Source organism: Tupaia chinensis, unplaced genomic scaffold, assembly GCF_000334495.1.
Source record: "Tupaia chinensis unplaced genomic scaffold, TupChi_1.0 Scaffold000251_1, whole genome shotgun sequence".
NCBI classification, from domain to species: domain Eukaryota; kingdom Metazoa; phylum Chordata; class Mammalia; order Scandentia; family Tupaiidae; genus Tupaia; species Tupaia belangeri.
The window spans coordinates 6656736-6728824 of record NW_006159731.1 but is presented as its reverse complement, the minus strand read 5'-3'; the positions used below and the strand labels follow the sequence as shown (position 1 = coordinate 6728824).

Here is a 72089-nt window from a genome sequence, read left to right as displayed (position 1 = left end):
CCAATAGAACTTTGACTGGCACTGTTCTTAGTTTCTTCTCCTTCCCTGTCCTGCATCTGTGGGTTCCTTACCACCTTTTCCTGGGAGCTTGTACGTGAATCATCTTCACAAAGTCTATCTCTGGGAACACAACCTAACACAAAATAACTGAAGCAGGGGACCAGCAGTTAGTGTAATGGCTATGTCACTGGACTCCCACATAGTCAACTGCAGTTCAAATCCTGGACCCGGTGGCTTAAACTCACGCCAGGTACATGTGCGTGCCTGCCCAAAATCCCGAGAGGAGAATGGAGAAGGGATTGCGGCGTGGCCATCCCCCCGGGGGGTGGATTTCTCACTTTCTGTCTCTCTGTCTTTCTCTGTCTTTCTAGCGAGCACACACGCCCTTGAGTGAAAAACCCTCAGAAAATAAAAATTAAAAAATTAAAAAATAACTGAAACAGCAGAGTGAACTAGTGTCAGTTTACTGAAAACACTGCCATTGTCTTTCAAGGAACCAGGCCATGGATATGGTAGCAATTTAACCCCTGGAATAAACAAACAAAAAAATTAACAGAACAATAATGGAAGATGGGCAGCATAATGTAATGTCATTGGTTGAAGATGATGAATATGTAATATCCTTGATTTGATTATCTCACACTGCTTGTATGAAAAACCATATTGTACTCCACAAAGATGTACAATAATTAAATGTAAATAAAAAATTGTAAAATAATTCTGAAAGTTCTGAGAAGTCATAGATTTAGTAAGAGTTTTTAAATGTGCTTTTCCAAAAAAGATTGTCATGTCAAACATAAAAGGAGTAAAAAAAAATCAATATTATGTGATTCATCCTTTCATAACAGTACTAGCTTCCGTTTATTAAATTCTTACCTAAGATTGTCATTATTCTAGCATTTTTAAATAGTGTGTGCCATTTAGTCCTCACAATCCTATGATGGAGGTATTTTCTTTATTTTTCACTTGAATAGATTGGAGCTCCGAGATTATACAGCTTAGCAAATAACTGACCCAGGATTGAAACTCACGTGTAATCAGACACTAAAGTTATCTTTCTACTTCTCCTGTATCGCTCTTCTGTAAGAGCAGCCTGCAATAGAGTGGATGTCTATGTTCATTGATTTATTATGATTCTCCTCTGGCCTTAATAGAAAATGACAAGGTAAATTTATCCATTGACTTTTATCAAAGAATGTACTTTTTGCAAATACAAACCATATTATTCCAATTACTTCAAAGGATTAAAAGAAGTTTTCTTAAATCTTGTATTTTAAGAACCCCAGGACATTTCTGTTTCTGGTTATGTGTTGGTGACACCCATTAAGAAAGTCATCAATGACTTGCTTGAGCAGCTAGTGCAGAAAAGACAGCAATAAGCCATTATGCAAGCGCTGAGTCTAGACAGGGCTATTATGTTCAATACCCTATGGTTCACATATAACTACTTAGATTGTTTAGATAATAACCTTGACCAACAATTTTTCTGTGGTGGTCATTTCTGGCTTCTGAAGGCTGACCAACTTATTAGATTCCTATTACTGCATGCTATCGAGGCACACTCAGTTGTAATGTTGTGTCTTTTATCTGTAACAACTGTGAGGGAAATCAAGAATGTCCACACGAGAGTGGCACAAGAAGCTGGAGCCATTTTGCTCTTTGTGGTCAGACACAACATATAATTCATATCAATCTTTGACACTGAAAGCAGTATAACTCAAGTGGATGGCATTGTATGTCTGGCCTTACAAAATAAAAATACCATCTTCACAGGCTGCAAGCTCTTCCTTTAACCCATGGAAGCAAATGCCTTTCATCCATCGAATAGTTCTACACCTGATGTAGTACCTTGAGTATTTTCTGTGTGTTTTACTTTACACATTGTTCGGATGCTGAGATTTCTAAAATGAATGTTAATGAAGTTGAGGAAGGAATAATTTGTTGAAGACAGAGAAGCTGAATGATATGTCTGTAGATTACTTTGAGAGCACTGGACGTGATCCAGTTCCAGCTGTTTCTGTAGACATGGAAAGTAACTGAAAGCCATTATGGGCAAACTGTGTTCTCTAAATAGACATTCAGGACTAACCCCTAGTATCTGTGAATGTGACCTTATCTGGAAACAGTGTCATTGCAGATGATCAAGTTAAGGACATTAAGGTAGGTCCTGCTTGAATATGGCCATACTTTTTAAACAAAGGAGAACCTGAGAAACAGAGACAGTCATGAATGTAGGGAGAAAGCCATGTGAGGATAAAGGCAGGGAGAGGTGTCTAGGAATGCCAAAGATTGCCAGAAAATTTGGCAGAAGCTAGGAGAGAGATTTCAAAGGTCTCAGCAGAACCAATCCTGTGGTCACCTGGATCACAGACTTCTAGCTTCTAAAAACTGTGAGACAATACATTTTTGTCATTTAAACCACCCAGTTTTTGTTACTTTTTGATGACTGCTTTAGGAAACTAATAGAGACATAAAAAATAAAATTTTTTCCAGTTCCTGTATATTAAGTAGGATTATGTCTGTTGCAGGTTGCATAGATTCAGGACCAGCAGATGGTATAATGGTTAGATCACTGGACTTCCATTTAGTTGACCGCAGTTCAAGTCCCTGACCTGGTGGTTTAAAACTCATGCATGCATGTGTGTGTGCATGTCCAGAATTCTGAGAGGAGAGTGGAGAGGAATTGTAGCATGGCCATCATCCCTGGGGCTTATTTCTCAGTTTCTGTCTTTCTATCTCTCCAGTGAGTGCACGCACCCTATAGCAAAAATCTCTCAACAACTGCAACAAAAAAAACAAGTTGCATAAATTCAAGAACATTGACTCTAAAGGACCCAAATTAACACTCAAGGCTGTTTTCTTTTGTTTTGGGAGATGTTTCATGGTAACTGGTAAAATGGCCACCAGCAGCTCCCTGCTAACATTCTGTCTTCTCAGAAATACCAACTTCCCCACTCCCTTTGTTTCGATCAAAGTTCTAAGACCATGTTTCACTCATTGTTGTGTGTGGATTAGAGGAAGAGTAATTCAACATTCTACATCCAGAAGGAAAATCAACATTGCCTAAACCATATAGAACTGAGGAAGGGTAAAAGAAGTTCCCAGGACAAAAATCAGTGTTACTTCCAGAATAAGAGGAAATTGGGAATGGGTAGGAAAAAGCAAAATAGAACAGTTATTCATTATAATATAACTCAGCACTCTACTGATTTTCTTTAATATGAAGCAGTTTGACATTCACTTCTATTAAGAAGATTATGTCTCTGAGTTCATATTTATTAATTATGTTAATTTCCATTTCCTCTATCACTGTTTATATTATTTCACTCCTGAATTCTCCTGATTAGTATTGCTGTTACTGTCTCTTCTCCATAGTAGGTCATTCAGGGTAAATTTTATCAAATAATCCTTGCCCACCTACACAAAAAGCCTGAAATTCCCATTATTACTATTTAATAAGTCTTTAGCCTAGTCTTTAAGTCCTACTATATTTCCAAGCCAAGATACTATTTCAACTTTATTTTCTAAAAACAGGTACAAATCATCCACAGTCTAGTGAAATTGATGTCTTCACAGTTCATTACTTATACTGTGAAAATCCTTCACTTTCTGGTTGTATTCTTATCATTTTCCCTGTTAAAAAAAAATCCCCTATTCTCTTTTCTTTTTCAGGCCTTATTCTTACTTATTAGAAAAGAACAATCCATTTGTATCCACCTTATGAGATAAGTGAGCCATCATTATGTTGATGTCATAGAAGTGAAATTAGATTGGGATAGGTTAAATATGGTTTCCCTAAAATTCCCTTAAACAGCAAATGTTTAAGGTAAGATAATCAAAAGACATAGACTTAGTACAAATCCAATCTTCTAAATTCAAGCTCTTATCATCAGTTACTTACTCATTATTTTTAAAATGTATTGAGTGCTTAATATAAAAGATACAAAGATGAAGCTAAATGCGCTGCCCTCAAAAACTTCAAGCTGTTTTAAAAGTAAGAAATATCTAAGTTAATACCATAAATCTGACTCCAATGTACCATCCAGTTTCTCTGACATAAATAGCCTTTATTAATTGCAGTATAAATGAGAGAATTTATAAGGTGGTTTTAGGTATTTGGTCTTTCTGTATAACAGGATCTTGAATGCATATTCACATTTTATTGAGTGATCCTAAAACTAGTGGTGGGAGCAGAAGATTTGGGCAATCCCCAGACCTGGACTTAAGAGATCTAATTTCTAGTACTGGAATGCGATTCACTTGATCCATAGTGTGGGATGGATGGTTCTATGAAAACTGTAATCTGATGAATGAATTTTTAAATATATTTCATTCAAAACTTTCTAGCACTTATACTAGAGTCTTTAGCATATATACATATAGAGAGAGAAAGTACCTGTACTTTCAGCCAAAATTTTCTGCCCTTTTAGGAACGCAGCTATACCTTGACCGTCTGAAAGAGCAATTACTGTTCTTGTACAAGTATGGGGTAGGGATCAGGAAGTGCTTAATATCTGTCATAGTTTCCATCTGCATGCTGTGGTCCAAACACATAGCTCAATAGAAGAGAAAGCGTTCAAAAGTACCTTAGATTTAAAGAATGCTTCATATACCTAAATTCAATTCTTTTCTTGGCCCATGGTACATTTTTCAGTCAGTTTGATATATAGACTTCATCTCCAAGGCACTGAAAAAAATCAGTAGCTGAATGTCCAAATAACAGTTAAAATACTGCAGTTTTGTTGCTGACAATAAAGCCAGTGTTCCCAATGAACTATGTCTCATTCTCCACAAGGGAAGGAACTGAAAAGTACATAAACTTTTATAAAAATTGTCTATTTATTAACTAGAGGGAGAAGATACTGTACCACTTTGGCACACATCATCCTCTTCTATCGGTAAAAATTACCTGAAGTTTATATGTAGAGTTTGTAAGCTCAGGCTGACAAAGCTGTAAGAAGAGATGAGAGAGTCCGAGCAATTGAGACCAAGAGACTATCAACTCATCAAATGTTCATCTTCTTATCAACTTTGCATTATTTCTACCCTTGTTATTATTCTTTCAAGGTGGTCACTGAATTCTTACCAAACTCACTAAACTCATCTTAGGACCTCTGTCTTACTTGATTCACTAAGCCCCTAAGAAAATTCACAAATGTAACAAAATTGTTTTAAATCATGTGTATGTGATTTTGCTTGCAGATGTGGTGATCGAATTGCCATTATGTGTGTGTCTGGTTTTATGTGGGCCTCTCTTCTTTCCTTTAGCTTGTCTTCTTGAAAACATTTTATGTCTTAGACCATATTTGTATTGCTAACAGATATACCTGAACCTGAGTGATTTTATGAACAAACTAGAGGTTTATTTATAAAACTCCTAATTTCAGTGGCTGAAAAGTCCAAAGGCCTCAATCTACAGCATGGCCTACAGAAGCACAAAGGTGTGTTTCTGTAGCAACCAGTTCTCATGAGAAAGGACTAACTGTTCTCCTAAGTGCTAAAACTCACTGGGTCTCTAAGACATCATTCTCTTATTCATGAGTGTTGCCTTCATGGTGTGATCATTATGAAACAATCACCACCCACAAGGCCTCACCACCTCTCAATATCAAATTCCAAAATATGAAACTTTGGAGGACAAACTATGATCCAAACCACAACAAAATATTAATTTTAAAATTCTTCTTGAATTTTACATTTTTATTTTGTGCTTTTCACTATTTTTATGGAAAAAGAATTTATGAGGAAGAAAAACTAGCCTCATCTAAATGCATTAAGATTGAGCAAGTCATCTTTCTGCTAATGGATACACCACAATCAACAGAAATGTTACATGGAATTAATGTTTTCATTCTTTACATTTATAAAAAGATTCAAGAAAACTGCTTCTTCTGCTATCAATTTTAAGTTGCAAACAAGCAGATTACAAACCGTGAGGAGACCATTACTGTCTGGGAGAATTCATGTTTCTCGTGTCAGGGTGAAATAAGAACTACATCCTGAGCTTTCTTGGAATGAAGCCACTTATCTTTCCCAGGGGTCTGGTGGGGTTTACTGAGCTTTTTCACTGGCAGGAGTCAAGTGTTGTTTATGGGACAATGCCAAGACGCCATGGGGTAGAGGAACTCATTTGGCTGGCAGGCCTGTCTGGCTCTCTCCTTGGTGCTAGCTGCTTCCAAGGAATTGGCTCTACGGGTTTTGTTTTAGCAAGCCACGCTGGAAAGGGGTTACCCTGCAAAGTCCTTGATGGATTAACATCCCCAAATGAGTTTCTGGCTTTGTTACCTCAAACTGATCCACCTCTCAATGGACCTTTTCTAACTGACCGCAGCGTTACAACACCTAAAGTCATTTTTCTCTTGACATTTAGCAGGTTTGGTATGGCTTTGGAATTCAGGCTGTGGTTTGGTTTCCACTCAGTTTGTAAGCCATTTTAAAGCAGGCATGGCACATTTCCTTATACCTACAGCACCCACGATGTAGTTAAATAACTGCAAATTGTTGTTTGATGATGATAGTATTTCCCTGTCTTCTTCCCAGGCAAAGGCACATGGAGTTTTAAAATCATAAGATTAGATAGCCAGATAGTTCTTAATATCACAGATTTAGGTGTGTGGCTCACAGTGGGCAAGTATATTATTTTTACTTCTCCCTTCCTTTTTCAGTAAGTACACAAAGCTTTCCACTGTTCTTCCTCCCTTGCTCCCTTTTTCCTCTCTTTCTCACACACACAGAAATATAAGCAGCCCAACTTCTCTCTCACACATTCTTTCTCTTTCATCTGCTCAGACATATGGTCCATTCTCCCACAACCTACGAAAGAAGCATTCAAAGAAATAGCTATTAAGAAGCTCAAGATAGCAGGAGCAGAGCACTGTAACAAGGGTAGAGCTCTACTGAGCACAGCCACTCAGGCCACTGAGCAGGCCACATTTTCATCGACCTTCATGATTTAATCTGACTTCCTCTGATTGGTGTTTATAAATAGGACAGAGAACTGAAAAACTGTTGGCCAGTCATTTCATATACTTGAAAATAAATCATGAGAGGAACTTTGTGGCTACTCCTACAGAATGTTTTTTCTCCTTATTTTCTTATTCCAGTTGATTGGGTCAGTCTTTGAAAGCCCTGGGTGCTTCATCTCTTCTGTTTCAGTTTACAGCTGATAACTAAGTTCTCAGCAGATAAATACATAAAAACAGATGGAAACTGGGACCATCAGGTGACATGGTGGTTAAAGCCCTGTACTCCCACATGACCAGTCACAGTTCAAGTCTCAGACTTGGTGGCTTGAAAATCACACTGGGGGGTGGGGACCAGCAGTTAGTGTAATGGCTATGTCACTGGACTCCCACGTAGTCGAGCGCGGCTCGCTTCTCAGACCCAGTGACTTAAAAACTCACGCCGGGCATGTGTGCATGTGTGCCCAAGATCCCGAGAGGAGAAGGGATTGTGGCATGGCCATCCCCCAGGGGGTGATTTCTCACTTTCTGTCTTCTGTCTCTGTCTGTCTGTCTGGTGAGTGCACACCCCCTATAGCGAATACCTCTCCAAAAAAAAAAAAAATCACACTGGGGCGGGGGTGGGGGGAAAAGGTGTCATAGTGATTAAGAGCACTGGACTCCCACATGGCTGACCGCAGTTCAAGTCCCAAATTTAGCAGCTTGTCTTTTTATTTTTCCTCTCTCTCTCTCTCTCTCTCTCTCTCTTTCTCTCTCTCTCTCTCTCTCTGCCCTTCTCTGGTCAAACTAAAATAAATAAAATTAAATAAATGAATTATTTAAAAAAAACAAAGAAGAAAAGAAAATCACACTGGCTGTGTGTGTATGGGTGTCCAAAATCCCAAGAGGATAAGGGATTGTGGCACGATTGTGGCATGACTGCGGTGTGATTTTTCACTCTCTCTCTCTATATATATCTCTCTCCAGCAAGAGCACACGCTCTATCAGAAAAACCTAAAAAGAAAAATAAAAATTAGGTGGAAACAGACCAAGGGTCTTTTATAATTAGTCTGTGAATCTAAGCTGCCAGAATACCTCTTTTTTTCAGTTAATAAACTATTTTTTAGAGTGGTTTTATGTTTATCACAAAATTAAGTGAAAATTACAGAGGATTTCCATACACCCCTTGCTTAAATAAACACAACCTCATCTATTATCTCCATCCTGCATCAGAAGGGTACATTTGTCATCATTGATGAGCCTAGGCTGACACATCATTATCACTCAAAGACAATAGTTTACACTAATGTTCACTCTTTGTGTTATAGATTCTAAGAATTTTGATAAAATTATAATGAGATGTATCCACCCTTGTAAGATGATACAAACTAGTTCCACTGCCCTGAAAACACTGTACGTTCTGCCTATTTCCTTCTTCCCACTGAATGCTTCATGACCACTGGTCTTTTTACTGCCTATAGTTTTACATTTTCTACTTATCACATAATTAGAATTTCGCTGTATGTAGGTTTTTCTTTTTGTTGTTGTTGTTGTTCACTTAGTAATAGGCATTTTAGTGTCCTACATTTCTTTCAAGCTTGTAATCCATGAGATAAAAAGCTTAAAAGAGTAATGCTGAGTAATGCTCCATTGTCCTGATATACCAATATTTATTGATTTACTTACCTACAGAAGAACAACTTGGTGGTTTCCAAGTTTGGGCAATTATGAATAAACCTACACTGTAGATTTTTGTAAAAACATAGACAATGGTGTAATGCTCCAATGTCCGGATATACCAATGTTTATTCATCTACTTACCTACAGAAGAACAACTTGGTGGTTTACAAGTTTGGGCAATTATAAAAAATCTACACTGTAGATTTTTGTAAAAACTTGGTTTTCAACTCATTGGGTAAATACCAAAGAGCATTACTGACAAATTGGTTAGTTTCATGCAAAGCTACCAAAATGGCTATATCATTTTGTATTCCTTCCAATAATAAATGAGTGCTTCACTTGCTCTACATTTTGGCAGCACTTGGTGTTGTCAGTGTTTTGAATTTTAGTCATTCTAATATGTGTGCAGTGGTATCTCATTGTCATGTGAATATGCAGTTCTCTAATGACAGCATGACAGCGTTGAACATCTTTTGAAGTGCTTATTAACCATCTTATATCTCCCTTAGAGAGAGGACTATTAAGGGCTTTGACACAGTTTTAAATCACGTTGTTCATTTTCTTATTGCCAAAGTTTAAAAATGTTTTTTACGTTTTGGATAACAGTCCTTTACCTCTGTTAAGTATAATATATTAGCTGTAGGTTTTTGTAAATGTCCTTTATCAAGTTGAAGTCGTTAGTACTGTTTTTTGTCAAATGTTTGTTTTGCCTCTATTGATGTGATCATGTGATTTTTCTTCTTTAGTCTGATGATGCGATAGATTACATTAATTGATTTTCCAATGTTGAACTAGCCTTGCATATCTGAAATAACTGTCACTTGGTTATGGCATATAATTCTTTTTCTACATTGTTGGATTCAATTTGCTAGTATTTTGCAGAGATTTTTAAATCTATGTTCATGAAAGATATTGGTCTATCATGTTCTTTTCTTATAATGTCTTTCTCTGGTTTTGTTATAAGGTAGGGTTGACCCCACAGAATGAGTTAGGAAGTATTTCTTTGTTTCTCCAGGGAAAAAAAATGTAGAGAATTGATATAATGTCATCCTCAAATGTTTGACAGAGTTCACTAGTGAATCTCTCTGGACCTGGCACTTTCTGTTTGGAAGGTAATTAATTATTATTCAATTTCATTGATAGTTATGGGACTTTTCAGATGTCTATTCCATCTATATGAGAGTATATTTTGGTAAATTCTATCTTTTAAAGAATTGGTCCATTTCATTCATCTTATCAAATTTATGGGCACAGACTTGTTCATGAGATTCCTTTACTCTCCTCTTGATAGTCATAAGATCTATATTGATGTCCCATTTTTCATTTCATATTAGCAACTTGTGTCTTCTCTTTTTCTTTCTTAGCCTGGCTAGAGGCTTATTAGTTTTAAAGATCCTTTTAAAGAACCAGATTTTGGTCTTGTTAATTTTCTCTGTTGATTTTCTGTTTACCATTGTGTTGATTTCTCCTCTAATTTTTAAAAAATTTCTTCTGCCTTTTGAGTTAATTTACTTACTTTTTTTCTACTTAAGGTAGAAGCTCTGATTTAGATCTGCTTTTCTAATATGAGCAATCAATGCTATAATTATGGTCTGTGTTTTGGTGTCTGACATTAATTTATGGAAATCCTCAGTTCTCCAAATAGTGTATTTATTTCTTTCTTTTTGTTCTGGTATTCTCATTTCACATCGGTTACATCTTTTATAGTTGTCTCACAGGTCCTGAACATTCTGTTCTTTCGAGTTTGTGTTTTTCACTTTTCTTTTCAGTTTTGCAAGTTTTACTGTTCTATTCTCTGGCACAGAGATTTCTTCTTCAGCCATGAGCATTATACTAATAAGCCCATCGAAAGCATTCTTTGTTATTGCTACATCTTTTGTTTAAATATCTAGCACTGCTTTTTTTTTTCTTAGAATAGTCATGTGTTCTTGCACGTTGTCTACTTTGTTGATTTAAATAAACTCTCAGCACATTAATTAGAGCTTAAAAAATTTCTGGTCTGAAATTCCATCATTTCTGTCATGTCTGACTCTGTTCTGTTGGTTATTTCATTTGGCCAAACTCTTTTTGCCTTTTCGTTTGCCTTACAATTTTTGGATGAAGGTAGACATGAAGTACCTGTTAAAAAGAAACTGTATTTCCCTTTCTAAAGTGGACTTGAGAAATTTAGTAGTAAGGCATGTGTCAGTGGTCAGGGGCATTCTACAGTCCTATGATTAGGTCCTAGTCTTTTGGCAATCGTGTGCCTCTGGTCTGTGAACTTCTCCAGTGCTTCTCAGTTTTTATCTCTCCATAGGAACAGAGGGGTCTGAAGGTAATTCCTTACATATCCTGCTCTGATAAATCCTCAGTAGGCTAGAATTTGTTGAATTAATTTCACCTGAGGACAGGTCTTGTTGAGAGAAACAATGTGCTCTAATTTCTTTTAGAGAGAGATTTTTGCTATAGGGTGCATGTGCTCACTGGAGAGACAGAGAGGGACAGAAAGACAGAAAGTAAAAAATCATCCCCCTCCGGGGGGATGGCCATGCCACAATTCCTTCTCCCCCATTCTCCTCTCAAGATCTTAGGCACCCACATACACATACCGGGTACGAGTTTCAAGTCACCGGGTCTGGGACTCAAACCACAGTTGACTACATGGAAGTCCAGCAGTGTAACCATTACATCATCTGCTGGTCCCCTCAGATGAATTTTTAAATCATTTCTTTTCTTCTCTCCTTGCCAGAATCATGAGAATTTTTCTCTGGTATTTAAAATGAGGACAAGGTAGAGATCCTGGGGATAAACTCACAAACATGTGACTCCCCCACCCCGTGACTGAGCTTTTATTTCTCCATCTTGTCTGCACCGAAACTCCTGTGTGATTCATCAATACTGTTCAGGTTTTCTTCCCCCAGCATTGGTTCCTATGGAGGGGTCTACTCGTGGGTTTGTGCTCTGGTAACTTGTGATTCTTTTATCCAACTTTCTTTATCTCCTCTTTTGGGGGTAATAGTTTATCCTGTGTCCTTATTTCTCTGACAGATCTAAGAAGAGTGGCTGATTTCTGTTTGCCCAGCATTGTTTGTAACCGTTGTTAAAGGTGACTTCTAAGCTCCTTGCATCCCAGACTACAGACCAGAAGTTCTGATCATTACATCTTCAATGGCAAATACCTGAATTCCAACAAAAGAATTAGACACCGAGATACTTCAACAGCAGTAGCTATTGAAATAGAAATTTTAAGTAAATTCTGATTTTTATAACATTTGTTTAATAAATGTTGCAGAAACATATTGAGAAGAATTTGGGAAATACTTTACCCAGTGTGAATATATGAATACATCATAAGGTAGACATTCAAGTAAGAGAAAAAAAAGAAAAGAAAGGAAATTATGACTTCCATACTGACTAATGCTGGCAGTCATTTCTGGGTTTTTTTGAAGGTGTTGTTTGAGTTGTTTCCTGTAAATTTCATCCATATTAAAAAAAAAAAAAGAAAGAAAGAAATATGGATGCTTCTACTTCTAAGTACTGGGCAAGGAATGCTAGATATCTTTAAGGCCAAAGCTGTCTTATTGTGGGAGTCATTGTAACTGGTATTGAATCCTTGGGAGCAGGCAGCATGTGGCACAGCTTGGCCTTTCAGATCAGGCAGATTAAGAACATTACATTTTCCACCCAGTCAATGCAGGGCCCATGGTTAATGATTACTTAGAGCCTAAATCCCACAGCTGATTTTCTGTCATTTGGAAATGATCAGAGCCTATGTCCAGCAAAATCTGGCGTTGACATTTTTGGCAAGCTCTTTCAATGGCAGATGCTTTCTGAAGAGAAAGAAAGCAAGTTGGGTGAGAAGCAGAATCATCCTATATTTCAGGTAGAATTTATTTTGTTTGTAATTCGATCATGAACCCTCATTCCTTCCAAGTGATGTGTTGATATTGGCAACTTTTAACATGGTAATACATTACATGTCACTATTAGGATAAAATAGTATTGCCTGCTTGCTTATCCTAGTCGTGCAATTGTGAATTCAGTTTCCATAACATTGTCACAAGGGCACTGAAATAACTTCTACCACTTCATTCTTTTTCTTTAACAGTCACCAGGACAAGTTTTTTGGGTGACTAAAAGGGAATTGAGAATGCCTAACTTTATTAAAACAGAGCAGAGGAGACAGAAGTAGAACCCCAGATGAGGAATTGTAGAGGTAAGAGAATACGAGTTTTCCTCCAGTAGCAGGTGTCTGGTGAATAGTTCTTCCTTCTGTTCATTGTTTTTCTTTGTTATTGCTTCTGTTTTATTTCTCTCTCCTTATCTTTCTTTGCATTCAAACTGTAAACTCTAGCATAGAGTAGACAGCACCAAATGCCTCCGAAACAATGTGCCTGAACTCAGCTAGGGTGGACTAAGTTTACCAGCCTGCACGATTTTCTTCAAGGGCCCAGCATAGGTAGCATAGTCCATATGTACTGGAGCGCAGTGCTGGAAGCCAGGTAGCCAGTCATGGATTTATTTCTCTGGGTTAGCCTGAAAACACAACAAGCACTTACATAGGAACCCAAAATCCTGAAAAATTGGAAGGCTGGGAAAAGGGATCATGGCATGAGGAAGCTCTGTTGAGGGTTCTCTCTCTCTTCCTCGCTCTCATATGTGCATGCTTTCATCATAAAGATTTCTTTTTTCCTTATGGATTTTATCAAGCACTAGTTCATGTACCACAGAAGGTAAAAATAAGTCCTGGTGACCTCTGTCTCTTTGCATGTGAGATGTGTTCCAAAATACAGTGCTTACAAGTAGATCTCTGTTCAAAATTGCAAGTGAACCAAACTTAGCTTTTGATCCTGCTTATTTTTCTCTTTCTGAACTCTTGTTTTTCTACATTTCAGACACAAATGACCCTGATGGTAACCTATGTACAGCTGTCCAAATCTACTAACTCCACCTAAGACCATTCTTAGCCAAGTTCTCTATACTCCAGACCTGAATCTCTGGGGCTTACCCAACTCAGCTACAATCTAAATTCCTATTATTCTCTGAATTCTGCTATTGTCAGCATTGTATATATTGAGAGCTGTGATTCAATTCACAGAAATTAAGTTATGAATGACTGATAGGCAACACTTTCTGAAGTAGCCAGAAGTAAAAGGAATACTTATTAGCATATGTTATTATTTTTCCCCCAGAAGATATGTGCTTGTGTACAGGAGTGAGAGTGGACAGAGAGAGAGTGAAAGCACCATCTATAGGGCCTGGTCACAGCACCATCATTTTCCCTCCAGTTTTCCATTCCATTAGGATCCTGGCAATATGCACATGTGCCTGGGCATTTTTCAAGTCACTGGAGCCAAAATTTGTACACTGGTTGGCTATATGGAATCTAACTTCCTCTGTGGGTTCTGGCTTCCTCTGTATAGCACTTAACCACTGCAGTATAGGGCCTGCCCCCAGCATAAATTATTCTTGAATAATAAGATTACTTTTGAAAGATAAAAAAATAGTACATCTATATGGCACTTGGTATTCTTCTCCCTTTCTTACTATCTGTATTAATTAAGAAACTACATTTAAATGATGTAAAAAAATAAGGACCAGCCAGTGGCATAATGGTTAAGTAGCTGGATCCCACATGGCTGACTGCGTGGTTCATGTCCTAGACACTGTGGCTTCAGAAATACTCTAGATGCATGTGTATGTGTGCCCAAAATCTCAAGAGAAAAATGGTGGAGAAAGGATTGATGGGTGGCCATCCCCCTCAGGGTGAGTTCTCTCTCCTCTCTTTTTTTCTCTCTGACAAGTGCACATGCTCTATAACAAATTTTTTTTAATTAATAAATGATGTAAAAATTAAAGATCATACAGGACAGGCATAGAAACATTGCCACTATTGACATGGGCTTCCATCAGGCCCAAGCCAAATGCTCCTTTTGTTTTCCTGTCTTAGTATATGGGGGAAAAGATCATTTTTACTCCTATTCCATTGACCAGAACACAGTCACATGGCCACATGAATTGCAAAATAGGCTGAGAAATACATGTTCCATAGCTCATACATTCTAAATACTAATTATATTCTTGGACAAGATTGTTATACTTTAAAGAATATGGCCATTTCATTATCCAAGAATATGAAAGTGGTTAATGTTAGCCAAAAGAGGTACTAACACACTCTTTTTGTAAAAGAGATGAGGAAATAGATCCACAACACTGTGTCATTATGTGAATTTTATGTTGTTTGAACAATATTAAGCAAAAAAATTGATTTATATATTGATTCCAACCTTATGCAGTTGTTTCTTGAGGATGACATAAACATGAAAGTGGAAGCTGATTCATGAAATGAGATAAATTACTTTCCTTATAATCTGGGTAGACTGAAATAGTGAGCTCATATTAAAAATATGGGAATTAATAAATACTAAGTGGAAAATGACTTTAACCTCAAAACAACTCTACAGGTATAGAAATGACTTAGCAGTTCACATATTGAGCATATAAGGATTCTCTTAAAAATAGACCCAATAGGGACAAGCAGATGGCATAGTGGTTACAGCACTGGACTCCCACATGGCTGACTGTAGTTCAAGTCCCAGAATCAGCAGCATGAAAATCATACTAGGTGCATGTGCATACGTGCCCAAGATCCTGAGAGGATGAGAAGAGATTAGGGCATCGACATCCACGCAGAAGGTGATTTCTCACTTTCTCTCTTTCTTGTTGTATCCCTCCAGTGAGCACACACACCCTGTAGCAAAAATCTCACGAAACAAAAAAAGAAAAGAAAAAAGATCCAATGAGCCTTACTACTGAGACATTGCTGCTCCAAGAGCTAAATCTATTTTAACAAGGCAAATCATCACACTGCTGAATTCACCACATCAGCATAGACACATCTGTATAACTGTCATTGAGATAACAGCCACATTGGAAGTGTGCTGATTTCACCATTGGGTTACAGTGATGTAATTATGTCCTTGAAATCAGATGATTTGAGTTTGAGTCATTGTCCTTGGATGTTTTAAGTCCAGTGAATTTTGTAAATCACTTAGTCTTCTTATCTTTGGTTTCTTCATTTTAAAATAAGAATAATGACTGTTTTACAGTATTATCTTAAACGTCCAATGAGATCATCATGTAAAGCATTTTGTAAATTCTGTATTAATAAGAGATTATTAATATTTTTCCTGGAAATGTTTTCAATGACAGAATTCTCTCTTATTCTGAAATTTCTTATTTATCCCTATGGATTATCTGTATCCTCTTTTCAATTTCAGTCTGGCTTTGCCTGCCACCTGTCATACATCTGGGCCAGTTTTTCCATTCCTATGATGTTTCTGTATCCACTTTTATCGATTACTAATTCTCAAATTAAAACTCATTTTTTAACATTAGCTTAAAAGGGGAAAAAAGGGTAAAGAGAACAATAGCTATAAAATATCATATAAGCTCAAATACACATATAACTGTTCTTTAAATTAATTAAAACATTGGACACTCGAATAGCAGAAAGTAGCCGGAGCTCAAACATTCAGAAGGGTTGATAAGATTCAGAAGATTATGATGTGCTTCATATCTAGAAGAGCCTGCAACCCACCAGCAGGAAAGAAATCAGTCTTTGCAATGCCCCACACATCCTCACATGCTGTCATTTCTTCATCTGCCTTGGCTTTGGTAGTTTTAATGCCAGACCTCAATTAATCACCCTCACTTTCTGGGTGTATGTCTGTCATGTATATCTTCTCCCAGAGAGAGAAACAGAAATGTGAAACTCTGAAGTGAAAAGAATTCAGTATTTACTGCTGTTGCACATGGCAGGAGTAACCACTGTAGGGACAAGGAAACCTATACCGAGAAGCAGTAAGAGTCCACCATGCAGAAGTACATAAAGGACTAGGTTTTACCTTAATAGAGGACCAGCCAGTGATACAGTGGTTTGGGCAGTTGGATTCCACACAGCCCCCTGCACAGTTTGAGTCACAGACCTGGCAGCTTGAAAAAGAAACAGACCAAGCACGTGTGTGTGCATGCCTAAAATTCAAGAGGAGAACGGAGGAGAAGGGATTGTGGCATGGCCATCTCCCCTGGAGTGTGATTTCTCACTTTCTCTTGGATGAGTGCACACACTCTATAGCAAAACTTAAAATAAAAAATATAAAAAGTTTTACCTCAGTAAAAAGTGGAAATTAGTCTTGGCAGACAAAGAAGAAAAACCAAGAAGAAAGATGTTTACTCCGTCCTCCTTGGTTTCTTGCTGGGAAATAAAATGACCTAGGCATGTCACAATGAAGTAGTGAGCATTCTAGGCACCTTCTCTTTAAAATGAGCACTGAGATGAGTAAAGTTTTTAATTTAAATTGTTGGTCCAGCAGAACAACTATTTTAAGAGTTTCTCTTTCCATATACTTGTGAGTCATTCGTATGTCTTCTCAGAAAATGCCTACCAAGTTCTTTGCTCATTTTTTTGATCAGGTTATTCTATTGAGTTGTATAAATTTCTTACATATTTTGGATAATATATAATGGTTGTCAATTATATCTCAATAAAACTGTGAAAATAGAATAAAGTAAAAATTAAAACAAAGCCTATTCTTCTGTAAGCAAACTAAAGAAATAGTCCATGATTCAGAAAGAAAAAAATATTTAAGCTGTCAATAGTTGCTTACATAAAAGTACTTTCTTGGGGCTGACAGGTGGCATGAGAGTTAAGGGTGCCGAACTCCTACATGGCCAACTGGGGTTCAAGTCTGAGACCTGGTGACTTGCTTTCTCACTTTCTCTCTCTCTCTCTCACTCTCTGTCTGTCTTTCTCTCTCTCTCCCTCTGTAGTCAAATTTAAAATAAACAAATAAAGTTAAATAAAATAATTCTTTTTTTATAAAGTACTTTCTCATTATTCTTAAGGTCAGATAAAGTCTTGGTGCTCAGTATTTATTGCAAATGCAAATTGTGCAGAAAAGTGAACAACCCTAAAAGTCAGCATATTCTTCATCTAGGGTGCAGCTTGGGTCATAGTCTTTTAAGTGCAAATGAAAATTTTCAAAACATGAATGAATAAATTGAGATTGCCAACGAAGGGTGACATCTGAAGTACTATTTAAGTTGCAGGTTTTTGTTATTAACCTCAAAAGTCATGGAACATTAACCGAAGTTACTGCTATTAGACCAGAAAGAACATTCTCATATGTTACAGAGGTATTACACATCTTACTTGTAGGGCAGCATTTTACAATGCTTCTTGGAACAGAACTTCAGAAACATCTTAAGCCTCCTCCCTTGACCCCTCTAGTCAAAGTTAATTATTTATACCTCTATGTTCCTAAGGTATCTTGTACATTTGTCAATTATAGCACTTTCCACACTGAATTATAATCATATAAAGTGTAAGCATGTAGTTTATCCAGGTACTGTTTCATATTGACTATAAGGGAATCCTATTTCATTGAATTTGACCCACATTTAAAGTTTTCTTTTTATCATTCATTCATTCCTCAACAAATTGTACAAAACACTGTTCTGGGTCAGGACAAGGTATGTATGACTCATAGGAGGTATTTGAGAGATAAACATAAAAATACATCTCTACAATTCTAAGGGGCACATATTATTTTCAGTTTAAAAAGAAAATTTGAATCAAAAATTTGAATCGAAAATTTGAATCAAAAATTTGACTGAAAGGATGTGCACACACAGGAAAAAGAGAAACACCCTCCACAGGGTCTTGTTACATCACAATCCCCTTTTCCCAGTCAGCTGGGCATCTAACCTTCAGTCTGTCATGTGGTTTCCAACACCACAGCTCAGTTTGCTACTGACTGTGCCACCAGGCTGAATCAGATATACTATTTTATTTTTATTTATTTAGGTTTTTGCCATTGGGCACATGCTCTTGCCAAAGAGAGAGAAAGAGTGAGAAACCATCCCCCACGGAGGATGACCACGTTGCAGTCCCTTCTCCATTTTTCTCTCAGGATTTTGGGCATGCATGCACACATACCCGACATGATTTTCAAGCCATTGAGTCTGGGACTCAAACCGCAGAGTCAGCCATATGGGAATCCATTGCCTTAACCACCACACCACCTGCTGGCCCTAATATATGCCATTTTAATAAAGCAATTTAAAAATTATGTCAGAATCAAAAAGACCGGAGAAAATGTGGTATCTGAGGTGAGTGTGGAGGAAAAATAAGATTTTGTATATAGAAGGAGGGGTTTGAGGAGACCGAAAAGCATTACAGGCACATCAAATGGCAATTACACCATTTCAGATTTGCCCTCAAGGCTTTGATTTCTAGTTTCTAAAAGATGGTATCTTAGTCATTGTGCTAATTTGCTAGGGTTACTGTAGTAAGTGCTGCACACTGAGTGGCTTAAAACAGCATCGCTGTCTCACAATTCTAAAAACAAGGAGTCCAAACTAAAGACTTTAGCCAGGCCATGGTTTCTGTGATGCCTCTAGAAGAAAATCCTGCCTTATGTCTTCCAGCTTCTGGTAACCAAGGCCAGCTGCACTACAAATCCAATCTCTGCCTCCATCTTTACATGGCCGTCCTCTTGCTGTGGACTATGTAATGTCTCTACATTGTCTTCTGTGTGTGTGTGTGTGTGTGGGTTCATGAGTGTGTCTCTGTGTCTTCAATTTTGGGCATGCATGCACACATACCTGACATGATTTTCAAGCCATTGAGTCTGGGACTCAAACCGCAGAGTCAGCCATATGGGAATCCATTGCCTTAACCACCACACCACCTGCTGGCCCTAATATATGCCATTTTAATAAAGCAATTTAAAAATTATGTCAGAATCAAAAAGACCAGAGAAAATGTGGTATCTGAGGTGAGTGTGGAGGAAAAATAAGATTTTGTATATAGAAGGAGGGGTTTGAGGAGACCGAAAAGCATTATAGGCACATCAAATGGCAATTACACCATTTCAGATTTGCCCTCAAGGCTTTGATTTCTAGTTTCTAAAAGATGGTATCTTAGTCATTGTGCTAATTTGCTAGGGTTACTGTAGTAAGTGCTGCACACTGAGTGGCTTAAAACAGCATTGCTGTCTCACAAGTCTAAAAACAAGGAGTCCAAACTAAAGACTTTAGCCAGGCCATGGTTTCTGTGATGCCTCTAGAAGAAAATCCTGCCTTATGTCTTCCAGCTTCTGGTAACCAAGGCCAGCTGCACTACAAATCCAATCTCTGCCTCCATCTTTACATGGCCGTCCTCTTGCTGTGGACTATGTAATGTCTCTACATTGTCTTCTGTGTGTGTGTGTGTGTGTGTGTGTGTGTGTTCATGAGTGTGTCTCTGTGTCTTCACATGGTGTTCCCCTCTGTGTGTGTGTGTATCTAGAGTCCCTAGTCTTCTAAAAGAAAACAACCATATTTGGTTAGGGCTCACCGTAATGACCTCATTTTCACTAGATTACATCTGCAAATTCCTTATTTTCAAACCATGTCACATGCATAGATACCCACGGTTAAGATTTCAACGTCTACTTTTGGGGAAATGATTTGATCTATAAGATTCATATTTATAACATCGATATCTATCAGAGAAGATGGAAAATTCTAAGTACTTGATACATCTTAAACAAAGAAAATTTCTACATTCTACTATAATTATACTGTCATTTAAAATTATATAACGGATTCTTAATTCAGAAAAACTGAGAAATAAATGATCACTATCATCTGACAAATATTCAACTAATTTGAAAATTGTTATTACCCTTACCTTGTCTTTTTCCAATTAAATTATGCCAGTATTTTAATCTTCCATGTGGATTCTATTTTCTAGCTCTTCAACTGTTTGCCACCCTCTGTATCCTAAAATTAAACTTGCAAATGTATGCTTTTGGAAATATATTTTGGATTTCTTCAGACTCCAGAAGATTTACGTATACAACATCATTTTCCTAAACTGTTTCCCTGGTAGCCTCTATTCTTTTTGTATTTCTCATGGAGACACTGAATGCTTTATAATAACTTTGGATTTGAATTCAAAATTCTAAGTGGAGTAATAAAAATATTGCCAGAAAGTTCTTCTATAAAGTTGGTAACATTTTTTCTTTTTAAACTTTCAAATGAGAAAAAGTCACATTGAAAACTACAGAAGTTAAACTAGCATGTTTCACCTAGCCCCCCAAGGTATCTTTCAGTTGTGTTCTAGTAAAGGCTGTGAGCCACAGTGCTCTCTCTTGGTTCAGGCCTCTTTGGTTCCTGTGGGTCTTATAGTACATCAGAAGCAGCTGGATTTCACACCTACGTTTGTCACCCTTGGATCTTTCCTTCTGAATTTATTAACACCCTCCAGCAGCTACCTTGAAGATATGCCACCAGGAAAAAGAAATGTTTTCTACAAGGAGCAAAAAGGTTTTCTATTCCCATATGTCAGCACTTCAGTTCAGGCCCATTGCCAATAACTAATAGCATTTAAACAATAGTTCATTCAGGTGAAAGTTATGAAAATCTCCTTCTAAGATGATTCATCAGATATTATTATTTAAAAGTGAGAAGAAAATTGCTTGATTTTTCATCTAAAAACTACTAACGCACATTGAAAATGAAGCTAGAGATCTGAGTCCAAGCTTCATCCTTAACATGCAACTTCACAATGAATTTTCATATGACCTTTTGACACCTTCCTTTTCTTCTATGTAAATTAAAGAGAATACCATCTTTGAGAATATCTACTCATTGTAAGTAGGTGAAAGGATGGTCTTTTATATGGCATCTACAATCATTCTAAAATTGTAAGGTACTAAGCATATTTCAGATAATAGTCCAAAATAGATGTCTGAAACTAATTAAAGCCTATTAATCAAGAAAGGTGACAAAAGAGAATCATTGATAATTAATGATTATTCACCTGATTTATCATCCTGTGTTTGTATTTTGGGAAACTTGCTACTTATGTTTTATTTATATGTTGACTTTCAGTCCAGAATATAATATAAAACTTTTTTGTTTGCACCTCAGTTTTTTCAGATATATTTCAGAGTATTTGGAAGAAACAACCATTTACAAGTAAAAGGAGGTCAAGATCACTGAAGTTCTTGGGCTAAGGGATTCATGAACTCGGTCTTGGTTTTGAATCATTTCTCTTGCTATTTAGAAACAAAAAACATAACTTGGGTATAGAATCCAAACACATATGAATCATAGAAAAGAAAAGAAGAGCAGGGACCAGCAGTTAGCATAATGGCTATGTCGCTGGACTTTCATGTAGTTGACTGCGGTTTGAGTCCCGGTGGCTTAAACTCACGCCAGGCACGTGTGCATGCATGCCCAGGATCCCGAAAGGAGAATGGAGGAGAAGGGATTGCGGTGTGGCCATCCCCCCCAGGAGGTGATTTCTCGCTTTCTGTCTCTCTGTTTCTCTCTGTCTTTCTGGCAAGTGCACGTGCCCTATAGCAAACACCTCTCCAAAAAAAAAAAAAAAAAGAAAAAGAAAAAGAAAAGAAAAGTAGAGCTATGATCATAAAGAGTTATTATCATAATAAGGAAAAGGAGAGGTAGCTATAACTGAATCCTTACCTAGTACCAAACCTCCAACAAAGATGATGATGGCCACCATATTTGAGTAAAAGTTTTGACAGTTTTGATAGATACACAGAGTTCAATGAAAAGATTCAATAAAGTATGACTAGTGTGAGATAGTGCATAATTTTTTATTTTATCATTATTTTGGCTTCTTTGTATTTTCAGTTTATGTTACTACCATCATTTACCTGTGATTTTTTAAAAAAGAGTTTTGCTACAGGGTGTATACGTTTACTGGAGAGAAACAAAAAGAGACAGAAAGAGATAAGTGAGAAATCACCCTTCAGGAGGGATGGCCATGCCACAATCCCTTTTCCTCCATTCTCCTCTCGGGATTCTAGACAAACATGCACACGTGCCCAGCCTGATTTTCAAGCCATGGATTTGGAATTCAAACTGCAGTCAGCCTTGTGAGAGTCCAGCACCTCAGCCTCTACACCATATGCTGGCCCTCCCTATGAAATTAACTACATACACACATACATACATAAACCACTGCTCAGTCTTTAAAGCCAAGCAGTAAGGCTGTTGTCAACCTAAGTCCTTTATCAATCCCTCAGTTAACAGGAATGGCATTTGCCTTTGAATTACAGATGTTTCATACATCTCTATCTGTTTTTACAAATTCAAAATTACTTCCATAAATTGATTTCACCAATATCCTGGGTCTGTATTATTTATATTGCATACTGCAATATACCCAGCACAGTACCTCATAATAAATTTGAATTTGTTGCACTGAGCTCATAATGACAAGACATGGTAAGTCACTGGCACCAACTGTAACTGCTCTTGTTTGAATGGCCCCAAAATTCATGTGTTGAGATTTAGTCGTGATGATATTAAGAGAGTGAAAACTTAATCCAACTCCACTGTTGAAAGGTAGTATAGTACCTTTGGGAAGAGATTAGAATTTAGGTCATTAGGGTGGGATTCTCATGATTGACTCCTGATAGGTTTAGAAGGAGAGGGGATGAGACTAGAACAGCACACGTGGACACAGGTACATGTGCTTCTGTCCTCTACCATATTGTAATGAAGCCAAAAGAGCCTCACCAGACATAGAACCTGAACCACAGTGAGCTGAATAAGCCTCTCTTTTTTTTTTTCCTTTTCCATGTGCTTCTGTCCTCTACCATATTGTAATGCAGCCAAAAGAGCCTCACCAGACGTAGCCCCTAAACCACAGACCGCCAAATAGTGAGCTGAATAAGCCTCTCTTTTTTTTTCCCCCTTTCTTATTTATTTATTTATTTATTTCAGTTTTTGCTATAAAGCACATGCACATGCCAGAGAAAGAAAGAGAGAGAAAGTAAGTGAGAAATCACCCTCTGAGAAGGATGGCCACGTCACAGTCCCTTCTATTCCATTCTCTAAAGATTCAGAGCATGTATGTATACTTGCCTGTCATGTTTTCCAAGCCGCCAGGTCTGGGGCTTGAACAGCAAAATCAGCCATGTGGGATCCAGCCATCTTAACCTCTACACCACCAGCTGGCTCTAATAAGCCTCTATTTTGTAAATCACCCAATTTCTGGTATTTGCAACAGAGAAGACTAAAAAATAAAAGCAACCATAAGGTATTATCTGATTACAGAAAGAGAAATATAATATATGAGATAGGAATTTTTTAAAGCATTTTAAAATACATTTTAAAAAAGGTTAAAATAGCAAAAAGCCAGTGGAGTTTTTGAGTAGAGGACTGATGTTCTCTATGTATGAATCCAGCATCAGATAAATACACTTAATTGTCTGATAGAAAATGTCATCATATGATATTAGAACTTGGAGAGAATACGGAGATTTAAACTATTGAGAAATCAATGTGATGAATACCCTTGAAAAGGTTAAGGCTCTCAAAAAGCTATTTGAAATTGTTATTAGTGATGGTATTCTAGAGGGAGAAATGTGATTGTGTGATATTTTGAGGTGATAAGTTGTCTTATCTGGGGTCTGTTAGGGCAAAGGCAGTGTTCTTAAGAAAAATGCACTTCTGATTTATGTCCCTAAACTTTATGAGAATGGTTTTGGCATTTAAATAGATATTAAAATACATGACTATGGACAGAAGGTCTTTATTATTCAGCGATAACCTTGCTGTTTCCTCCATCAGTCCATAAGATGTAAGAGGATCGTTTTCCTGAAATAAAATGTACTCTTCTTCATGCTTCATCACACAGATTGCTGACAGTGGGGCCCTCTGCTCTCTGGCATGGGACACTGACCCGTTTTTGACATTGGAAATCAGTTCTGGTTGGTAGAAGATAGAAAACATTTAGGTCCTGTTGTTTAGCTCAATTGGCTGGCTTTGCTTTATTTTGTGTGTGAAATATCCAAGACAATGCACTTCCCAGATATTCTTTGAATAAAGGACTTGTCCCAGCCACTGAGAATGCTGTGGGCAAGCAGCCTTTCCCTGTTTGTCAATTCAGTTGCAGAGAGTCACTTTGGTCAAGTTCATACCTTCGGAGAGTGGTCTATATTAACTGACAGATTGTAGCAAGATGATAAGGGCGAGGCCAGCTCAGCACAATTTAGAACAACTATATAGATCATTTTAGCTCCAGAGTTCCCTATAGGGTCAGCTGAATTATTGTTGGGCCCTCTTTGCATCTTGGCTTCTCCCTTGACTGACCCTACTGGGCATTCTTAATATGCATCCTGCACATTAAACTTCATGCTAAGGTTGGCTTTGCAGAACCCAGTCTGCAATAAAGTGGAACTGACAAACTCAGAAGGTGACTCTTTTTAAATTAACAGCACAAGAAAAGATAGAGAGAAAGCAATCCTGGAACGCTAGAGAAAATTCTAGGCACTGTGGCTAGTCTATGGGAATGACCTCTGCAGAAGATAAGAAAGGTAAGGCTTGCAAAGTTCACAAAATGAGGCTGGAGAAATAGATGACTTTGAAGTTACAGAAGTTACAGCATACCGTAGCTCATCGCTGGCAGCAGGAAGGTATGACTGTAGTGCTGAGAACGTTAAAAGACAGTAAACAAAAGGAGATTTTATTAGCGAATCAGGGAGAAGTTTAGAGAATTTTTAAAAACAGAAGATGAGAATTGTGTAGGAGAATACACTGAAGGGGTCAGCATGGAAGGTGGATCTGAGAGAGAAGAAAACAGAGAAGCAGAGGATGATATTAGGAAGCTCTTGCAGTAATTCTGTGATGATGAAAGCCAAAATCTAAAAGTTAAAAAATTGGGTGTGTGTGTGTAAAGAGAGAGCATCTTAGAGATCATTTGAAAAGAAAAATGGTGAGAAGAATTGTAAGAGCATGCTGGGCCAGCTGCCATTGCTTGCTGAGGCTGAATGTGGACTGCAGAGAAGCCTCTCTTCTCTCTCTCTCTCTCTCTCTCTCTCTCTCTCTCGGAGGAAAGAAATAAAATAAACTTTAAAAAAAAAATAGACTGCCAGGGCCAGCAGGTAGCATAGTCATTGAGGCCCCTGGACTCTTGCATGGCCTACTGCAGTTCAAGTCCCAACCCAGAGGCTTGAAACTCATACCCGGGTGTGTGTGCATGAGAGGAGAAAAAAATCTCGAGAGGAAAATGGAGGAGAAGGGATTGCAGTGTGGCCAACTACCCTGAAGGGTGATTTCTCTCTATCTCACTCTGTCTCTTCAGTGAAGCATATACACCTTACAGCAAAAAATCTCTTAAAAAAAAAAAAGAGTTTATTAAAGGAACCCATTCACAAACTTAAAAATTGACTATCTTTTATGTATTCCATGTACTTCATTATTGCAGAAGAGGTTAGTGACAAACCTAGAAACTCTTCCTCACATTTATAAAGAGACACCATTGAAACCTTGGAGAATTCCCTAAAGTCCAACATGGATTCATAACAAGTCTTCTTGGTTACCTCCTATAGAAATGCAGCTGCCTTGACAGGTAGTGTATGTTGTAGAACATTCACCTTGTGCCAGCTTGTAGCCCGGTAGTTAAGGAATCCCACACGGCTGAATGTGTGGTTTGAGTACTAAACTCTACAGCTGAAAAACACTACAGGCCCATATGTGTGTTTGTCTAAAATCCCAAAAAGAAAAATCTCCTATTGGGGGCAGAGGGTGGGGTGGGATGGTGCTTTCTACTTTATCTTCTCTCTCTCCTTCTGTCTCTGGCGAGCGAGCATGCATGCTCTTTAGCAAATTTAAAAAATTAAATAAAGTAAAGTTCCACCTTCTTTTTAATCTCTCTACCCCTAAAATCAACTTGAGGCCTTGGACAGAACTATTTCAAGACAAAAATCTCATACAAATAGTTTATCAATGTGCTGCAGGAAAGCACAGCTAGTGAAAGTAGAGGCTAGTGGAACTAGAAGGTTATAGAATTATGTTCCCTCTTGTGAGCATGGCCAAGACATCTTTTTTTTCTTTTAAGAATTATTTTATTGGGACCAGCAGTTAGTGTAATGACTATGTCACTAAACTCCCATGTAGTTGGCCGTGGTTCGAGTCCTAGATCTGGTGGTTTAAACTCACACCAGGCTCATGTTCATGCGTGCCCAAGATCCTGAGAGGAGAATGGAGGAGAAAGGATTGCAGTGTGGCCATCCCCCCTTGGGGGGGGTGACTTCTCACTTTCTGTTTATCTCTCTGTCTTTCTGGAGAGCGCACGCATCTTATAGCAAAAACCTCTCCAAAAAGAAAAAAAAAAGAATTATTTTATTTAACTTTATTTATTTAGTTACTTATTTATTTTAATTTGATGAGAGAAGGATAGAGAGAGAGAGATGGAGTGAAAGAGAAGGTGAGAAAGCAAGCCACCAGGTCTGGGACTCAAACTGCAGTCAGCCATGGGGGAGTCCATCACACTTAACCGCCTACCACCTGCCAACTCCTGGTCAAGACATCTTCAGACAGCACTTTATAAATTGGAGAGAATAAAAATCCCATGTTAGGCAATAGAAGTTAACATCCTGAAAAGTGTCATCTTGATATCTTGATGACATGTCAATTGCATGGATAATCGATCACTTCTAGTAGAAAATCAAACAGGTTAGCAAAAAAATGCATTTTATAAAACACATACAGAGTGTATTCTTATATACCCAAGAAAAATGAGATTCCCCAAGGAAGCATTAGGTTTGTGTATGAGTTTCTTGAGATTATGGGCTAGATATATATTGTTCAAGGAGTCAATATCAGTGAGTGGTGTTGAAGTAGCATTTGGATAATTGATATATGTTCATTAGGGACTTCTGGAGATCCCTAAATTCATATTCATGATCACGGGTAACTGGTTTTGTTTGTGTGTGTGTATGTGTGTGTGTGTGTTTTAGTATTTTTAAGAATTATTTTATTATTTATTTTAATTTGACCAGAGTGTGTGTGTGTGAGAGAGAGAGAGAAAGTAAGTCACCAGGTCTGGGACTCAAACCGCAGTCGGCCATGTGGGAGTCCAGCACTCTCAATCACCATGCCACCTACCAGCCCCTGCTTAATTTTTATCACTCTACTTTCAGCTTTTTTTGAGGGGGAGGGGGGGAGAGGTTTTTGCTATAGGGCGTGTGCGCTCGCCAGACAGACAGAGAGAGACAGAGAGACAGAAAACAGGAAATCACCCCCCAGGGGGGAATGGCCATGTCACAATCCCTTCTCCTCCATTCTCCTCTCGGGATCTTGGGTACACACGTACACGTGCCCAGCGTGAGTTTAAGCCACCGGGTCCGGGACTCGAACTGCGGTCGACTCTGTGGGAGTTCAGCAATATAGCCATTATGCTAACTGCTGGTCCCTACTTTCAGCTTTAATATCACTCCAGGAGGCCGTCTGTGACCACATAACCTAAAATAATGCCTCACCTCTTGCTAATACATTACTCTATTTCTTATTGTTCATTAACATAATAATACCTTGATTTTTTTTTTGTTCATTTACGTAATTATTTTTTCTCTTTCTCAACTAGAATTTATGCCCTATGAAAGAGGAACTCTCTTTTGTTCACCACGGTATCATCAATACTTCGGTTTTTATGTAATGAGGGATCTCTATATATATGCATAGAAAAATATCTTAAATTATACCAAACCTGAATGATACATTTCAAGTAACATTTACAAAAGACAGGTCATGTTCCTGACTTTTAATGAGAATAAATCATTATACCATTTACTCTTTACAACAATTCTGTAAGCATTAATAGCTACCGTCTATAGACGAAAAACCTTAGGCTCAGTGTCCCACATGGAATAGTTCTATTCAGTTTATCATATGATTACACACCCTTATTTTGGTTTCTTTTTGTTTGCTACGTATAGGAGCTACTTACCCAGCTACAACCTAAGCTCCTTTTCAAATGGTAGGGATCGTATCATCTACTGGTTTTATCTTCACAGTAGTATTCATCACAGTGGTGGACATACAGATGTCAACAACTAAAATAGTTGAAGGGATGATATAGGAAGATGGAGCGAATTGTGATCCTGTGTGCAGAGCATGGAATCTCCCTTCACACAGTCCAGGTACTCCAGACTAGGAACTCAGAGTCAATTAATATATCTGGTATAACTTAAAGCTAATAAGGGGCATAATGAGATTCTCTATTGTTTTTAGATTCCATGAGGAGAGAGCAGGTACAGTTGTCCCTCTGTTTATCTAGATACTTCACTTCTTGTTCACATTTCACATCCCTCCTCACTCCTACTCCTGCTCATGGAAAAACCTTAGGGAAAGCAACAGACAGCTTCTCTCCTCAAAAAGATCGCTTACTGCTGGTGCAGAGTATCTCCAGTATCAAGGTTTTGCTTATGTACTTAGGCTTTTAAATAAGGCCTACAAATAATACAGAATCCTGGTCTTTTTTAGGTAATATGAAAAAGTCTTACTAATTTTAAGCCTATATTAGTGATTCTAGCTTCTATCCAGAAAATAAGAAAGTAGAAGGAAAACTTCAGTCCCTTTTAAATCTAAGAGAGTGAGGAGCACAAGGCACTGGACTCTGATGTTAATAAAAAGAGTTACCCTTTATTCAGTGCTGAGTATGTGCCAACTGAGTTACAGGCATTGATTTTTTTTTTTAAAGGGAGAGATCTTTGCTACAGAGAGTGTGCACTCACTGGAGAGACAGAGAGACAGAAAAGAGAAATCACCCCTTTGGGAGGATAGCCATGTCACAATCCCTTCTCCTCCATTCTCCTCTTAGGATCTTGGGAACACATGCACGTGTGCCCGGCATGAGTTTAAATCACTGGGTCCAGGACTCGAACTTCGGTTGACGATGTAGAAGACCAGTGACATAAGCATTACAACCATCTGCTGGTCTCTAGACATTGACCTTTTAATTCTCTCAAGTATTTGTATCTTTATGTTTATAGACTAGGAAACTGAGGTCCAGAGAGGCTGAGTAACTTGTCCATTGTCATATAATCACTTAGTGGCTGATCCAGAATTTTAGCAAAGAATTCTAATTAAAATAGTAATTGCCTAAAAACCAAGATCTGAACCAGTTTTCCTGAATGTATTTTCCACCTCCAAAATAAATTCAGACTATATAGGTCCTATAAATTCAATAGATTTCTTCCTATTAGAAATTTGGTTTACCTCTATTTACTTAGATTATGTGGTTTAAAGTGTTTTAAAATTGTAGCATTTTGAACCATTTTAAATATTAAAAAACGAAGAATAAAGATTACATGCATATTAAAATATTATAGTATATTTGTCACATTTAAGAATTTTTCTTTTTTTTTTTTTTGGAGAGATTTTCGCTATAGGGTGCGTGCGCTCGCCAGACAGACAGAGAGAGACATAGAGACAGAAAGCGAGAAATCACCCCCCAGGGGGGACGGTCACGCCGCAATCCCTTCTCCTCCATTCTCCTCTCGGGATCTTGGGCACGCACGCACACGCGCCCGGCATGAGTTTTAAGCCACCGGGTCCGGGACACGAACCGCGGTCGACTACGTGGGAGTCCAGCGACATAGCCATTACGCTAACTGCTGGTTCCCAACATTTAAGCATTTTTCAACAGGACTGAATTTTCTTCTAAATGAATTTTAAATTAATACAATAGTTCAAATCAAATCATTTACTATCTACTCATACTTCTGTTATAAAGCACTATGTAGTTCTTGTTTATGACATTTCCATTTATTAATTAATCAGCAAAACATAATGAATTAAACATGATATTGCATACCCTTCTGGCAACCTTCAACAGTGAGGTAATTGGATATAGTTGGTATTTCCAGCTATATGATTCTAGCACATAGTGACATTTAAATAAGGCTAGAGATAAATAACATAGGTGTTAAGTTTGAATAGTACTGGCTTTTTAAGATTCCTAACTCGTTAATATAGGCTTATTATTTTAGGTGATTTCTACTGTCCTATCAGCTGTGACATACACCATTTATACTGCATCTGGTATAAGATACATAATAACTATGAAAATATAGGTTATCTCCATGAAGTAGTTATAAATTAAAGCATTTCTGCTAAATTTGAATTCCTACCCAGGAGAAATTTCCCTCTTTCTTGCCTGCCCAAAATCTTGAGATGGCCAAAAGAACTAAACTAAAGGAAACAAGGTTATTAAATGATCTAGTTTCGTAAAGATGCTTACGTCAATAGCGTTTTTAATAGGTCATTTCATCCTTACTCATTATTATTTATGTGTAGAACATCCAGTTTAGGTTTTTATTTTTTCCTCTTTAATAGGAGAGTTTTGTTAATTCCAGAGCTGTGTATTAAAAGATTTCATTGTACTTTTTTTTTCCAAAAGAGTTTTGCATCTATTACAGAAAATGTGAACGACTTGATTTGGAGTGAAATGTATTCTCTTGGCACTAAAATCTGATACGTGTATACAAATTGTTCATTTGAATCACAAAACCCATAAATACAGGCTGGGTAACATATTTGCACACCAACCAAAATATAACCTAAAACTATATTATCATGCTTTAATTTACTCAGAATTCAATTCTTTAAATTAGCTACAAAATATCACATTTAAAATTTTTGTATGTAATCAAATGTATGTATTTGTAATCCTGAGACCATAGTAAATAGATGTCCTACTTGGAAAAGCAAATTATGTAAAAATCCATTATTTATTTTTATGTTGAAAGAATAGGAAAATCTGGCAAGGAAGTAAGCTGTCAAGTATGTAACTCCTTGTAAATTACTACTGGGTTTCCCTTTGTTTACATGACAATGGTACACTCCCTCTCTACAGTAACACGGAATGGCTTTCTGTTTTCAGAATTCTTATTTGAGAGTTCACATAAGCTCTACAACTGTAGTACAGTGTATCCTGCTGCTCAACTAAATCTGCATCTTCTAGTTTACAAATAGACGGAATAAAGTGTGCTGGTCAAATCCATCCTTTCAGAGCCGGTTGCCTTAGAATAATTTTCTGGTGTATGTCCACAAGTGTTCAGCATGTGCTCAGTATTTATATTTTAGGAGTTGATGATTTCATTTACACATTACGAATAGCACTTGCACTGAGCTAGCAATGAATGCCGTGTGGTAGACGTGTTCGTCATCAATTGGATCTGATGAATTATTAAATCTTACCAATTTATTCACTATTCTAGCTCTAGCAATCTAGGAACATAGAAGAGCCTGGTTTAAAAGACATCTTTTATTTTTTTTGAATTATTTCATTGGAAGCAATCTAGGAACATAGAAGAGCCTGGTTTAAGAGACATCTTTTATTTTTTTTAAATTATTTCTTTGGAAGGGGCCGGCAAGTGGCATGGTGGTTGAAGGTGCTGGACTCCCACATGGCCAATGACAGTTCAGGTCTTGGACCTGGTGGCTTGCTTTCTCACTTCCTTTTTCTCTCTCTCTCTGATCAAACTGGAAAATAATAATGATAATAATAATAAATAAAGTTAAAACAAAATAATTCTTTAAAAAATATTATTTCATTGGGACCAGCAGATGATGTAGCAGTTACATTGCTGGATTTCCACAGGGATGAATGTGGTTCCAGTTCCAGACCTGGTGGCTTCAAACTCATGCTGGGCATATGTGCTTGCATGCCCAAAATCCCCACCCCACTCCCCTAAGAGGCGGGGGTTGGAGGGAGTGATTTCTTGCTTTCTGTCTCTCTGTCTCTCTGGCAAGCATATGCACACTATAGCAAAAATCTCTCTAAAAAAAAGTCTATTTAATTTTCCCTCCTCTCCAACACATAAAAAATAATTTCTAGAAAGATGAAATCACACTTCTGGGCCACAGCCTGGGGGCTACTAGTGGAACTGAGGAGCCATTTTCCAGGTAGCTGGTGTCTGTGGTGTCTGCTGTCCCAGCAGCATCATGGGCAACTTTCCTGACATTGAGGTGGCTTGGGCCATGAGAGCAGTGCATGCTGAAGTCCATTACGAGCTGATTCCATCAGTTGACTCTCAGTTCCTGAAACTCACCAAAGTGCAGGACTAAATCTACTCTGAATTATAGGAAGTCTTTGAGAAATTCAGGATAAACGTATCGGACCCAGAAGAACTCAAGTCAGAATCAGCTAAAGAGAAGTGGACGGCATTTTGCGTGAAGTTGGATAGGACTGTAGAAGACTGCAACTGTGGTGCTTTATTACGACTAGATTGTTCTCAGGGTTACACAGAGGAAAATACCATTTTTGTCCTCAGGATTCAAGTTTTTGCCATTGAAATTGCTTGAAACCAGGAAGGCTATAACAAAGCAGTTTCTATCAGTGTTCAGGACAGGAGAGAAAGAAGCCTAAGAAAGAGGAGAGAAAGGAGCTGACAGTGGAGAAGAGAAAACCAAAAAAGGAGGAGAGAAAGAAGTCGATAGCAGATAAAAGAAGACTGACAAAGGAGGAGATAAAGAGAAAGGAGCCAACAAATAAATCAATAACAATGGTGGAACAGCTACATAAGCCAGACAAGAAACAGCACTCTAGAAGCTGTGACTCAAACATGGTGCTGCTTGCACGAACCCCTTTGGTTAGATGTATGTTCTTATCTAATTGAAGGGCACATAGACAGCTTTCTAGCCTAATAATCAGCTATCTAGTCATTACCATGTATAAACTAACTTAAAGACTTAGTAGGGTCTTAGTTGTTTTTTTGGTATATTGTTTCTTGGCTCTCACTATTGGTTAAGAATTTTTATAGATAAAACATTTTTTGGTTCTTAAAAAATTATTATTATTATTATTTAATTTTTATTTATCATTAACATTATTTTTGCTATAGGGCATGTGTGTTTACCAGAGAGACAGAGAGAGAATGAGAAAGTAAGCTGCTGGGTCCAGGACACCAACCACAGCTTGGCTATATGGGAGTCCAGGCTATTAACCACCACACCATCTGCTGGCCCCAGGAGACATCTTTTTACGTATTTATTTTCCATCCAGGAAATTATATCACTTGCTGCAAATGAAAAGAGGTTTTAGTTTTTTTTAAAAAAAAAAAACAACATCATTTCTAGCTTAGAAATTACCAGAGAAGGCTTTGCACAGTTTATGAAGGAATATTCAGAAGAATTAATTCTAGAAATAAATGAATAGGTCAATTGATTAATCTACTACTATTTGTGATATAAAGTGGATGATGTGAGACTAACTTAAAAGTATTTGGTGTCTGAGACCAGCAGTTAGTATATTGGCTATGTCGCTAGACTCCCATGTAGTCGACCATGGTTCAAGTCCTGGACCTGGTGGCTTCAACCCATATCAGGCACGTGTGAGTGCATGCCCAAGATCTCAAGAGGAGACTGGAGGAGAAGGGACTGTGGTGTGGCCATCCCCACTAGGGGGTGATTTCTCGCTTTCTGTCTCTGTCTCTCTCTGTCTTTCTGATGAGCACATGCACCCTATAGCAAAAAGAAAAAAACCTCCCAAAAAAAAAAAAAAAAAAGTATTTGGTTGGTGTCCTCTTAGAAAAATGTATGCACAGTTTTCAGTTAATACCACATTATTCTGTATATTCTAACATGTCATTTCCAGGAATTTAACATGGGCATGTTCTTCTTTCCATAAACCCCATGCCCTTAGAAACCAAGGAATTCATTTCTTCATTCTCAAGATATTTAATTCTGTTCCATAAAAATAGCAGTAAAAATATGTAAGAAAATTGTATTCAATGCTCAGAATGGAATTGAACTGTAAGGAGCTACAAATTCAGAACTACCAATTCCCTCTCCCCAGGACTTACTGAGAGCCATTTCACATGCCAGAGTCTTACAGTCCCACCACATCTCTCTGTCCCTTGTCTATGTAAGAGCAATATGCTACAAATCTGTATGAATAGGTCTCTCGTTCCTAAAGAACTCAAGTATTTTCAAGAAATGTTTTCATTCAATATGTTTGTCAAAATCTGACTTGGTTTTTTGGATTGATGCCTATGAACCTGAGAATTTGAACCTGATCTTCAAATAGAATTAAGAATGATAATAGTTGTTCAATGTCTTTTTTAAAAAAGTTGTAAATGATGCTAATTTAACAAAGATTGATGGAGTACACACTGCATGCCAGGCTCAACACTGGGATATGAAAGTAGCTTATAACAATGGGAATACAATTGCACATTCAAATTCCTTCATTATAATACAGTGATGTGGCCAGTTTCCTCCACAAATCACGGCCCCGGGTAAAGACCTAAAAATTAGCAGTTTGTATGGGACTATGATCCCAGGTAGCAGAAGTATGGGATAAGGGTAGTGAACATGCCAAAATCATCTGAGGAGTCTCCTAAAATGCATATAAGAACTTTGGGTCCCCTGAGTCAAAAATGAGAAGCATTTATCTCTAAGTTCCTATCATGCCTTGGTCAAGGTGACCTCACTGGCAGTAATGTTAGGGAAATTCAGGTTGCATGTGCACAAACGCTGGCGGGTTCCCGTACAAATCCCATGCTAAGGTAACAGAGAAGCCTGGGACAGTAGGTGGGAGGTAGGAAGCCTAGGCCTACAGCGAAGCCAGCCGACGATTGCGTGGTTATGTAGCCTACCAACCTCCTTCTTAGCCTACCAACTTTAAAATTCTTCTTCAAGGGGCCGACAGGTTGCACGGTGATAAAGGCACTGGACTACCACATGGGTGACTGCAGACTGAGCCTCTGACCCGGTGGCTTGCTTTCTCACTTTTTCTCTCTCTCTGGTCAAATTGAAAAATAATAATAATATTGAATTAAAGTAATTCTCCTTTTATTTAATTTTATTTATTCATTCATTTATTTTAATTTGACCAGAGTGAGAGAGAGAAGTGGCGAAAGCAAGCCACCAGGTCCAGAACAAGAACCATGGTCGGCCATGTGGGAGTGTCTAGCACCTTAACCATCACACCACCTGCTGGTTCCCAGATTAAAACAATTCTTTAAAAAAATTCCTTTTGGTAGGGCCAGGAGGTGGGATGTTGGTTAAGGTATGAACTCCTACAAGGCCGATTGTGGTTTGAGTCTTGTACCTGGCAACTTGCTGTCTCATCTTTCTCTTGCTCTCCCTGTCTCTCTCTGGTAAGCACACATGCTTTGTAGAAATTTAAAAATAATAATAATAATGATTCTCTCTGTCTCTCTCTGGTGAGTGCACATGCCTGCCCTGTAGCAAATTAATAATGATGATAATATTGATGGTAAATAAAATTTATTTTAAAATTCTTTTTGGTAACAGGAAAATTAAGCAAGAGACTATAGAAGGTGGCAGTTCATGATACAGCCACTACTAAATGAACAATTTAATGACATCTTAGTAGTCTAATGATTCTCTCTGTCTCTCTCTGGTGAGTGCACATGCCTGCCCTGTAGCAAATTAATAATGATGATAATATTGATGGTAAATAAAATTTATTTTAAAATTCTTTTTGGTAACAGGAAAATTAAGCAAGAGACTATAGAAGGTGGCAGTTCATGATACAGCCACTACTAAATGAACAATTTAATGACATCTTAGTAGTCTCCACATTCTGATACAGCCACTACTAAATGAACAATTTAATAACATAATAATAGTATCCACATTCATGAATGAAGAGCCAGAATACCATATTCTCAATCTGTAGTTCAAAACTTCAAAATTAATTTTTCTAGAATAATTTTTCACATAAGTATATGACTATCCAATAATTTTTAAAAATTATTTTCTTTAACTTTATTTATTTATTTACTTATTTTAATTTGACCAGAGAGGGATAGAGCAAGAGAGAGAAAGAGAGAGGGAAAGTGAGAAAGCAAGCTACCAGGTCCACGACTCAAACCGTGGTCGGTCATGTGGGAGTCCTGTACTCTTAACCACCATGCCACCTGCTGGTCCTTAAATATCCAATTCATAAAAGATCTTCATAACTGAAAGGCTTTGTAATTTGACTATGTCATTTTTCTTTTTTCAGAAATAGGTTGGTCATGAGCTAATTTTAATGTTTATGCCTGGAATTTGATGTAACGAATGTAAAAGTCCAACTTCTTCACTGTTACAAATATTGTCTATGGATCTTTTAACATTATAGAATGAAATATAATCTTATAAGACTCTACAATTTCTTTACCCTGGAGATTATATTTCCTAGTGTAAGATGTTTCACATCTTGAGAGTATGGAATTTCAAGCCTCATTCTTGGAAGAAAGTTAGCCAATATTGTGAAATTGATTATAGGGTTACTCAACATGAATAGCACGTAAACTCTTGTTGACTATCTTACAAGGCAAAAATTACTAAAATCTAGTCATTGGAAAAAAGCCAAAATGTAATTATCTCTGAACTTTAATCAGAAGCCTTATTATAAAGAAGACATGTTTATCAGCAAGAAATAAACTCAAAAAGAGACATATCTAATTATAAAAAATAAAATGGACATTCTTATACTTAGCACACATGTATATTTTAACACAATTTCTAAATTATGAAAATGTTATTCCATTTCTAGTGTTTTGCACTTAAAATCTAATAAAAAGAAAAAGCAGATTCAAACACATATAGAAAGGTGCTCACATCTGAATACACAGAAATCTTGGTAATTTTTTTAGGTAACATAAAATACATGGCATTCTGGCCAAAGCATTGAAATCAGAGTAATATCTTTTAGATGACTTGTTAAATTGAAGGTTTCCAGAGATTAAAGATTACATGGCATATCTGCTAAAAAGAAGGGGTTATAAATCTAGAATCCTGACAAATGTCTTCAATTTTCTTATCCTCTCCCAAAAAGAAAGGCCTGAATATAACATTAAATTGCAAAAATAGTTTCTGTTCAGAAAAGCTCCCAAGAGATTATTGGACATTTAGTGTTGTAATGCATGATAATTTCAAATTTAAGGAATGGTACATTCTCACGGTTATATTAAAACTCAATTTTGCTTCTTCTTGTGGCATACTGAACAGATTTGGGTTTATTTTACCCTAAAAATTTGGAATTTTGAAGTGTGATGGTAAAGTATCAAAGAATTAAAAGAACTAAGCAACCGTCTTGAAATTGCAGGGCTCTTGAAAATTTTCATATAAGAATAATTTTCTTCTTTTATTTTACAAAAAAGGTAGAAATCAAGGTAAATATACTTTGTGTTAAAGTAACCTAAAGGAGGGGCTGGCAGGTAGCATGGTGGTTAAGGCGCTGGAATCCCACATGGCTGACTGTGGTTTGAGTCCCAGACCTGGTGATTTGCTTTTTCCCTTTCCCTTTATCTCTCTGGTTAAATAAAAAGAATAACAATAATAATAAATAGAATTTTTAAAAAATTATTTAAAATTTTAAAAAGTAACCTAAAGGAGGATGCTTTAAACAACAAAACTTTTAGAATTCACAGTCAAGTTGCTTTTTTCTTACTTAGTACCACTGGTTTAGTTAAATTCACTTTAAGAAAGCTATAATAATAACTGTAGCCTAGAAAAATTAATTTCAGTATGTAAGGGAATCATTTCTATTTGTTTCTTTTTTATGATTTCTTATTTACAATCATCACACATCTCTATAGTGCACAATATGGTTTTTCAAAGTGTGTGTTTAGTATATGACAAATCAAGGATGTTACTATGTACATTATTTTCAGTGTAGAACTTCACACTCTTTTTAAAAAATAATTATTTTATTTTATTTATTCTTACTATTATTTTTAAATTTGTTATAGGGCACACACACTCAACTGAGAGAAACAGAAACAGAGAGAAGGGGAAAGTTAGAAAGCAAGCTGCCAGGTCTGGGGTTCGAACCATTGTCAACCATGTAGGAATTTAGCACCTTAACCACCACACTTTCTGCTGGCCTCAAACTTGACATTCTTGTATATGTTAAGTGTTCTTTCTTTGTAATGACTATTTATGCTAAAATATTTGCTTTTGAATTAGCGGAAGCAATCAAAATTTTTGCAAAATATTCATCTAAAATCTCATTTTTAGCAAATTGTACATTGGTACAATTCTATCATAAAACTGTGGATAAACGTTTTAAGTCTTTTGGAAAGCATTTCTGAGGTAGCAGAAAAATGAGTAATGTCCTATAAAATGAAAACACCCAAATTCAAAAATACAAGTCAATTTGGAGCCCAGGTCTCTTACAGCGATATGTGATAATCCTTAATGCCATTGTTAATAGTCACTGTAGTGTTCAGGGACCCATGAATAGGAATAGATAAAATCAGAGACTTCTTTAGAAAGAAAGCTTTTCTAAAAGGTAATAACTTCTGTGGGAAAACTAGCAAAGAAAACCTGCCTCACAGAGTTAACTGGAGGAGAAATCTTCATTCTTCTGATCTTCTAAGTAGAAGAAAAATAATGAAAATGTCTACCCAGAAAATTCCTACCAACAAGTTAGCCCTCATATGAACCTGGCATCGGAATTCTTACATCACATGGAGCCACAGGTGGTATGGTGGTTAAAGGAGCTGGACTCCCATATGGTTCACCAAGTTCAAGTCCTGGACCTCAAGGCTAGCTTTATGTGACTCTCTCTCTCTCTGTCTCTCTCTTGTCAAATTGGCAAATAATAATAAATAAAGTTAAATAAAATTATTCCTTTTTTTAAAAAAAGTAATTCTTACATTACAGAATCTGAAAACTTGATGAAAAAAATTGAGATGAATGTAGGTTTGTGTCAATAGTGCCTCCTAAGATCATGTAGGAAGCACATGCAAATTTTTTCCTACAGGGAAATAATATAACCATGGTCCAAAAGAATTCACACAGGTCAAGCCCCAAATAATATAAATTAATGAGAAAAATTGCAGAATATATGAGGAATAAAGGAGAGACAGTCAAAGAGATACAACAACTGCACAACTATTCCCATCAAAACTAAAGATACTGTAATGACCAGAAACATAACATGAAAGAAATGTTAAATATCTTTAAAGAAATCTAAAAAACAAGAGATTATTACAAAAAAAAAGTGTATTGAAAAAGAATTATCAAACAAGACTTCTAAAACATATAAGTTTAAAATAAAAGAGGTTACTACATAGACACAATTGAAGGCACAATTAGCGAAGTGAAGTGAAGGAAAGACATTAAGAAATAAATTTTTAAATAACCCAGCAGAATGTGGGGGTTAAGATACTGGATTCCACATGGCCAATTTCAAGTCCCAGTCCTGATGGCTTGAAAAACATTCAGGGCAGCATTTGTACACAGGTCCAAAATCTGGAGAAAAGAACAAAGGAGAAGGGATTGCTATGTAGCCATTCCTCCGAGGCGGAAATCCTCATTTTCCCCCTATCTCTCTCTCTCTATCTCCAGTGAGCACATACACCCTATGCCAAACACAATAAAAACAAAGAAAGAACTCAGAAATAGCACGAATTAAAGAAATATATTTTTTTCATTGAGACCATTTTGGAGATACAAGAAGATACTCTAATTTTTTTTTCAACTGTTTTATTTTTCTGATAAGAGAGAGAGATTTTAAGGAAGGAGAGAAAGAGAAGTGTATTATTATTATTATTATTTTGGAGAGGTTTTTGCTATAAGGCGCATGCACTCGCCAGAGAGAGACAGAGGGACAGAAAGCGAGAAATCACCCCCCAGGGGGGATGGACATGCTGCAATCCCTTCTCCTCCATTCTCTTCTTGGGATCCTGGGCACGCACACACATGCGCCTGGTGTGAGTTTTAGCCACCGGGTCCGGGACATGAACCACGGTCGACTACGTGGGAGTCCAGCGACATAGCCATTACTAACTGTTGGTCCCAAGGGAAGTGTATTATTTTTTGACAGAGTAGCTCTCTTGTGATCCCTCTGCCCCATCTTGCCAATTAGCTAGGACCACAGGCACCTGTTTTAGGTTAGGCTGGTAACCAAACTTGGACTTCTCTTCTGGTCCCAGATACTGTAGGGCAGTGCCCTCCCGTTCAAACCACCACAGCTGGACCAGATACTCTAAAATTTAAAATCCTTTGATAGACGGTAATTTACAACCATAAGAAAGACTGTCGTTAGTTCAAGGAAAGAAATGTTAATATTAACATGAAAATACAGAACTTTTCAAAGTCCAAAGAGAACACTTACTTGAGCCAGCCTCATAGCATCCTGGTAAAGTACTATGTGGAAGGAACCTGATCACACATGGCTTAAGGTAATCCTGTCCCTGGCAGCTTGAAAAATGCATAGGGCAGTCTGTGTCCAAGATCCTTCCTGGAAGGAGAAATGGAAGCAAGGGATTGCAACAAAACTGGGCCATTGCAGGACACTTTCTCTCTCTCTCTTTCTCTTTCATCCGCTCCCCCTCCTCCTTTCTCTCTGTAGTTACACATGCACCATCTGGCATTTAAAAAAAAAAAATGTTGAGACCAGCAATTAGCGTAATGGCTGTCACTGGACTCCCACGTAGTCGACTGCGGTTCGAATCCCAGACCCGGTGACTTAAACTCATGCTGGGCGCGTGTGCATGTGTGCCCAAGATCCCAAGAGGAAAATGGAGGAGAACGGATTGCGGCGTGGCCATCCCCCCCTGGGGGGTAATTTCTCTCTTCCTGTCTCTCTCTGTCTGTCTGGCGAGCGCACATGCCCTATAGCAAAAACCTCTTCAAAAAAAGAAAAAAAAAAAAAGTAAAAGACAGAGACCACTAAAATACAGTATGAATAAAGATTAATCTAAGGAAAAAATTTATTTCATGTAAAATTAATAGAAACTGTAGATTTTTAATACAACTAACATTAATTTAAATGTTAAATTAGTTTGCTTACATTGTCAGAGACTTTTAAATCTATTTAATACTTTTCTTTAAAGAATTATTTATTTAATTTTATTTGCTATTTTTATTCTTCAGTTAGCCCAGAGAGACACATACAGAAAAAGAGAGAGTGAGAAAGTAAGCTGCCAGGTCTGGGACTCAAACCATGGTAAGCCCTGTGTGATTCTAGCACCCCGACCACCATGCCACCTGCCAGCCCCCTTAAAATCTATTTAAATGAAGTCAGAGCAAAGACAAATATATTTATTGAATTTTATATTTAAAAATATATGTATAGGTGTTAATGCATTATGCAGCATATATTCATTCTCTTTGTCAATTCTCAAGCAATTTTTAAATTGAGGGCCTACCATATAAGGAATCTTTAAAAAGTGCATAGAAAATGCATATTATGAAAAAACTCTAAATTTCAAAATTTTTGTACCATAATAAACTTGTATTTTAACTTCATTGCTCCATAAACTTTTTAAAAAATAATTATTTAATCTTATTTATCATTGTTGATTTTTTTTTTAAATGGGGCACATGTGCTTTCCAGAAAGAGAAGGAGAGGAAGGGAGAAAGTGAGAAAGCAAGTCACCAAGTCTGGGACTCGAACCGTCATCACCCACATGGGAGTCCAGTGCCTTAACCACCATGCTACCTGTTGGTCCTGCTCCATAAACTAACTCTCCAAAGATTTTTCATTAATGATATACAAAGAGTGTTTAAAGAAAATTTTAATAAAGTTATAAATAATTAAACATTATACAAATTTATAAAGGAATACCTCATCAACAATTATGACAAGTCTTCATTACTCAATTCACATATAAGAAGTCTTTGTGTGCCTAGTAGGAGATGCACACTGTGAAGGACACAGGGAACTAGAAAATAAGATCCATGACATTGAGGAATTTAGACTTAACTGAGAAGACAAGACTGCAGACTTTTTAGAAATTGAGGAAAATAAATAGAACAAGCTATCAATGCTAAAATGCATGCCAAAAAATTAAGATGCAATGTGAACCATTCCAATAAAATTATTTCATTGGGGCTGGCAGGTGGCGTGGTGGTTAAAGGCACAGTACTCCCACATGGCTGACCACAGTTCAAGTCCTGAACTTGGTGTCTTGCTTTCTCACATTCTCTCCCTCTCTCTCTCACTCTGTCCCTCTCTGATCAAGTCAAAATTAACAAATAAATAGATAAATAAAATTAATTTAAATAATTCTTTTAAAAAATTGTTCATTTCCAAAATATTATTACAATATTATCATATGAGTTCAAAATTAATTGGATGAGGTTCAAATTCTCAAATTAACAAGTTCATTAATAAAATTATTTATTAACTTATATTTTTTGCATGTAAGTTCTCACATTTTCATTCTTTCTCTGTCACTGTCTCTTTCTCTCCCTTCTTCTCTTTGTCTTACATAGATTGATTTAATTATATGGTTATAATTTCAAGTATAGAGTAAATATCTTAAATAAATATTATCTACTAACATTTTTATCTACATTTATATCTTAAATGGATTTATGTAGTTTAATATAAAATAGGCTCATCACCATAATATTACTAAAGTACATACATAGTGTCATATAAATTATATAATTAATATTCATTATGAAAATTTAGCCAAGTATTTCTATTATAACATTATAGGAGGTTTAAAAACAAATAACAGTCTGTGTTATATATTTTGTAAATTAAAAAAAAAACATTCTGTTTTAAGCATTTTGACATTACAAACAAACAAAAAACAGAGGCCAGCCGCTGGTGTGGTGGTAAGGTAGCGACATTTCACATGGCCAACTATGCAGTTTAAGTCTCAGATCCAGGGGCCTGAGAGACATGCTGGGCACGTGTGCATGTGTGTCTAAAATCCCTAGAAGAAAATGGAAGAGAGGAGATTGCAATGTGGTCATTCCCCCCAGAGGGTAGTATTTTACCCCCACATACACCCCTCACCTATTTCTCTCTGGTGAGTGCATATGCCCTAGAGCAAAATTATAAAAAGAAAACAAAGAAAAAATAAATTTTGCATTAATTTTTTTTTAATCATGTGGGACCAGCATTTGGCATAATGGCTATGTCGCTGGACTCATGTAGTCAACTGCAGTTTGAGTCCTGGACCCGGTGGCTTAAACTTACGCAGGGCACGTGTGTGCGTGCGTGCCTAAGATCCCGAAGAGAATGGATGAGAAGGGATTGTGGCGTGGCCATCCCCCGAAGGGGCGATTTCTCTCCTTCTGTCTCTCTGTCTCTATCTTTCTGGGGAGCACACATGCCCTATAGCAAAAACCTCCAAAAATTTAATAATGCTAAAAATAACTATTTGAGATGTTTAAAAGTAATGTTAAAAAAAATGTTGTTTAGCTTACTGGATGGTATGTATTTATTAAATAAATAAATAAATAGTTAAACAAAGCTACTAGCGATGGGTTAAGATAAATTCTTATGAAAGTAAGTAGTACAATTTTATTTTTACTTCAGAAAGAGTTTAAGCTGATTTCAAAAGTGGTTTACACCACTAGAATGGTTTACACTGAAATGGATTTTCCCCTGTATTTACCTTGCTGCAAGTAACTGTTATGAAAGCCATATTTTAATTTCCCAATAATCTTGCATTTTCATTTAAAAATATATTTGGATCTCTGTTTTAACTAATCAATTAGTTCACTGTGGAAATAATAAATGTGTATTAGAACAGTATTCTGGTTCCCATCTGCCTTAAGATTAAGGAGTACTGTTTCTCTAAAGCACAGATCATGAAAAAAACATACCTATGTACATAAATACGCCATCATTTATTTTACCTTCCTAAGTCTTTTTTCAGTCTTAACAGAGAACTCATTTAATTTGTAGTTTCTCATTTTTTCCCTATTGAACGTTTGGCTATAATACAATTTTTAAAATAGAAAAAATTCAATGTATTTTTTAAAGAATCCAGTTGCTTGAGGTATAGATGCTGTAGCCCAAATCAAATCTGATTTATTTTTCCATAAATGAGAAAACCATCTGTCTTGAAAATTTACCCAAAATATCAGTTCATGTTCAATAATTGTCCTTATCTATGACTTTATGTGGACCTGGCCTATTATTTAAATATTATACCATACATTACCAACTACTTCATATATGTATCTCTCTCTCTCTCTCTCTCTATATATATATATATATATACACACACACACATATGTAATATGTAATATATGTGTGTGCATGTGTGTGTATATATACATAGAGAGAGAAACATTAGTTCATTTCTTTTATTCACTCATACATAATTACTTGACTTCTGGTTTACTGATGCAGTTAGTCAGACAACACCTGCCACAGCAATGTCTATCGAAATGGCTGTCCATAAAAGCTTGGCACCACATTCATCTGAAGGGCATTCCCGACGAAGGTGACTAGTATTTCAGGGTGGCCAGCTTAACCTTTTTTCTCTTATGCTTATTCTTCTTTGGAGTGGTATAAGACTTCTTTCTCTTATAAGCACCAGCATGAAGTCTTAACAAGAGATGCAGCGTGGATTCCTTTTGGATGTTGTAGTCAAAGTATGCCCATCTCCCAACTGCTTGCCAGGAGAGAGCTCAGTCTTTGCTGATCAGGAGAAATTCTTTTCTAATCCTGGATTTGTGCTTTTACATTTTCTGTTGTACCCTACAGACCTCAAGGGTCATGGTCTTCCCCATAAGGTTTTTGTTTTTTTTATACAATCAATCACATATGTCACTTTCTTTTATACAATCACGTATGTCACTTAGCTTGCAAACTGAATATTCCAACATGTATGCATTTCTCACCAGTCCAGTTGAGAATACTATACACATTATCTTCAACAGATAATAACCCATTTCTTTGACCCATAAATGCCTCGTCTCTATTTTTTCCCCTTAATCTCTTTCCTCAGATTCTCCTCCTTTGCCCACCCTCTTCTCACCCTATATCTGGTATTTTCTATGTTTCTGTATCCTCTAGTCATTCATTTTGGGCCACAAAGTGTGGACAGTCAGTAAATATTAAGTGGAGACGTACAATTTCTCTCCTTCATAGCCTGGTTTGCTTCACTCAGCAGTAAATCTTTCATATTAATCCACATTCCATCAAAAGCCAGGGTCTTGTTGATTTTTATGGCTGAGTAGTATTCTCTAGAGTATATGTGCCACACTTTTTCAATCCATTCCTCTGTTTATGGACATTTGCGTTAGTTCCATGTCTTAACAATGGTGAATAATGCCACAATAAACTTCTATGTATAAGCACTTTTCCGACTAAGGATTCTTCTGTCCTTTGGGTAGCCCCATAAGGGTTTTTATGAAACTCTGCATCTTGGTGGTCCCACTGCAGATGGCAGATAAGAATGGAAGCATTTCATACATTTTTTTAAATTAAAAATATTCATAAACAAGAATAATAGTAAATGATGAGTTATAAGTTAAACTCATCCACTCATCCACCTTTTAAAACAACGGGTACAAACAGAGGAAGAGTTAGAGTGAAATTAACATATGTTATTGAAGGTGAGGATTATTTTGAAAAGAGTTCAAATGCAGAATATGCTGATATCTCTCAAATTTGGTGTGGGGTTTATGTCCAGGCTGGAAATAAGACAGATGGGGGTCCCAGGTCCTCCAACTGAGTGTTCATTGAAGCTTCCTCGTGAATTTTCATATCTACATGACTGGACTGCAGAAGAGAAGCATTTCTGAGGAACACAAACTGGAAGTCAGGGATATGGAGGAGAAATAGCTACTGTTGTACCAAACTCAACTCTTTAGAGTATAGAAGGGAAAAGTTTTTGAAGATGAGCCTTAATTTGTGGTATTTATAAGCGAAGTTTCAAGGAAAGTTTAAATAGTATATTTTTAGTTTCTAGAGGGAGGTAATACTAAACAACTTATATTTTTATGTTTTATAAGACCATTAACACAAAAGTGAAACAACTATAAGGAGGGGAGAAAAAAAAGTCTCCAGACCAAATGCCAACATTAAAACAATATTAAATATATATAAATAGAGGCAGTTTGGCCCAGACAGGCTGGCAAATATAACATTTAAGTGAAAAAAGCACCGAAATGTTTCCTCCTCTATTAAAAACCCAAAGAATTTTAATTTAAACTTAATTACAGTTTTAAGTAAAACATTACACATTAATTTACCCGGTCTCCAAGGACATGCAAAATAATGTCCTTCTGCAGAAATTTGTTCAGTATTGACTAGTTGCCAACTGTCAAACTAAGAAATTTTAAAGAACCTGTATGCAGAGACTTTAGAGGAAATAAGAGAGTATATATGTAGGTAATTAGCATAACTCCTATAAAATTCTGAAACCATAGCTTTTATAATCAAAGAGAAGCACATTGCAAATTGAAAAGTATCCATTTCAATCTTTTAAAGATGACAAAATATATTATCATTTTACATAAATGCTTACATTTCAGGAGGTAGATTACAACTTTACTACTTTCCTAGGAGCAACAAATTTATTAAAATATTTGCTCTTGGGGCCAGAAGGTGGTGTGGTGGCTAAGGGTGCTGGACTCCCACATGGCCAATAATGGTTCAAATCCTAAACCTAACAGCTTACTTTTTCACTTTCCCTCTCTCTCTCTCGCTCTCACTCTGTCCCTCTCTGGTCAAATTAAAATAAATAAATAAATAAAGTGAAATAAACTCACTCTGTCCCTCTTAAATAAAAGTTATATTTTATTTAACTTCATTTATTTATTTTAATTAAACCAGAGAGAGAAAGAAAGAAAGAAAGAAAGTGACAAAGCAAGCCACCAGGTCCAGGACTCGAACTGTGGTTGATCATGTGGGAGTCCAACACTTTTAACCACCATGCCATCTGCCAGCCCCAGTAAAATAATTCTTTAAAAAAATATATCTTGGGAACCAGCAGTTAGCGATGTCGCTGGACTCCCATGTAGTCAACCGCGGTTTGCATCCCGGACCCGGTGGCTTAGAACTCACGCCAAACGCGTGTGCGTACATGGCCAGGATCCTGAGAGGAGAATGGAGGAGAAGGGACTGCGGCATGACCATCCCCCCTGGGGGGTGATTTCTCGCTTTCTGTCTCTATGTCTCTCTCTGTCTGGCGAGTGCACACGCCCTATAACAAAAATCTCTCCAAAAAAAATATATCTTGCTCTAGAGTTCCTTATGTTTCTTTGTTTTATTTTAATACAACATTTCAAGATCTACCTATTTTTTGTGTTACATTTGGACAGAGGTACCCAGCTTTTAAGATGGGCCCTAGTGATCCATACTTCTTGGTAATCATGTTCATGTGTGATGACTTCTCATATTGAATCAGAACTAGTTTGGTGTGTGATCAATAAGATACAGTAAACGTGATGCTCTATGACTTCTGAGGCTAGGTCATCTAGGTAGTGTGGCTTTTGTATGGCTCTTTTATTTCTTGAGAATTAGCATCCAGTAATCATGTAGGGAGGAAATCTAGATCACAGAGAAAGGCATTCCAGTCAATATCCCCAGTTAGGTCTTAGTCAACAGCAAATTTCAAATACCAAAAACATGACATGTAATTCTAGTCACCTGTTGTTGAGTAGTCCCAGCTAAGGTTAATATTCGCTCTAAATTTCAGATATGTGTGTCACTTTGGGAGCTCTGAGAAGCAAGTGCCAAGAGATTAAATGTGCAAAGATTTGTTGTGGAAATTGCCCATGAATGATAAAGGAAACAGGAGCATCAGGAGAGCAAAGCACTTTCAGACTGCAATGCAAGTTGGGTGTTTTTCAAAGGAGAGGAGAAAGGAAAAAAAAAATTGGTGAGTACCTTAGACTTAGACTTCATTGCATTTCTGAAAAAATCTTGGCCAGGCTGATGAGAATTCTTTAAGCAAAAGTTGCCTGTAGAAGAGTCCCACATCAGGCAGGTGTGAATAGCCTTGGCATGAACACCACAATAGACCTGAGGGTATGACACCTGTAGGTTGTCAGTTACTTATGCTTCACACTGAATAGTCTGTTCATGGTTACCACAGTGCACTATTCAATGCACAGATCCACTTCTCCATGCGGGTCTCTCTTACATCGCATGAACTTCACCTCCTAAGGAGGCCTTCCTTCTTAAAATCTTCTCTTCAATTAGCACTAATGGTGTTAGACGACACTGTTGCTTTCCTATAGCCACTCCATAGTCTCCTTGGCAGATTCATCTTTCTCTGAATAACCTTTTAAATAAGGGGTCTCCTCAGGAACTTTCCATAGTTCCCCCTCTTAAAGATGGAGATTAGGAATGCAGCTGTTCTTAACACCACACTATCATTAGTATTCATTATCTTCCTCCTCTACTATCAATTATTCTACTCCTTTCTTAACTTTACAGTTCTTGATGATGATTGTGTGTGTGTGTATGTGTGTGTGTGTGTGTGTGTGTACATATGTATTTGTTGAGAGAGAGACTATAACGAGAGGACTCACATGATTATGAGCCTGAAAGTCCAATGAACCGCAGTCAGCAAGATGTGGATGCAGGAAAGCACTGTGTACTTCAGTCCAAAACCAGCAGGCAGACCCAAGAAAGAAGTGGCAAGAAAGAAGTCCAAAAGCTAGAAAAGACCTGTGCTCAAGTTCAATCAGTCATCCAAGAGGAATCCTTTCTTATTTAAGGGAAGATTAGCCATCATACCTTCAACTGATTGGAAAGCCACACATATTAGGGAAGGCAACCTGCTTTACTCAGTCAACGAATTCAATTATTAATCTTGCCCAAAACATTCTCATAGACACATCCAGGATAGTTGAGTAAATATCTGGGTACTCTGTCCTGGTCAAGTTAACACAGAAAATTAACCATCATATTATTAACTTGGTGTATTCCAACCTTTGTTCTAAGGGAGCTGAGCTCTTGGTAATCATATTGCTCTCAGGCCAAGATTGCTGTGCATGCCTATGTACAGCTACTACTAGGAAGGAGAGTAGGTTGAAGTACCTTAGTGGCTGACCTGGGCTCACCACAGATTTCTCCATGTCAGGATCACCAGTAACAACGATCTTTTACCCACATGATATTAAATTTATTTTGAAAAATCTGGTACAAGGGTTTGTAGGTCTTCTCTATTATCCACTGTTGAGCATTAAGTTAAATAAGTTTTTTGGTGATACGTTCTTTGCTCTGTGAAGCTAACAGACTTAAATTTTCAATATTTACTTCAATAAATCCAACTTCCTTCATCATTTCTAAGATTTTTTTTTCTTCACACCAGTCATTTCCTTAAAGTTTGGGAAAAAAGCAACACATATATGGTATAACAAATTGTGGATAATCTATCTCCCATGCTTATTCTTTACATGTTGTGATTTTTTTTGTCAAAGCCTGATTGATAAGGCTTAAGTACCTTCTTGATGTCAAAACTATTCCATAAATCCTTTAATGAAAAAGTGTCACATCAGATACTGCATGTACTCTTTGAGAGGTAGAAAAATACCAGTTAGATAGGATCTTTCCAATCAATAACACTAGAGGAAAAAAAAAAAAGACTACTCAGATAGAATCTTCCCAATCAATAACAATAGAGAAAAGTCTAGGAACACCATTATCAAAGAGGCTTGTTTGCAAGATTTTCCTTCTTCATGTATTCCATTATGAGTAATCACAAAGATAATACCTGCCACAGCCATTAAACACTTGCTTCACAAAGCACTCTTCAATGTTCCCTTGAGGGTCATACAATTTGGGGAATGATATACCAACAGAAATTTTTGCTTAATAATACTTCTTAATTTCTCCTGAAAAGCAATTTAGCTATCTTTCAATGCTTTAGGTGTTTGGCACAATTTTCTCATAGTTATCTAAAATTAGCTTACATGATGGTATTCATCTCCAAAGACATCCAGTTTCACCAATACTGAAATTTTGCTTTGCATAATAACCACATTCATCAATACATTTTTGTCATTCACTGAGGAAGATCACTACAGTCTCAGACTTAGGGGCAAATGATTCACCTAGACCTTCAAATTACATGATCTCACATGATTTGTTTTTGTTTTTGCTTTTGTTTTTTAATTGCCAGAAAGAACAGAGAGAAAGGGAGAAATCACCTAATGAGGCGTTACCATGTCTTAATCCCTCCTTCTCCATTTCTTCATATTGTGTGTTTTTTGGACACACATACAGAGTCACCAGGTTGGGACTTGACCTGCAGTAAGCCATGTGAGGTACAGCTCCCTCAACACCCAGGCTACTGGGGAGGCCCAAAACCTGCCTGGTTTTAAAGCATTCTCAGCTATGCCAGACCTGCTCAAACTAAGTTCTTATGGAGAATCATCCCTCTCACGCATCTCCTTTTTCTTCAGATATTTGAAGATATTTCTGCTTTCTGCTGCGTCAAGGTGGTTCTCAAATGACATTACCCAATGACTGAAGTTTTCAATATATGCCACATGGTTATACCTCTAGTTTTTCAAAATTTTATACTGTGTTCAAGAAACATGGTAAAACTTTCCTGTACAGATAATATTTTAAAATATTTTCCCATATTTTTACTTTCTCATTTTTAGGAAGTCATTGTATGCATGATAAATGACACATGCATTGTCAAGTTTATGTAATCCTCTTATTTAAATTGATACTTGTGGGGCCAGCAGGTGCCATGGTGGTTAAGGGTGCTGGACTCCCACATGGTTGACTGCGGTTCAAGTCTAGGACCTGGCAGCTTGCTTTCTTACTTTCTCTCTCGCTCTATTCCTCACTGGCCAAATTAAAATAAGTAAATAAATAAATAAAGTTAAACAAAATAATTCTTTTTAAAAAATTGATACTTGTAACTTTTCTTTTCATGGATGATTTTTTCTGGACCTTTAGGCAAGCCTAATTTCTTAAAACATAAATTCACTTAATCATGTAAAGAAGATGATAATATACAATACTTTTAAACAATGATCCTATTAGGAAGAGAGCTAAAATATAACTGAAACATAATGTGTCTTCCCATTCAGACTTTTAAGCAACTTAGATGTTTTTACTGGTACATTACACTCTGTTTTCAATTAAGGTAATTAATGTGGGAGAAATTTTGCAAATAGTTATAGAGGAATGTGGTTAAAAGTTCAGATACCTAGAGATGCATGTGTACTTGCAACATTATATGATTCACTGATGACTCACTAATATGAGAAGACTACATGTTTTTATTTGAACTTTTAAGCAAGTATGAGTGGGATTTGGCTGTCAAGAGAATTTGAATTTCTAGAATGTGGGAAGAACAATGCTTGTAAAACTGGAAAGAAAAATACTATTTACATTTAATGATATGAGATGTGCAGAAAAAATAAAATTGATCTGAAAACTAAGAAAGGAAAGCATCCTATAGTGGAAACAAACAAAAGAGAGGTTATATAACAAATTATGTCAAGAACCTGAGAAAACGTCAAGTTTTATTTTCATGTGGAAGTTGGGACATCCCTAAATGATCCTGGATATTTTTATTTTTTTGATCCTGGATTTTTATGATTGTTTTGTTACTGCAAGTAACTTTTACATTTTAAAAATGTCTTTAAAGAACTATTTATTTAATTTAATTTTTTTATTATTATTATTTTCATTTGCTATAGGGCATGTGCACTCACCAGAGAGAGAGACAGGGAACATGAGAAGGTAAGCTGCCAGGTTCCTCCTTGAGCACAAGGCAGGCAAATAAGTAATTGCCCGTCTTGATTTGGACTGGATAAATCTACGGATCAAGCAGACATGAATATCCTATTGAGAGTTTCTCTCTCTTTTTCTCTCAGAAGAAATAAACTTTCTTAAAAAGTGATTCAGAGGGTCAGCACGTGGCATGGTGATTAAGGTTCTGGACTTCCACATGGCTCACGACAGTTTGAGTTCCAGACCTGGAGGACGGTTTTCTCTTTTTCTCTCTCTCTCTCTCTCTCTCTCTCTCATGAGCACAAATGCCCTATAGCAAACGTTAAAAAATAATAATTAATAAAATAAAATAAATAGTTTTTAAAAAGTCATTTAGAAACCAAAGAAGGGGCAAAAAATATTTGTCATTACATTCTTAAAAAGACAGGCTCCTTATTTTGGAGGCTGAAGTCTATGAGGTCTACTAAGAATGCATCATCACTTTATGGAAATTCCTTTAAACTACAGACATAAGACCTCCCAAGACCAGATGGATTCAAGGAATGGATTAACAGATCAACCTATTTCATTTTCATTTAATTTTGTTTGACTATTATTTTGGTGTAGCTCACAACCACTTAGTCCCTGAACTCAGTCTCTCTCTTCAACTATAGTTGCATCTTTAGCAATTGCTTGGTTCATTTTCAAATGTGATGCTTTGTGGCCATTTAAAATACCATAGCTTTCAAGTCAAATTCTTCTGTTTTTAAATATTTATTTATTTATTTATTATTTAAAAATCTACTACGGGACATACGTGCTCACCAGAGAGAGACACAGAGAGAGAAAAAGAGAGAAAGGGAAGTGAGAAAGTAAGCCACCTGGTCTGGGATTCAAACCATGGTTGGCCATGTGGGAGTCTAGCATCTCAACTATCACACCACTTGCTGGCCCCAAGTCAAATTCTCCTTAATAGTTAATAGGCTGGGTTCAGCACATGGCATAGTGATTATGTCACTGGACTCCCAAATGGCCCACAGTAGATCAAGTTCTGGACTCAGTGGCTTGAAAAATCACACCAGGGGCAGGTGTGCACATGCCCAAGATTCCAGGAGTAGAAGGGATTGTAGCATGGCCATCCTCCTTGGGGGATGATTTCTCGCTTTTCTTCTCACTGTCTCTGTCTATCCTATGGCAAACTTCTAAAAAAAATAAACAAAACAAAAATTGTTAATAAGCACTTATATAGAATAACATCAACCAGTCTAAAACTTTTGGCCTTTTTTTACTTATTCTGTGGTATAGTGTGTTTTGTGGTTAATAACAGAAATATCTGAGTCTGAGATATTTAAGAGAATAGAGATTGATTTATCTCACAATTTTGGTTAAAGAGTCCAAGAGCACAGTGCTGATATCCAGTGAAGGTCTTCTTGCAATATCACAATATGGAAAGCAGGACTACATATGTCCATGACTCCTATAAATAAATACATGGAATATGCCATCATGGGGATTCTACCCTCATTATTTCCCAAAGGTTCTAACCTCTCTATGTTATAGTTGGACTGTTTACTTTTAACATCTTCACAATACAACCAAATTTCAACACATGAATTTTTGAGGGACACATTCAAGCCATAGCATTCTCCCATGAAAATCCACCTTATCCCAAAATTAGTCACTCAGTTCTGTTAAGTTCTCTTTCATCTTTTCCATCTGTCCCCTCCTTTTTTATTTTAATAATTATTTATTTAATTTTACTTACAATTATTATATTTTTAATTTGACCAGAGAGAGGGAAAGTGAAAAAGCAAGCCCCAGGTCTGAGACTTACTTGAACCATGGTAGCCATGTGGGAGTCCAGTGCCCCAACCACAGCACCACCTGCCAGCCCCTGTCCTCTCTTTCAAGCTCCTAGATTATGCCTTCATAAATGCATACTTAGGCTATTAGAACAGTTTTATAACCAAAACGTATGCTTCTAGTGTCTCCTCTTTTCCCACTGCCATTGCTAATCTTTGATCTCTCCCTTATGTTCATCAGTTTACTTGGTTTAAAATTGTCTTAGAATGTCTGTGTCTCATGCCCTTTTCTTCCACCAGTGTGCTAAATATCTGATGCTCCAACCACACTATACTCACCACTCTACAGACACTATACTAGATGCTCCACACTCTACTCACCATGTTCAACTATGCTCTGATGCTTCCCTACTTCTGCCCCTTAGTTCACACTCCCTCTCTCTGGCATGCTTTTGAATCATGTCTGAATGTCAACATTTTTTAGAATGTTTGTACATTCTCACAGTGTACAGAACTTGAAGACCTGCAACAGAAAAAAAAAAATTCCTTACAACCTGCAAAGACATTCCAATAAAACTGTAAAGGGATAATCCATAAAGTAGTGGATATTCACTTGACATGGCAGAGCTAAGCCCATATTGTAATTAGTGACATTTTTAAAAATTCCAGTTTGGGACCAGCAGATGGCATAATGGTTATGTTGCTAGACTTATGTAATCGACTGCAGTTCAAGACCCAGCAACTTGAAATTCATGCTGAACACGTGTGTGCATGCCCAAAATCCCAAGAGGAGAACGGAAGAGAAGAGATTGCCGCTTGGCCATCCCCCATGGGGGGTGATTTCTCCCTTTCTGTCACTCTGTCTCTATTTCTCTGGTGAGTGCACATGCCCTTATAGCAAAAATCTCTCTCTCAGAAAAAATGCAGATATATTATTCTCAAAGAGTATTTATATTTTTGCTATTATTTTAATTAACATAATTATGTCACACATTTATTAAGTAAAATGTGACTTTTTTTCTAGTATATAAATGCAATATGTAAAGATTAAGTCAAAGTAAATAGTATAATTGATACAGACATGTATCATTGCTTAGTGTTGAGAACATTCAAAATCTTCTTTTTAAACTATTTTGAAATACAAAATAAGTTATTGTTAAATGTAGTTGTTCTACTGTACCTTTAAGTTATCGATCACTAGAATATTTATTCCCCTTATCTAACTATAATTTTATATATAGTTAAATATAATCTTTCTACCTCTCTTTTCCCTTACCCTTCCAGCTTCTGGTAACTACTATTTTACTCCCTACCCCTATGAGATCAATATTTAGTTCCCACTTAAGATATCATATTTGTCTTCCAAGAACTAAATTAAGTGCCTTGGTGAAGACTTCCCTTACACATACAACCAGATGAGACAGCTCTTTTCTTTTATTCCCACTATAGTAACCTCAATTACTCTTAAGTGACTACAAGTATTATTATTAAACTTATATGAATTCTTCTTATCTTTTCTTTATTTAAAGAGTATAAGCACTATAGAGACTATAGCTGTTTTTCTCATCTAAATTACTATCATGCATAAGCTATGAGATCACTCCCTACTGATACTAACTAAACACACCTCCATCTCTACATTTAATTCAACTCTCAACAAAATTTGAAGAGCAGGGAATGATGACTTCCTACCAGGACTCATCTTCCCAACAAGACTTCTTTTCATCTTTATACAACTAAAAGGAGGACATGACACCTGAAAGAACAGTGTCACCTAGCATGTCTGTACACATGCTTCTGTGTGAAATCCTTAGACTTTAGCAGGTATTTTGAGCTTCAAATTTTATTTGATCCCCCAAATCTCTTTATTAATTTAACTTTAAATTTAATCAAATGAATCTTGCATCTTTCAGAAGAATAATGCATATAACTTTCATTTTCAATAGATCGCTTCTTTGTGCTGGGCAAGATAGCATAAGATGAATAGACTGTAGGGCAGTAGTTCTAGGTAAGGACTAGAGCCAGGGATGAGCTCGGGTCACAACTGAGTAGGACTTTTTCTAGAGAGTTGATGAGACTGGGAGGAAACAAGATAGATTACCTTTTAAACAGGATACACTACACATGGATCAGATGAACAATATTCAAAAGAAGATGAAATAGAGAAAGGAATGCTTGGTCAAGCTTTTTAAGCAGCACCAGGGAGAGCTCCCTGTGTGTGTGTGTGTGTGTGTGTGTGTGTGTGTGTAAAATCACATCTAGTAAACTGATGGTCAGTTTTTTTTTTTTTTTCCTCCTGGCACCTAAGAACTTTTTTTTTTTTTCCTTATTAGGAATCTTTTGAATGGCCCTGACTCTTTCAAATCAAAAGTAGTCTATCTGACCGCATAGGTCTCAAGCCTTTTTAGTCAGATTCCAATCCTTAGAAGAGGATATTCTATCCTCATCTGAAAATTACTGAGATACATAATCTAGGTTGACTGGGAGTTTAGTTTAGAAGGTTAATTTGGTAGAATCACATTCTTCAAAAGTCTCAAGTTTGTCCTTGGGAAGTTTTCTTTCCAGGAAAGAAAACCACTCTGAGGAATGGACTAAAGAGAATTCATCTATAAAACTGTTGTTTTTTTTTTTTTTTTTTTTTTTCCTCCTGGCACCTAAGAACTTTTTTTTTTTTCCTTATTAGGAATCTTTTGAATGGCCCTGACTCTTTCAAATCAAAAGTAGTCTATCTGACCGCATAGGTCTCAAGCCTTTTTAGTCAGATTCCAATCCTTAGAAGAGGATATTCTATCCTCATCTGAAAATTACTGAGATACATAATCTAGGTTGACTGGGAGTTTAGTTTAGAAGGTTAATTTGGTAGAATCACATTCTTCAAAAGTCTCAAGTTTGTCCTTGGGAAGTTTTCTTTCCAGGAAAGAAAACCACTCTGAGGAATGGACTAAAGAGAATTCATCTTACCTATGGTTATGTCCCTCTTCCAAGAGCAGCCTGCATTCACTGACTGATTGACTCAGTGTCATAAAGGCTAATCTCTCTTTTCCCAACTCTTGAAGGGCTGTTAAGGCTTCAAGTCCCTCGTGGGGTCACTTGAGACCTTGTTCTGACTGTAGCATGGGACAACTTCTCATTCAGTTACATTCTCTTCTTCTACACCCATCACAGAAAAGACAATAAACAAGATAATAGAACAACCCAGCCAGTTGACATTAATCAACCTCTGTCATCAACCACCATAGGGCTGGTTTAATGGACCTATAAATGGAAGAGCCAGAGTTGAGGGATGGTGGATAAACATGGGCTAAGTAATGTGGCCTTTACTCACCTAGGCTGATAGAGCTACTGCTGCTACTGTGGCTGCTGGAAAATTCCAAACCACAAGCAAGGGTCCAATGTTGAACACCTAGTATGCCACCATTCCTTGAGGAAACCAGTTATCCACTTGGTGGCAGGTCTATTACATTTGATCACTTCTACCCTGGAAGTGGGCAAGGATAGATTGCATTGGTAACTGACATATCCCATGTGCGAGGGCAACCTTCTTATTCACAGATCAGCAACTAGCACCACTATCCAAGAGCTTACAGAATGTTTTATATCATCCCCTGTAACTTTTCAGTAGACCGATGGGCCCACTTTACAGCTACGGTGATGCGAAAGTGAGCACATGACCCTGAAATTCACTGATCTGCTCACAAACCATACACAAAGGAGACGATAGCCCTATATAGCATGCAATTGCCTATTTAAGGTATACTGAGGTGCGAACTTGAAGATAATACCTTGCAAAGATAAACGTTATCCTTCAGAGCACAGTATACTTATCAATGACTACTTTACAATGTGAATATTCCAATAGATAGAATACATGGATCTGAGAACCAAATAATGGAAGCAGGAGTAACTTCGCTCAGCATCATTCTGTGATTCACTTGAGGAATTTCTGTATCCTAACTCTCCAATCCTGTCACCATAAGACAAAGTGTCTCATTAAACTTTAAGCAACAGTTCTTCCATGGGCCCTCGTAGTCCTTGTGCCAAGGCAGGCAGAAAGAGATATTGCCATTGTAGAGAGAGCAATTAGCCTAGATCATCAAGAGGAGGTAGGGCTGCTATTACACAATAAGGACAAGGAATGTGTTTGGCAACCAGATGGCCAACTGAGGTGTTTCTTGGCACTCTTTTGTTCAATATCAATGGCAAAAGAACAAACGTAGCATCCTCAAAAAGCATAGTAACTAGAAATTTGGACCCCTCAGAGGAGTGAGGATCATGGTCACCCCACTAGATAAAACTTCTAGACAAGCAAAAAAATGCTAACTTAAGAGCCAAATTTAGAATAGATAGTAGAGAAGAGAGATACTGTGTATTAGTTGTAGTCTTGAGATTAGGTTTTGATGCCAGAGACTGTGGCTCCTACACTAAAGTTTCTCTCAACTTCAGAGGCACCCATTACACTGGTCAAGATCTTTGATGCATTTGTTTGTAGGCCAAATTGTCTCTTCATTCCATCCTGCTTTGTTGCCTTTCTAAAGGACACGCTAATGATTTCCCTGTCTTCTATTTTAATGTCTGCTTCATAAAGAACTCAATCTGTGTCACACACCAACAGTGAGTAAACTCAATATTGTTGTGGGTGACATAAGTTTTGTTAATGACTGAAGCAGATACAAACTTCATGGTCTGTGAAAGAATTTCCCCTTATCTTATGTGTATTTAGTTGTATCATCAATGTGCTCAATTCATAGAACTGTGTAAATTCTTTAGATTTATTCTCATTTTTCCCAGTAGAATTGTAGGTATATACTTTTGAAACATCCTTAAGTACTGGGAAAATATCTTAGTATTGAAGAGTATTAAAGTTATAAAGCCCTAATATCCATATGCAACAATTACAGTCCAAGATTTTATCTTGTATACTTTCTCTCTTTCTCTCTCTCTTACATACACAAACACATACATATATATTTAATTTTTAACTAAAGTACCCCAAAGACTTCAGTATCAGGAGGATCATTACTCAAATAGAGTAAATTTTCTGTTATTCGTCAAATGGGAAAAAAGATTGTGCTGGTTAGACATACTCTCCTTAATAGAGATTCCATATTACTATATTTGAATTTCCAGTTATCAATTAAAACACATCAGTATTTATTTAATGTCCCGGTGACAATGAAAATTATGTAATAACTTTTTTAAAACTATAAATCATTTTAGGATCTTGCTACATCCTATGTTTGTTACTATAGGCATTGTGATTCAGACTTGCAAGAAAAACTGCCAGAAAAGACTTCTGATCAATATGCTATTGAATCCTAGAATAAATATTATAGTTGTAATATATTTTGAGCTACATGATTTAGGTATAATCAAAGACTCCTAAGACTACCTTGCTATACCTTAATTCTACCCCACAACAGAAAAAGAAGAAATCAAGTATTTTCTTAGTTTTCAAATTATAACTAGTTGATTAGTATGTGTGACTTATAAATAATCAGGGGAGGGGCTGGCAGATGATGTTGTTGGGGTACTGGACTCCCATATGGCCAACTGCTGTTCATGCCCCAGATCTGGTGACTTGCTTTCTTACTCTATCTCTCTCTCTTTCTCTGTCTCCCTCTGGTGAGTGTATATGCCCTATAGAAAATATAATAATAATAATAATAATAATAATAATAATAATAAATAATTCTAAAGAAAAGAACCCAGAGAAATGAAGTAAAAAGTAGTCATAAACAAATACAAAAATGTAATAGACCAGCGTTAAGTGTCATGTGTACAGATCCCCTCGGCTCCATGGAAACCACCTGATGATATGAATCTCCTTCATTAGCATCTTTGCTCACAGAGAAAGACAAGGTTGCTCTGATATATTTCCTCTGAACAACTACAACTCACTTTGTGAATATACCTGACATGAACTCTGTATCATTTCAGAGCTCATTCTACCCTGTTGTCAAGGAAACAGACATCAGCATCACTTAAGAAGTGATGAAAAGAAACCTGTGAAAGAACAGAAATATACCATACACTGTGGTGGATAAGACTTCCCTTCTGCAAGGAACAACTTGATGAGAGTCCACTGTTAATGAATTAAACCTAAACCCATTGCAGAGCATGAAATCAGAACAAGACAAATAAGATGCTACGAACAATGATTGTTGATGGCAGAAGAATAACAAAGGTGAAACTGGTCTTATGTTTACAGATAAGATTATGGTATATTATGTGCATATTTGAAAATTATAAAGCTGAATTAAATCAGTAAATTAGTAATTTTTATTTTTTTTTATTTTAAAACAGCAACTGAAAGGGCCACCAGGTGGTATGGAGGTTAAGGCAGCTAGATTCCACATGGCCAACTGCATAGATCATGTCCCGGACCTGGTGACTTAAAAAACACACTGGGTACATTGTACATGCATGCCCAAAATCCTGAAAGGAAAATAAAGAAGGGATTGTGGCATAGCCACTCCCCTGGGAGTGTGTGAGGGGTGATTTCTCACTCTCCCTCTCTCTTTCTGTTTCTCTCCAGTGAGAACACGCACCTTATTGGGGAGGGGGGGGTGATAACTGAAAACAAGTATTTAAGCAAATGACTAAATGCAACAAATTTATTTTCAGTTGTAAATTCATTTGTTTGGCTGTATGTGTGTCTTTCGTTCTTTTTTTTTTTTTACTTTTTTTTTTTTAAATTTGCCAGAAGGTATGTATACTTGCTGCAGAGAAAGAGAGAGAAAAGGCGAGAAACCATCTCCCATGTTCGTGCTGCAATCCCTTCTCCTCCATTTCTCTTTCCTTGAGGAATTTGGGCATGCAGATACACGTGCTGGGCTTGTTTCAAAAGCCGTAGACTTCGAGACTCAAACTGCAAGGTCACTCATGTGGAATTCAGACAGCTCAACCACCAGGCCATTGGCGGATCCCTGGGAAATATGTCTTTATTAAAGTCAATATATTAAAACCGAGTAAGGACTCAGCTTCTAAAGTCAAATAACCTTGTAATTAAATGGCAGCTAATAGGGCTATGTGGTGGTGCAGTGGTACTGCAACTGAACTCACATGGGAAAGATCCTGGGTTCACATCCTGGGACCTACCTGAGCATGTGAGGTGTGTAGATTGTAGCACAAAGACCATGTGTGGCTAAGGGGGCCCCCGCCTTTCTCTGCCCCCTCTGTGTGTGTGTGTGTGTGTGTGTGTGTTTGTGTATCTCTCTCTCATGAAAGGAGTGGACGGTTAAACTTAAAAAAAATGCTGTTAACTTCAAAAGGAAGGATAGAAGATGGCACATTCAGAGAAGTGGAATTGAGAATATATATATATATATATTTAAATATATTTTAAAGAATTATTTCATTTTACTTTATTTATTTATTTATTTATTTTAATTTGATGACAGAGAAAGAGTGAGAAAGAAGCTGCCAGGCCCAGGATTCAAACCGCAGTCAACCACGTGGAGTCCAGTGCCCTTTAACCACTCTGCCACCTGTCAGCTCTGAGAACATATTTTTTTAATTTTTAAAAATTTACTATAGAGAAACCAGCAGATTGCATAATGGTTATGTTCCTGGAGTCCCACAAAGTCAACTCTGGTTCAAGTCCTGGACCTGGCAGCTTAAAACTCACACCAGGCTCATGTGTGTATGTGCCCAAAATCCCAAAAGGAGAATAGAGGAGAAGGGATTGTGGCATGCCCATTCCCCCGTTAGGGTGATTTCTTACTTTCTGTCTCTATCTTTCTCCATCTCTCCAGCAAGCACACATGACCTATGGCAAAAATCTCTTTATTATTTATTTATTTATTTTTTTACTATAGGGAACGTGCACTCACTCAAGAGAGACAGAGAGAAAGAGATAGAAAGTGAGAAAGCACCCTTTTCCCCAGGGGGGACATCCAGACCACAATCCCTTCCCCTCCCTTCTCCTCTAGGGATTTTGGGCATACACATACACACACACATGCAATGTGTTTTTTCAAGCTACTGGGTCCAGGATTCAAACAATACAGTCAGCTGTGTGGGATCCAGCTGCATTAACCACTATGCCACTTAACTCGCCCAAAATGGAAATAATTTAGCAAAGAGATTATTTGCAGAGGTATGGAAAAGTTGAGAGAACAAGGGATGGCAAAGAGACTCGCAAAATGGCAAGCCATTACTATCCCCAAGAACTCAAGAAACAGTGGTACCAGAACCAGCTGATTGTGGGATGAGAACCAACCAGGATATAACTGTAGATATAACGTCACTTATTTTTTTTTTCTTTTATCCTTAAGACTACCGCTGATATGGCCCATTGGTTAAATCCAACCAAAAGTCAGGGAAAAGGAAGGTCTGTATAATGTAGTTCATGTAGTTTAACTTCCTAGAGCATGGCCAAAAAAGAAAAAGAGAGAGAGAGAAGTGGAAAGTTGATCTGGCGAAGCAAACAGCAAAGGATAACCTTCATATCCACTTATTAGTTATATTGCTTGAGGCATATTACTTAACCTATGCTTGTGTTTCATCAACTTGAAAATACTGCCAATAATAGTAGTAGTATCTTCCAGCCTAGCCTCAGTAGTTTAGTGATAGTGCAACACTCTGTAATACTGGAGGCCACATGGAAGATCAGTTTCGTTCTCAGGTAGTCCTGTACCCGCACGTGTGTCTGCTCCTGACTGGGTACAAGGAGAGTGTGGGATGCTAAGGGTATTCGTTTATTTCTCCTTCTGTCTGTCTTTCATGAAATAAGTAAGTAAATAAACTTTTAAAAAATAACGACAGAGCCAGTCAGCTGTGTGGTGGTTGGGGAGACTGGATTCCACATAGCCAACTCTGTGGTTTGAGTCTCTGACCCAATAGCTTGAAAAACATGTTGGGTGCATGTGCATGCTTGCCCCAAACCTCAATAGAATAGAGAGATGGAGAAGAAGAGATTGCAGTGTGACCACTCCTAAATGGAGGTAATTTCTCTCTCTCTCCTTGTCTCTCTCTGTCTCCCTGGTGCGTGCCCTCTGGTGATTATAAATAAATGGAAATAGCTAGAAAAATAATAACTCAACAAACTTCAGCTATTATTTTTCCAAGTCAGTTTATTTATGAAAAAGATCAAGGTATTATTGCCATGAAATGTAGAGAGGGAAACTTGAGAAGTTGAAAACTTAGAAGAAATTCAGAACATAAAGCCTAAACACATACAACAATGTTGAAGTTAAATGGAATACTAGTTCAAGAATGTTTGCATTCTTTTTTTAAGACATTGATGCCATTCTCTTTTATTTCATTTTATTTATAATTGTTATTCTTCAATTTGACCAGAGAGACACAGAGACAGAGAGAAAGAGAAGGGGAGAATGAGAAAGCAAGCTGTCAGTTCCAGTATTCAAACTTTGGTCAGCCATGTGTGAGTCCAGCGCCTTACCACTATACCATCTGTCGGTACCAATTTTTTGTTTTTCTTTTCTTTTTGAAGTTTATTTCTTCCATAAATGAGAGGGAGAATCAGAGACAGAGAGGACAGATATATGGCACCCACGGCAAGCTCTGGAAACCATGATCCATCCATTCCAGCCTCACGTAGTCTTTGACGCTGTGCTCACTCTTGCCTGTTGTACTCAGGGAGTTTTCCGGCATCATGACCCAGCCCTAAGCAAATACTTTTTAAGTTATAAAATGCAATTCCTTCCTGTCTGTACCATCTGTAAATGTACCCTCATTTTAATCTCCCTATAGCAGAGACATCAACTTCTTTTGTATTAATAGCTAGTGGGGTCTATGGTCTATAGACCAAAAAGTGGCTCCCCAAAGATGTTCATGTGCTAATCCCCAGACCCTGTGAATTTATCGCTGTCTATTACAATGCATGGGATTAAGTTAAGGATCCTAACATGAAGAGATTATCCTGGATTATCCGGCGGGTCCAATGTAATCACAAGGATCCTTAAGAGAGGAAGGCATGAGGGTCAGAGTGAAAGGAGAATGATGATGGCAGCAGGGTTTAGAGCTGCTCAAGGAAGAAGTCACCAATCTAAGAAAGTGTGTAGCCTCTAGAAGCTGGAAAAGGCGAGAAAATGAATTCCTCTTGAGCCTCTAGAAGGAATGTGGTCCTGCCGACTTCTAGAACATGTTATTTTTAGCTACCACATTTGTGGTAATTTGTTACAGCACAAAGGAGACACTGAAACAGAGTCTGTGCTAATCGGTGCCCTCTGGCTCTCCAGATCCATTTTCCATCCCCCTCTGGCTTCCTCTCACCCACAGGAGGCTGATCTCTGGGTCCTAGCTGAGATCAATGAATGGAAGGCACTCACAGGCTCTGGGGTGCCTGGAAGAGATGCCAGAGCATTTATCGTTTTGTGACCTTCGGATAACTACAGTGTCAGCAGGGATGTTGTTTCCCTATAGCCACACTCATATAAATATCCTCCCTCTCACAGCTTCCAGGATCGGAGGTCTAGGACTGACAGCTCCCCACTGTTGCTGGTCTCAGGTGCTTTACTATGCCTCTGATTCCCTGGAACCTTGCCCACTTCTTGAGTAATTCTCTAATTACGTTCTCTGTGTATGCCTTCTGTTTGCTGCCAGTTCACTGATTCACATGGAATTTTTTTTTTTAATATTTTTTAGTTTTGGTATTGGGCACATGGACTCACTAGAGAAAGAGAGGAAGAGACAGAGAAGGAAAGACAGAGAGAGAAAATGCCCCCCAGAGGGGATGGCTACATCACAATCCCTTCTCCTCCATGCTCCAGTAATCGGTAATTAAAATCTTCATCTTTAAAATCCATTTATAACATAGGTAGCTGCCACCACTTTTGGTTGTTCATACTTGTATACAAAAAAATAACATTTACAAAATATGTAATCCAAAATGCTTTCAAAATCCAAAATGAAATGTGTTCTAGGCACTTTTAAAAAATTAATCAGTAAAAGGATAAAAAGAAGAATAGAAATGCTTTTCACGAAGTCACACAATTCACTGCAATATAAATTTCCTCAGCTATAACAGATCATTTTGGAAATAAACGGATGATAAATAGCATTTAATTTCAGGGTCCGGTGTGTAGCTTGGTGGTTAAGGGTGCTGGACCTGGCAGCTTGCTTTCTTATCTCCCCCGCCCCCTCTCTCACTCTATCCCTCTCTGGTCAAATTAAAAATAAATAAATAAAGTTAAGTAAAATAATTATTTAAAATATAGCATTAATTTCTTTTTCTTTCTTTCTCTCTCTCTCTCTTTTTTTTTTTTCTTTCTTCTTTCTTTTTTTTTTTTTAAGAGGGATGGCACGTGCTTGCTGGGGACACAGAGAAAGAGAAAGTGAGAAATCACCCCCTCGAGGGGCTGGCCATTCTCCTCTCAGGATTTTGGGCATGCATGCACATATCGCAAATGTTTGTTTAGTTGCTTTTACAAGTGATATCAATGCAATGCTAAAAATCTAATTGATCAAAAATATTTAGTCAGTCTTCTGGAGATATGAGTTAATATAAAAATTAGTACCCAAAATGGTTGTCACTTGCATTGGGCCTTTTGACTGTGGGTATAGACAGACTGACTTAATTATGCCCAAGTAAGAGCTGGCTCAAAGTTACCAATAGAAGAACTTTTCCTCTGTCATATGCTGAAATCACAAATATGTACTCTTGGTTGAGTTAAATAAATCAGGTAAAGTAATAATAAGTCTTAATTTAAGAATTCATTTTAAGAAACTCTAGAATTAATTTTAAGAAACTCTATCAGTCTCTTCAAATTGGTTAAATAACTGAATTTCATGCAAACCATGAATTTTCTCTCCAAACCCTACAGACTAATTTATGCTCTATAGACATATGATGAAAGATTTTTGGAAAATAAAACCCACCCTACCAAGTGGGTTTGACATTTCTCCCATGAATTAAAATTGGTTTAGGTTACCATTTTGCTATGGATTGTACCTGCACTCTATTCCTTCTTCCCACCTTGTTCATGGATGAATGTCACAAAAGAGAGCAGAGGACTGTGGCTGACTCAATACACATAACTGCTCTTGGAAATGCCACAGTCTCTGACAAAGAGACACGATAGTGTCAGTTCTCCATGCTCACTGTAACAAAGGCACAAGAACGGGTTTCACTTCCCAGATAATACAGATAAAAAAATTTCCCCACTCAAAGGACTGAAATTATAAAACCAATTAAAATATGCACACTAAGATTATAATTTTAGCACTTGCATTTAACTATAAAATAGGTTCCTATCTCTGCAGGCAATATGAAAAGCAGGAAAGATTTATGTCCATATTGTCTGCACTAATCATTTATTTGAACCCTGAGCTGTCTTCGTTAGACTTACTGGTCCTTGTTAGTAAAACCTAATGTGCTTGAAGTGCACGAGTATATGGGAAAGCTTGCCTCTCCAAGGTCAATTTGACATTTTTATACAATACTATGATAAATAATTTGTACAGAGCAAAAGAACTAAGGATGGATCCCTAATTAATATGTATGCTAATTGTTCTGTTTTTGATATGAGGTTTAACTTCTCTTTAACTTGATGTGTACTATATTATAATATGTGTGGAGTTTACATTGTAATGTTGCGATATTATATTTTATGTTGCACCATGGGTAATACTTATAAACTATATGTATGACATTAATGAATATGTGCTCACATTAGTATTTATTTGTATAATATATATTATATGATACAGTACAATATATTGTGTCCTTAGCATCTCTAAGAAAATAATGAATCTATTTATTTCTACAGAGCTAGAATAAAACAACAGCAAGTGGTTAACTAGCAGTTAAATCCTTAGCATAATACCCATTCTTAAGTCTCTTGCCATTTGAATGGAAACTTATCTACTTTATCTTTTCTAATGCTGATATTTTCACCAGTGATAGGAACAATAGTAATAATGATAATAATAATAATGCTATCAGGACAAGCAGGTGACATGGTGGTTAAGGCACTGGACACTCTCACATCCCCAAACATGGTTTGAGTCCCGGACCTGGTGGCTTGGTTTTTCACTTTCTCTCTCTGTCTCTGTCTCTCTCTCTCTCTCTGCATGTGTGTGTCTCTCTCTGGTCAAATTAAAATCAATGAATGCATATATAAAATAAAATAAATAATCATGATAAAAAAGAAATAATGCCATCATTACTGTTGTACCTAGAGTGCCTATAGAACAAATCTGCTTTATATTTACAAGTTATTTTCACACAATTATCTTACTTTTTCACATTAACCATGCATAATAAAATACAATTTTTAACTAAAAAATTATATTATAATTTCTAATTCATATATAACAGTTGTACATATTTATTGATTCAGTATGGATTTTTAAAACATGTATACATTGCATAATGATCTAATTAAGGAAATAAACATATTCAACATGTCAAACATTCATCATTATTTTGTTTTGTACACATTCAAAATCCACTCTTCTGGGACCAGTAGATGGCATAATGGTTATGTTGCTGGACTACCAAGTAGTCAATGGCAGTTTGAGTCTCAGACCCAGTGGCTTAAAACTCACACTGGACATGTGTGTGTGTGCCTAAGATCCTGAGAGGAGAATGGAGGAGAAGGGATTATGACATGGCTATACTCCCGTAGGGGGTGATTTCTTACTTTTTGTCCCTCTGTCTCTCCAGTGAGTGCACTCGCCGTATAGTAAAATCTCTCTTAAAATAGTTTTTTAAAAATCCACTCTTCTTTCTGAAGTATACATCAACTTATCTTTATTATTATTCTATTGTACTGCAGTACTCTAGAATTCATTTTATTTGCTTGGTTAACCATGTTGCTCTTCTCCCTCCTACCCCTACCCTGCTCCCCTTCTCCTGTCCAATCCTTAGTTTCTAACATTACACTCTCCACTTCTAACTAATAAAGTTTTTCAACATATGTTCTCACTTATTAGTGGAAATAAAATATAATATATAATGGTAGAGGTAGGAAAAGAAAATTAGATTTACTTATTTCTCATCTATGTCTTATATGTATTCACATATCTTATGTATATATATTTATATATACACCTGTGTCTCATATAGGTCTTACATGTATATTTTCATATAGCTTATGTATATATCTTATGTATATATATGTGTATATATCTCCCACCAACATAGGATATTTTTGAACAGCACTGAGATGTTTCTAAATAATAAAGTCTGGAATGTGTCTATACAAGCCTTGCATAGACTTTCCATTTCTGCCTTTATGAAATCTGAAACTGGGAACCAGCAGTTATCATAATGGCTATGTTGCTGGACTCCCACATAGTCGACCGCGGTTCGAGTCCCGGACCCAGTGGCTTAAAACTCACACCGGGCGCCTGTGCGTGCGTGCCCAAGATCCCGAGAAGAGAATGGAGGAGAAGGGATTGCGGTGTGACCATCCCCCTGGGGGGTGATTTCTCGCTTTCTGTCTCTATGTCTCTGTCTGTCTGGCGAGTGCACACGCCCTATAACAAAAATCTCTCCAAAAAAAAAAAAAAGAAATCTGAAACTGATACCTGCACACTGCCTTTTCTGGTTTAGTGTTTGAAAACCAACCAAACTTTCATGATATAGGGCAGCTCAAGCCAACAGAGGTGCCACCTGAGAGTGATGAGTGTGCTTCAGTGATCAAGTAGGAGTAGGGAACAAACCTAGAACAGACAAACCAAAGCTGGGAGAACTCATCCCACTCTCTGATCATCTGGATTGCAGTGATCCACTCAGACTCAATCAGGACCCACATCAGCATCTAAACTACTCCTTGCTGAGTTCAGAGTTTGCTGGATGCCTCAGAGGCAACGTGACAGTAAAAGAGAACATCAAAAGAAATGGAGGATGCTGCAATCAAGTTGCTTCATCATTCTACCTTCTCAAGAGTCAGCAATGCCCACTCTCTTTTCCTTCTGGTTCACCAGGTGACCCAGATAAGAAGCAGCATTGCAGTTAACAAACTGCAGGAGGCAAGTGGCTAGAACACCTGGCAAGAACAAGGACTAGACACTGAATAATGAATTCAGTCCCCTTTTGGCTCGCTGCTGAGCTGATCAATGGTAATTGCTTACTCACCTCAAGCAAGGACTGATGTAAACTGCATGTACTGTGGCATCTTTCCAGGAATTACAGAGGAGAGAAGATGCAACATCGTGTTTACATTACACCTTCTGAACTACCTTAAGTGGAAAACTTTATGGAAGATTTCAGCTTTTGAAAACCAGAATTTCTTACAGACAGATAAAACTTTTCTTCCCAAGAAATTATAAATTCTCCTAACTTATACAGCAACCCACACTCCCTTTCAGGTAATTCTGCAATTACTTTGTAGAGAAGATTTATAGCACTTAAAATTCTAGAAATGTGCATTTTCCAGTGGGAACTTTGGGATGAGTTGGGAAAGGCTTCTTTCTATAACATGAGAAATGGGGCTAGCTGCTCCAGTCAAATCGCTTTCTACAACTGTAAAGAGAAAGTAATTTTAGACTACATCTATTTTGGACCAAAAAAGTTTAGATTACTAGATAAGAAGAGAATCTCTGTAAATGCTAGAGGAGAGATGAACTGTTCTTCATTTTGTTTCAGTTGGAAGTATTTATTTGCCCACCCAAAAAGATTCCCAAAATATAGCTTATTGAGATTATTTTTAAAAGATAAATATTTAGAAGGACACAACATACTCAACATATTTTTGGAAAATGTTGATATTAGCAGAGGCAGCTAGTTGTTTATTTTACATGATTTTGAAACAAAGACCAAGATAAATCCTACAAGTTCTAACTTTATTCTGATTCAGGATATGATAGCTAATAATGCTTCTCTTAAAAAGGCATATATATACAAACACACACATACACACACACATACATATATATATATATGTATACACACATATACACATGTTCATATACATTTATATATACATATATGTGTTATATGTCTTTTTTTTAGGGAGATTTTTGCTATAGGGTGTGTGTACCTGGCAGAGAGACAGAGAGATAAAAGGCAATAAATCATCCCCCAGGGGAGATGGCCATGCCACAATCCCTTCTCTTTCATTCTTCTCTCAGTATCCAGGACATGCACACACACGTACCCGGCATGAGTTTTAAGTCACCAGGTCCGGGACTCGAACCGTCGTCAACTACATGGGAGTCCAACGACATAACCACTATGCCATTACTGTGTTATATATCTTATGTATACATCTATAGATATATTTAGAGTAAAGCTGTCTCTTATAAAGCTTATATAGGATCAGCCCCAAAGCCTATTGGTTAAGGGAACCAAATACCATATAGTTGACAAAAGATGCAAGATCAGTCCTGGTGGCTTGCAAAACACACTAGATGTGTGTGTGTGTGTGTGTGTGTGTGTGTGTGTGTGTGTCCAAAATGCTGACAGAATAGAGAAACAGAAGAAAAGGAATTGTGCCATTACTATGTCCCATTGGGGTGTGTTTTCTCCCTCTCTCCCTTTCTCTCTTTAGCAAGTGTAAGTGCCTTTAAAAAGTATATATATGTGTGTGTGTGTGTGTATACACATATATATACACACATATGTATGTGTGTGTAAAACATGTATTTCACCTATGTGTGTGTGTCTATATATATGTGCATTATGTATATAATGGACAGTTTATAATGCAATGCAAAATACCACCTCATTTGTATCTTCCTGTTTCTCACATCGGAGAGATTCTCTGGGGAAAAAGAAAAGCAACTCCTAACCTATTTGGACTGGTCTGACATGGCTGGGCTTCAGTATCATCAGGAGCTGACCTGGTCCTCCCAGCTAGGATTTGGTGTTCTGCTGGACCAAAACAGTCTCACAAAACATCAACATGAGACACAGCCCCTCTGTGACTGTGAAGAAGTGATACTGGGGCCGGATTGGCCAAGTGACAAAGCACAATGCTCTATGAGACTCATCCACATGGGAAGATCCTGTCTGCATTTGAAGACCTCTCTGAGAAGACCAGGCATAGGCATGCCCACGATCCAGGGCCAGTTGAAGCTGGGGTGGGTCACAGAAGCGACACCCTATCAGGGGTGCTATCTTTCTTTCTCTCTCTCTCATAGAAGAAATAAGTAAACTTTAAAACAACAACAACAAAAGATGTGATGCAAAAACCAGTATCATTTCATAATTTCATCTAATCATAATACAAAAACAAGGTCACCATATAAACCACAGAAATGCCAAATATCTCCCTCTTCTGGCTAATTTATTACTGTTTCTTTACCAAATATAGTTATTTTCCTTCTAATTTTTCTCTCCATAAAGAATTTACTAACATACCCAATCATAAAACTATCCCCACTTCTGGTAACATCCACTCCAGAGTGAGCAAAAATCCCCATTTCCTTGAACTCTCCCCAAAATCACTCACACAAAGCACACAGTCTCTAAATCCTAATACTTTCTTAACTAAGCACTCCACAGTTCTCCATTGTTTGCAGCCTCCCTTGCCACAATGAGCAATAAACCCAACTTATTCAATGATAGATATGTTTCTGGTTATCTTTGGCTAGAAGGCATTAACATATATAAAAACTTTACCATAATATTATAAACTATATCATTTAATATATAGTACATATAAATCTGTGTATATGTATAAATATATAGTTATGTGTTTCATTATATATGTAGTGTTAAGTGTATGTGTGTATATGTAAATTCACAGGAAAAGGACAAGAAGGATAATCTAAAAGTTGCTATCTTTTTTTTTTTTAATAGAGATTTTTGCAATAGGGTACATGCACTAGCTGGAGAAACAGAGACAGACAGAAAGTGAGAACACCCCCTACAAGGGGGATGGCCATGCCGCAATCCTTTTTCCTCCATTCTCCTCTTGGGATTTTGGGTACGCATGTACATGTACCCAGCGTGAGCTTTAAGCCGCCAGGTCCAGGTCTCAAACCACAGTCAACTACATGAAAGTCCAGTAAAGTGAGCATTATGCCATCTGCTGGTCCCACTAATACTATTCATCTTTATGGATTGAAGAGATACTATAATATTTAAAGGAAGGTATTCATTATATTTTTTTATTGAGAGAGAGAGGTATTTTTGACAGGGTCTCTCCACATCATGATCCTCCTGCCCCAACCTCCTAATGGCTAGGATCACAGGTATGTATGGCTGTGCCTGGCTTGATTGGGCCAGACTGAAACTCAGGCCTCCCATGTGGCCTATCATTAGCAGTGGTGCCCTCCCAACTGTGCCACCACAACTGGGGCTTGTATTTATTTATGTAGTCTCACTCTTGACTCGGTTTTCTTGAAAAAAATAATTACCATATTTTTGGTATTAATTTTGAAAATACCTCTTTTTACTTAATTATTCCCTAGCATATTTCTCTTACATTCCTAGAGTTTGTGACAGTTAAAAATTGTGTTTGGCTACAAGTATGAAAGGTGTATCTGTCTAGTTGAGTGAAAGACATAATTTGTTTATCTTTTTTTAAAATTGCCAGAGAGCATGTGTGC

The 72089-nt window shown here is 37.1% G+C and overlaps 1 pseudogene; it reads left to right on the top strand.

Moving 5' to 3' along the window:
* The first annotated feature begins 28552 nt into the window (after positions 1 to 28552).
* LOC102491018 (uncharacterized) lies at positions 28553 to 63965 on the top strand (annotated as a pseudogene).
* The last annotated feature ends 8124 nt before the right edge of the window (positions 63966 to 72089 follow it).